The sequence below is a fragment of the Zootoca vivipara genome, chromosome 3 (assembly GCF_965207765.1).
Source record: "Zootoca vivipara chromosome 3, rZooViv2.hap1.1, whole genome shotgun sequence".
In the NCBI taxonomy this organism is placed as follows: Eukaryota; Metazoa; Chordata; class Lepidosauria; order Squamata; family Lacertidae; genus Zootoca; species Zootoca vivipara.
In genome coordinates this window covers 97,315,083-97,387,171 of record NC_142586.1, presented here as the reverse complement: position 1 = coordinate 97,387,171, position 72,089 = coordinate 97,315,083, and the positions used below count along the sequence as shown (strand labels likewise).

Below are 72,089 nucleotides of genomic sequence, written 5' to 3'. Positions count from 1 at the left end.
TATATAATTTTAGGCAAGGTGTGGAGAAAGTGGATAGGGAGTGGTTTTTCTCCCTCTCTCCTCCTGCTCTAGGTCATGCAAAGAAGCTGGATGCTGGAAGTTTCAGGACAGGCAAGAGAAAGCAGTGTTAGGAGTTTGTGGGTGCTGGACACTACTAAATTCCTGAAACTCATAGACCATATGGAGAGATCAGGCCAACCCTACCATTGGGCAGAATGAGGTGGCCCTCTCAGGCAGCTGTCAGGAAAAGGCTGGAGATAGTTAAGTTACTTATTATTGTTTTTTTTACTCCCAGGGATGGGGAGAGGCATGAGGTTTTCGGCCCCAGGTGCCACAATAAATACACTGACCAGCCTTGGGTGCTGCTGTTTGCCTTGAATAGTAGTGCCTGATGTTGGGAAAGATTGAGGGTACTAGGAGAAGGGTACGACAGAGGACGAGATGGTTGGACAGTGTTCTCGAAGCTACGAACATGAGTCTGACCAAACTGCGGGAGGCAGTGCAAGACAGGAGTGCCTGGCGTGCTATGGTCCATGGGGTCACGAAGAGTCGGACACGACTAAACGACTAAACAACAACAACAACAACAACAACAACAGTAGTGCCATTTGGGGACACACTTCGGTGGTAGAGAACATGTTCTGCATGCAATACTCCCACATTCAACCTCCAGGTGTGGCTGGGACAAACCCCTGATCTGAAACCGTAGAGATCTGCTTCCAGTTTGTATAGACAACATTGAGCCTAGATGGACCAATGGTCTGAGCGAGGCACCTTCTGTGTTTTACCCCAGGCCAGGCAGCATAGTATTCTAGGCTGGCAAAAAAGCAGCCAGCCGGTGTTATTCCTGCTGAACCTGGGAAAATTGGGAGCCCACACCAGTCTGTTGAGTGAGAAGGCGGAAGCTACAAAGAAAATGCTGGATCCAGCCCTTCCAAGCACAGCTTCCAATTCCTGCCACACCCTTTCACAACTTGTTCTTTGGCCTGTCACCACCAGACTCCTTTGACGGAGCTCCTGCCTAGCCGAAATTGTGAATTACAGTAGTCTTGTAAAAAAGATTTCTGGTCAAGCCTGTTCTAGATACTGCAGGCTTGTGCTTGCTATCTGAGTAACCGCCTTTCCTACACAATTCCCATGGGCTGAATTTTGGGCACGGATCCCAAGAGTAACTCTGGAGAGTGGGGGGTCATGGTTTGCAAATGCCCAACTGCTGGGTCTACTTACTAGTCCCACGGGTATTAATTAGAGACAAATGGTTGGCGATGAGCTGTGTTAAGGGCAGAAAAAAATGTGTACATGAAAGATTGCTAAGGATGTGTTTGGGAGATGTTTCTGTGGCGGAGAGAGCATGGCTGCAGCCATCTCAGTTAAGCTAATGATGTTTTGTCGATTTGCATTTGAAATGTCTTTCTAATATTTAAGAGAATGCTCAAGAGAATAAGAGTGAGAGTTATTCTCTTAAAGAGATAGAGATACATATATATGTGATTCTTGGGCTTAATACAATAATATATATTCTTTAAATTGAATCATCTTACTAAAAGAGATTTAAAAGAATCCACTTATTTGCTTAGATTGTTCTTTAAAATGCAAACTGGTATAGAACCTAGCAGTTCGAAACCACACCAGTCCAAGTAGATAAATAGGTGCTGCGGCGGCGGGAATGTAAACAGTTTTTTCATGCACCCTGGCCCCTGTCACAGTATCCTGTTGCGCCAGAAGCGGTTTAGTCATGCTGGCCACATGACCCGGAAAGCTGTCTGTGGACAAACACCGGCTCCCTCGGCCTGGAGCGAGATGAGCTCCGCACTCCATAGTCGCCTTTGACTGGACTTAACAGTCCAGGGGTCCTTTACCTTTTTAACTTTACACACACCACCCTTGTGGGAAATTTAAATGGCAGCTCCATGCTCCTGCTGTGTGGTGTGTGTGTGTGTGTGTGTGTGTGTGTGTGTGTAGGCATTGTCACAGCAAAGTGCTTTGCATTTTGTACAGGATGCAGTATACTGATACTAGCCTGTATATGAGCCCTGTCCTCTAGTGTATCTGACTGTACAGAGAATGATAAGTGGAGAAGCTTTGCTTATTTTATTTTATTTTTTAATTTTGGAAGAATTAGTTAAACTTTCCTTTCTTCCTGCCCAACGCCTGCAAAAAAAAAAAAGTGCTTTTGAACACACATCTAAGTACACTGCGCTGATGCAAGAAAAATTGCGAACCTGTTTAGTTTACTTTTTCCGGTTCCACAAGTGCAAAATTAATGTGTATTTTGTTGATCATGCATACAGCTGCTGGCTCATATACCAGGAGACTTGCCACATCTGTCAAACAGTACATCTCCCGGCCTGCCGACGATAAATGCTGATTATGATCTCAGCTGCAGAGATTATCTCCCCTGTCCTCGAAAGAAGAAAGAATAACTCTTTAAAGCATCTTTTATCTGTAGGGAGATTTTTATTTATTTTTACTTTTTAAAAAATCAACCTTGAAGTAAAAAGTTTGCTTAATTATGCTGCTGGTAATTTTCAAACCCCGTTTGGTGTCATGACAACAGCAAATTATCCCTTCATTATAAGAGACCTTTTAGCCAGACAAGGTTGGGTGGCTTTTGAAGCCTCATTTATCACTGTCATAAACAGGTATCACCCTGTCATAATCAATGGTATTATGACTACAGCAAATGTTTGCCTTTTCTATCTACAAACCAGCATCAATGAATGCTGAAAATATGTGAGCGGCACACATATTAATCTCACCTCCCTGCTGTTTGGTTAAATGTTTCCCCTAGATAGATAGGGGGGTCCACATTCCACACTAAACCACACTATGACTTATGACCACAGGAGTACGCAGGCTCTTGAAGAGAAATTTGCAGCCACTTTGCTTCTTGTTTGTTAGTTTTGCTGCGGCGGCAGCTTGCACAGCCTGAGCTAAGCTCTTTCCAGAAAGCTTGTGGTCAGTGAGGGGAGAGCTTAACCCATACCCCACAAGTGTCCTAGAAAAACCGGGACATCCTGTTTTTTATCGTGAGAGAACGACGGCCATTTTGGTTGCCATGATCTCACGCAATTTTGCAGCAACGTTTATCTTCAGGGCCACAATATATTGCGGTGCTGCAAGACTCACATTTTCGGGCACTGTGCCTGGAAAACCAAGCCTGTGTAGGGGGAGAAGGTGGTAAGTTGTGAGTCACCCCTCAAAATGGCACTGCATTCAAGCTTCTCTCTCTCTCTCTCTCTCTCTCTCTCTCTCTCTCTCTCTCTCTGGCTAAGTCATAAATTGACCATGAGGAGTCTTTGATCTTACAGACATTGCAGAACTACAATTATCACCAGCCCCAACAAGCATAGCCAATGGCCAAGGATGTTGGGAGTTGTAGGTCAGCAACATCTGGAGGGCCAAATGTTCTCCATACCTGCACTAAAGGGAAGCACATGATCTAACTATTTCTTACATTTATATCTCCGCTTTCTACTGAGTTCAAGGGAGTGCACATAGCTTCTCCCACACTCCCACATTTTATCATCACAACAAGCCTGTCATGTGGGTTAGGCCAAGAGCCTGCCCCCAAATTGGCCAATGAGTTGGCCTTTGAAATTGGGTCTCTCCAATATGAGGGCACTTTCAAACCACACATTTAAAGCTGTATCATAACACTTTAAACTGTCATGGCTTCCTCCAAAGAATTCTGGGAGCTGTAGTTTTTAGGATACCCCTATTCCCTGCCGTGAGCTGCAGTTCCCAGAATGATTGAACGATGAATCCCTTTTCCTGAGGAACTCTGGGAACTGTAGGTCTGTGAAGGGAATCTTTAAAAGACGACGTTTTCCAAGTCAATCTTCTTTTAAACAAGGTGACACTAATCAATTTACCAAATGGATGATTTCAGCGCTGATAACTCAGATAGTTCCAGCCAGTATGACCAATGGTGGCTGGGGAAACCCAATCAGATGGGCGCGGTACAAAACAAACAAACAAACAATAATTCAGCAGCATCAGTGTCTGGAGGGCCATAGGTTTCCCATCCCTTATTAAACCAATAAAATAAAAAATGGCTCAAATTAATTCTAACTGCAGTTCAATATTAGGGAAGCTCAAGCCTTGAAGGAGAAATACTTTAGGATGATGTAAGATTACTTAAATTTCCCTTTGGTGAGTAGAGCTCCACAATGACATCTGTTTGGTGTTCACCATTGCAAAGAATATATTTATTATCATGTGATAATGTTCTCCCCCACATGGCATTTCAAACCAAACTGTGAAAGGGAAAATTAACAAAATATTTAGCTATCATTCCAGTTACTCTTTTGTAAAAGAAATCAGATTAATGAACAGATTTCTCATTAACCTTTAAATTTGGTGGATTTTTAAAAATACTAAGAAAGAAGATCAGGAAGAAACATTTGCTACAGAATTAATTATCAAAGAGATCCTATTTCTGAAACTCTTGCATAGTTCATCAACACAGTAAAGGTAGTTTACGGATTACTGATTAATTGGACCACTTTGCATCCATATCAAAACTTACCTGGAAAGAGTACATTCACATGGGATGGATGTGCAGGCAAGGATATAAATGAGGAACAATGCATTCGTATGTTCAGGGGTATGCAAATCGAGTAGTTAATGTACATAATGACCAGCCATTGTGCCTATTCACAGGGCTTCATAGAGAATGTGCACATAATCCTTCCATGAAGTGGGAATTATGCATATTTCCCAGCAGGCCTTGCATCTTCTCCAACAGAGTTAAAACTTTCGTCTCCTTATAAACTCCACCATTGTGCTGCTCAGCTGATTGGGGAAAACCAAGAGTGGTGAAAAATATGCTTAGCCTGGAAAAGACTGAAAGGAGAGATAATACCATCTTCAAATATCTGAACGGCTGTCACATGGATGATTGAGCAAGCTTGTTTTCTGCTGCTCCAGAGGCTAGAACCCAAACCAGTGGATTCAAATGACAAGAAAGGAGATTCTGACTAAATACTAAGAATAACTTGTTGACATTAAGAACTGTTGGACAGTGGAACATTCACTCCCTTGGAAGGTGGTGGACTCTCCTTCACTAGAGGATTTTAAACAGAGGTTGGATGGCCATCTGCCAAGGATTCTTTAGCCATGTGCACAGCCAGGATTTATTTTTAGGGGGTTATGCATAAAGTCATGAAAACTCCTACCATGCCTTCCAGTGGCAGAGGTATCACCACTTCCTGGCTTGATGCACCTAGAGCAGAAGGTGCATGCGTGCGCTTTCACTTTTTGCAGACCCTCCAAGTGTCTCTGTTTTCCAGGGACAGTCCCGGATTTACAGAAGCCCTCCCGGTTTCTGATTTGTCCCACTTGTCCTCAATAGGACGTCCCTATTTTCATTGGAGAAATGTTGGAGGGTATGTTTGACCCAAGAGGAGGGAATTCACTTTTTCATCAGGACCATGGGTCTTTTATTTCAGTGGCACTGGGGAGTGTTTGAAACGAGTAATCCCAAGCAACTTTCAAAGCTGTACAGTGGTACCTTGGGTTACAAACGCTTCAGGTTATCAACGCTTTGGGTTACAAACTCTGCTAACCTGGAAGTAGTACCTCGGGTTGAGAACTTTGCCCCAGGATGAGAACGGAAATCGTGCGCCAGCGGAACAGTGGCAGCAGGAAGCCCCATTAGCAAAAAGCGCTTCTCAGGTTAAGAACAGTTTCAGGTTAAGAACAGACCTCTGGAGTGAATTAAGTTCGTAACCCAAGGTACCACTGTATTCAGAAGCTAGCAACCAAAGAGTTGGCTCCCCCTGCCCACAAACTCCACTGGATCAGCTCCTTCCCCACCCCTACCAAGTGTATACCCACACTTCACTTTTCCAACTAATTTGGGTGAAAGTCAGATCCAGCTGTGTGAATCTGAGCCTTGAGAAGCACATTAAGAGGATGTGGGAGAGAGTGTCACTTTTCCAACTTCCTCCTTCAACTCTATGTACTTTTCAAGAGAGAAAGGGGTGACGATCCTTGCCTCCTCATGACAGTACAGAGCGGGCAGGGTCAGGGAAAGATCTGAAGGCCACCACTGCACCTACAGGTTTTTATTGTATGAAACTTTCATCCACAGGTACAGTCCAACTGTGTAAATCAGGGGTCAGCAACCTTTTTCAGCCATGGGCCGGTCCACCGTCCCTCAGACCATGTGGTGGGCCGGACTATATTTTGAGGGGGGGGTGAACGAATTCCTATGCCCCACAAATAACCCAGAGATGCATTTTAAATAAAAGGACACATACTACTTATGTAAAAACACACCGATTCCTGGACCATCTGTGGGCCGGATTGCAAAGGTGATTGGGCCGCATCAGGTTACTACCCCTGGTGTAAATAAATGGGTCTCTTGAGCTATTTGCCTTTGATATTGATGCAGATGAGACATTTGAAGGAGGTGGATGTCAGACATATTGCTTGCAGCAGTTTTCACCTGCTGCATTACTTGAAGTGCTGAAGAGTATGAAGGCTGGTGTCCAGGAGGAGGAAGAAGCTTGAATGCTTTCTACAAGGAGGGTTTTTGCAGAAAGCAGGTTTTAAAGTAATTAATTAATTAATAAACATTCTCCTGTTATTGTAGTTAATCGGAATTTTGTTTCTCCTGGAATGAGAGTAGAGCTGACGAAAAAAATGTTGCATCAAAGGAAGATCAAAGGGATCCAGAAATGCAATATAGTGAATTGATTTTGGCAGGAACACATTGCACTAAAGATGTAACGATGTTGCTTGTCTCTGTTGAAACCTATCCAGCCGCCCAGATGTTTTACAGGCTCAATGTGCATTAAATAAGAAAGGGTGGAGGGAAACTGACAGGCTATATTCATTCAAACAGCTATGTCACATTAATTGATTTTTATATTATTTTTTAAAATTAGCAATTTTAAGCTGATCTCAAGGCAGCCAGGGTGCTGTAATGGTTAGAGTGATGGACTATGACCTGGGAGATCAGGGTTCAAATCCCCACTCCGTCACAGAACTCACTCAAAGACCTTGGCACCCTTGAGTGTTTCCCACATGCATCTGTTTGGCCACTGTGAGTACAAGATGCTGGACTAGCTGGGCCTTTGGTGTGACCCAGTAGGCTCTTATGTTCTTAAATTAAACTCCTTAATGCACTTAAAACTCTGCAGAATCAATAATGACACAGTAGGTCAAGTAACAACAGCAAAACTTCAGCATAGCTCCATTTCTTCATGTGAATGTTAAGGCAGTGGATCATATCTGCCCTTCCAGAAATCTGGATTCGGATGCTCATGCTCACATTTCCACCACTGCACAAAAAGAAGAAAGAAAAAGTGTTAGTATTGGGTTTAATACCCTCAAGTCCTTAGGGTGTGGATTCCTGATCAGGCTTGTAAATATGTTGTTACATTGTGGGATCTGTATCCTTAATGAGATCTTGACTTGAGACAATTCTGAACATGTATATATTTTTTTAGTTTGTGCCATGTTTGTGCCTTCTAAAGGTATCACGTGGTTTTGAGAACTATATATGAGTTAGCAGCGTGTTCTTTTCAAGGAATTTATGGCACTGAGATTTCAAACTATACTGTATTTGGAGATGCGTTAATGTTAAAACCCCAGCAGAACAGCTACTTTCTACCCTCATAGTAGAAGACGTGAGTCTTTATTGATTGCATTGTCCTTTATGTTCTGAAACAAGAAACACATTCATTTTACTCAAGGTAAGGAATATGCCTGATGCCAGCGATCAAGCCAGAACCATGTTTCAAACATCTCATTTGCAACAGCCTAACCAGGTTTGCAGTGACTGTCCAAACACTAAAGGAAAATTTTGCAGAGGTAAACCTGGTGAAGATTAATGATGTTAAGTTTAATTTACAGCTCTTTTTCTTTATAGCTATGCTTTTAAAATTTGAGGGAAAGCAAGTTGATCTTAATTACTGCACCTGCCCTGTGGAACGCCCTCCCAACAGATGTCAAAGAGGAAAACAACTACCAGACTTTTAGAAGACATCTGAAGGCAGCCCTGTTCAGGGAGGCTTTTAATGTTTAATAGGTTATTGTGTTTTATTTTTCTGTTGGAAGCCGCCCAGAGTGGCTGGGGAGGCCCGGCCATATGGGCGGGGTATAAATAATATATTATTATTATTATTATTATTATTATTATTATTATTATTGTACTGTATATATATTTTAGAGATTCTTCCTATCATGCTGCTTATCTCTTGACAATGTGTTTGTTTATGATGCTAGTAATGGCCACAATCCAGGACAGAGATAGCCTGAATGCAGTGATCCATGCTCTGGTAACTGTAGTATGCTCTATGTGGGGCTGCCCTTGAAGATGGTTTGGAGGCTGCAATTGATGCAGAATGTGGCAGTCACAGTGCTGGCAGGCACTAGTGGCTAGGCATATATTACACCAAAGACCTGCGGTGGTGGTCAGTGCGCCTCCTAGCCCAGTTCAAGGTGCTTACATTGACATGCAAAGCACTAAATGACTTGAGCTCCAAATATCTGAAGGACCATCTCGTTCCATACAGACCTGCCAGGGTGTCCATCAAGTTCTCTGGGGAAGGCCCTGCTGGCAGTTCTACTGCCCTGTGAATTCTACGTGCCCTCTGCCTTTGAGCTCTTTGCTTTCCTACTTTCAAAGCTTGCCGGGTTCTGTGACGGGGGAGGTCTGGAATGTTTTCTAAAGACACTGAGTCCATCAGCTGTCGCCCCTTGGTGCTTCCTCCTCCTCCTCCTCCTCCTCCTCCTCCTCCTCCTCCTCCTCCTCCTCCTCCTCTCTTGTTATTTCCCAGCTTCTCCCCACACCTGCCTCTGAGCTGTGACCTCCCTCAAACCTCTGTTGTAATTTTGAACTGTCTTCTTCTTCTCTGGAAGGGTCATGCTGGAGAGGCGGTCTCCACCATTCCTTCTCTGCCCAGTCCCTGATAATATGAGATGACCTTTTCTGTGTTGGTCCCCAGATTGTGGAACGCATCCCTTCTGAGATGAACCTGGTTTCATCAGTGCATACATTTCTACATCAGGTCAACACACCTTTCTGCACATGCCTTTGGGGAGGGGTGGAAGGTGAGATCAGAATACCCCTCCAGTTCAATGTCTATGTATTGCATGGTTTAATAGTATGGAGCTGTCTATAACCTGCCCTGGGATCCCATGGGCTGCATATGCCAATAAATATGGAAATTGTGGGAGGCAGAGGTGGTGTTTTCCATACCCCTCTGCATTTTCTTTTTACTGTGGCCTGACCGGAAGTTGAGTCTGACCGCCTGGAAACGGGGAGGTGGGATGAAGCTGAAGAAGCATGAAGTCACACATAGACAGAGAATAAAGAGGTAGCTGTGTGCACATCTCAGCTGGGTCAGGACCAGTGGGAGGCTGGTGAAAAATAAACAAAGGAAAGGAAGGCAAGAATGCATGAGTGGGGAAGCAAGCTGGAGAAAATGGAAAGGAGGGGAAGAAGCAAGGAGAGACAGCATGAAATAGAACCTTAATTAAGATTATTTGTCTTTTTAAAAAAACCAAAGCACAGATTATCTAGAATTTATCAACCGTTACTGAAATATGGTTGCAAATCTGAACAAGTTAGCAGTTATATGATTAAAAAATTGGGTGTAGGATGTCAGATTGTGAAGCTGAGGCTCCAATACTTTGGCCACCTCATGAGAAGAGAAGACTCCCTGGAAAAGACCCTGATGTTGGGAAAGATTGAGGGCACTAGGAGAAGGGGACAACAGAGGATGAGATGGTTGGACAGTGTTCTCGAGGCTACGAACATGAGTTTGACCAAACTGCGGGAGGCAGTGAAGGACAGGAGTGCCTGGCGTGCTGTGGTCCATGGGGTCACGAAGAGTCGGACACGACTAAACAACAACAACAAAGGATGTCAGTAATAATATTCCTACGGAAATCTCAGAGACTGTGGAAGGCAGCTCATAAATTCTTGTTTCTGGTGACATGCTGGGAACTGCAGGGCAAGGGCCTGAGGAGATCCAGGTTCAAATGCTCACTCAGTTTGATAGATAACTTTAGGCTACTCCCCACCTTCCAGCTGAAACTACCTCAAAGGCTTGTTGTGATTATAAAGTTATTATTATTTGTATTTGATTCCCTCCCCTCTTCCCCATATCACCATAAGGTACAAAAGTCAGATTACAATTTTACAATCCAAATAATGGGGGGAGGGGAGGGGACTACAAACACATATTTCAGGGGTCCTGAGTTTCTTGGAACAAGTACAGGGTAAAAGTAAAATAAATTTCCTCAGGGTAGAAAGCAATCTAATTTTTTCATTGTATTGCTTTATTCTCCCTTCCCCTCTGTTGGTGTGGATTGTGAGCCAGCAGAAAGATTCAACAACCCATTTTATTGCGAGAGCTTCCCCTTTTTTTTATGACAGCATAACGTAAGCTGCAGGGTCTCTGTTTGCTGTAATAAAAGCAATAGGTTCCCCACTACCCTCAGCTGCTGACGTCACCTAGTACCAGCCTTGAGGCATTTGCTGGAATTAGAAAGTCGTGGAAATACCATTTGGAATTTGGCTAAGGCTGATCTCAGAACCAGATATAATTAATACCTTTCCTTCAGGTGGATTTATTCCACTCAACGATGCTGTGATTTCCACATCCATTAAGGGAGTGGCGTGAGAAACAGCCCAATGTGTGGAACAAAATGTTATTGATGCCATGCGGGCCCTAAAACTTCCATTTTTCTTATACTTATTTCTTATACTCCAAAAGAGCAAAAAGATACCTGTTAAAATATTGTTCCTGGGTCACCTCAATCTCTGCAGAGCTGTGTGAGAGATTCCAGGGGTCTTGGCACTTAACAAGGGTTTGCGTTCCCTTTGGAAAATTAAGACACAATGGAGGCTATAGGGTCTTTATGAAAAATGGTTTATTGACACGTTTACAACCCGAACCCTTCAATTTAGAGGGTGCAGAACACTATGCCCCCAAAGTTCCTCTTGGTGTTTTTTTTTAGGGGGTGGTGGATTTGGAGTTATTTATTTATTAATTTACAAAAGAGGGATAAGTAACAACATAAACCAGCCATTCATATCAATGCCAGTTGGCCTAATCATACTAAATCCAAATTCTGATTCCAACAGTTGAAACAGAGTTGCCGAGTTTATGAAAAATTGGAGATTAACCTTTCTAAGCAGATTTTGCGAACCTTTTGCCTGCCAGAAGTTGCCGAATTTCAACTCCCTTCAGCCCCAGTAGACATGACCAATGGCTAGGGATGGTGGGAGTTAAGCAACATCAATGGGTCCAAAGGTTTCTAACAACCGGTCTATAGCCATTTGTCCTTTGAACTGTGCCAGTTAATTTATGCACAAAAATTTACGCCATTATAAATTTGTTAAGTCTTTAAGGAGCCACTAGACTTATTAATTAATTAATTAATTAATCAATCACTTCAATCAGTTTCTATACAACTTAACAGCATTGTTTCTAAGCAGTGTACAATGAGGTTACAAAAGAGATACGGTAGAGATAATATCAGTTAACAATCATGGGCATACCCAGGATCAAAACTAGGGGGGGGGCAGGCAAGCCACGGGGCCCGGCCATGCCCCCCCAGCCACCCGATTGGCTGGCTGGCGATGACATGGCCGGGATTCCCCCAGGAGGCGTGGTCAAGGTCCACGCCCCCGGAGGGGATGGGGTGGTCACCCCGAGAGAGAGTAGGCTGGCTTCTACACACATCTGCACACCCCTCCCTGTCCTCCATGGAGAAAAGTACTAGGCATTATCAGAGTTCAAATATGCATTCCAGACAGGCAAAAACACAAAGCAGGGCTTGTGGTGGGTGTGGCCTACAGGGAGGGTGTGTGGCCTAGATAGGGTTCCGAGGGCCATATAGAGACGGCTGGAGAACTGCATTTGGCCCCTAGCTGAGACTCCTCAGCTCTGTGTTAAGCATTTCCTCTCATTATTGTTCTGTTCCCAGAAGTGGAAGGATCATTGTCAGTCAGCATTTTTCCTTCCTACTCCCCATTACAGTGTTTACCTTCTCATCTCATGGAGAGTCCTGGAGACATCAAAAGCTATTTTGTGATATTTTGTCTGGCCTGATGAAGGTATTGCCAGAATCACATTTTTAAGACCTGCAGCTCCAGACAGCGTGTACCTGAAATATACAATATACAGGGTCGGTGAGTGCAATGACTGTGCAAAAAGTCCTGCCAAGGCTCTCCTCAAGGGCCCCCTGGACAGGCAACCGAATGGGAATATTGCCGTGCTATCTATGAGATTTATGAATCAGTAAAAATGGACTAAATGGAAAAATCAAGATAAATAGCCGAACATCAAGTTAGAGATCAACTGTCATGAGCGACAGCAGGTGCGATTTATAGCTTTTTGAAAATGAGCTTTGACCCACATGGTATTTGTTGCCGGCCTATTTACCATGAACAGGGCCGGCCCTACCCTTTGGCAGAATTGGATAGCAAAAGCTAAGGCGTGTAAGAGGATCAGCAGCCCTGTTTTGGGTGTTCCTCCTGGGTGTCCCCCCCACCAATTCCCCTTTGTTGGATGACGAGGAGTGGATTGGAGGCACCAGCTGGAGAACCCCAAAGGGACACCCAAGGGGAGGAAGGCTCAGAGCCAGGGGTTTGGTGGTGGAACACCAAAGAGAGGTCAGAGGGAGAAGAGTAGTGGGAGTTGGAGGATGCTGAAGAGGCAACGGGATTCAGTGAGCAAGGAGAGCCTGTGACAGGGAGTAGTTCAGACTCAGAGGCTGAAGCGGGGGGAGGGGGAGAGACTGCAGAAGAATCCCAAGAGTCTGTCTCTCCTACTGCAACAAGCTCCCCTTCCCCCTTGTCTCCAAGGCCACCAGGGTGATGCATAGAGCAGAACACAGATTACAGGTGCCCTGGGATCTTCTGTATGGAAAGCATGTTTTTCTACCCCTAAGCTATGGCCTTGCCTCAATATTCTGGGCTCAGGATGAGGAGTATACTGGCAATCACTCTGGAGCCTAATGAACAATATATCATTTCTTTATCTTGAGATTTAAAAAGCAGTTAGCACAACTAATTAATGGGCACTTACAATAATTGCTGAACAATTAAAACAACCCATGGCAAACCAATTCAAATCATTGCTGGTCAGTAGGCCATGCTGGATCTGATTTGAATTGGGTCATTGTGTATCTGACTCCCAGTAAGTTAGCAAAAATGTATAAGATGGGTACAAATACCTGCTGGAAATGCAGAGGAAAAGAAGGCACCTTTTTTCATATATGGTGGTCTTGTAAGGTAATAAAAGCATTCTGGGAAATGATATATAATGAATGGAAAAAATGTTTAAATTAACCTTCATTAAAAAAAAGACCAGAGGAATTGTAGGTGCAGATATTCCAAGGGAGCAGAATGGATTTTTTATGTATGCAACGACAACCGCAAGCCAGTGGCGGAGCTTCATGCTCTGGCACCGGGGGATGGAGAGCAGGCGGGGGCGTGGCTGGTGTGCATCCTGGGGTGTGTGGCATGCGTCCTGGGGCATGGCATGCCACCTGCGAGGGCGGGGAGGCCAGCCCAGGCGGGAGGCCAGCTGCAATGGCACCCTGCCGGGATCCACTGCCGGGGACGGTGCACTCCCCCCACACTCCTCTTCCTCCTCCAGTGCCACAAGGATGCTATTAGCCCAGAGATGGAAAGAAGACAAAGCCCCTACCAGAGAGGAATGGCAAATTAAACAGTTGGATTATGCTGAAATGGCAAAACTGACCGGAAGGCTCAGGAACCAAGAAAACCAAAAATTCAACAAAGAATTTGGAAAATTTATAATGTATCTTGGAGACCATTGTAAGCAGATGAAAACACTAGCAGGATTGCAATAACACTTGTAACGTAGCAAGAACTATGGAGACAAATGAGTTATATAAAACATGGATTATTGAAAAAGATGCAGCAGGAAAAGTTTGATAATGGGACCCATGGGGGGGGTGAGGTGGGAAGTCCAGAGATTCAGAGGAATCTCTTAGCTGTTGATTTGTATGGTTGTGTTGTTATAATTTTGTATAAGTAAAATCAAATAAAAACATTTTTAAAAACTGAATTGGGTCATTAGGGGGTGTTTTATTCGTTCATCAATTTTTGAAATTGTTCATTAACTGGCTGTTTTAACAGTTTTGAATCTTACGAGATGGGGAAAAATGCTCCTTCGACTCCACAGTGACTGTCCATCTGTCATTCCTCAGCCTGATTACAGAACCTTGAGGCATTAATGCAGCAAAATGTCTTGTGCCGGCCTTAACCTTGAACGAAAGAAAGCATCAATATCCCATAATGCACAGAGCTAAACTACCAACAACATTAAAATGTGCTTTCAATCTCCTGAATGCAGCGGGCAAGACTTGCTATCAGCTCAGAATCTGGATCAGGAAATAAAATTAATTGGAAACCTTGAGCACGGGGTTCCCCATCTCATTGGCACACACACACACACACACACACACACAAAAGTACACACACAAACCATACACCACTCTAAAATTAACAGATGAAAATGGCTCTAACTGTGACCTCTAGTGGACATAACGTAATGAGCCATGAAAGAGAGTACTCTGAATTTTGCCAGAAGGATTTCACATCATCTGGCACCCTGCACCCTGTTTGCTGTGGTCTGGATTAGATGGGCTACTCTTGGAGCAGGGAGGGGCATATTGTGCATTGTGAAATAACAGATCATGTGTGGGCTCCAGCTGGAGTCCTTAGGCTAAAAGAATGGCTTTTGATCCAGCAGTGGCAACCAGAAGTGTAGGGGAGGGGAACCTTTTACAGCCTGAGGACCACATTCCCTTCTGGACTATCTTCTGGAGCCATGTCAGTGGTGGTCGGCTAGCAGTAGGCTACTTTCTGCACACCCACACACCCCATTTCTATCCTCCATCCAGACAAGGACGAAGCAATATCATTGTTCAAGGGCACAATCCAGCCCAGGAGAAACACTCAAGGAGAATGCAAAGCAGGGCTGGTGAAGGACATGACTTTGAGAGGGTCCCAAGGTCCGGAAAGAAAACCATGGAGGGCCACATTTCCCCCTCAACCCTGAGTTTCCCCTCCTTGCAGCAGAGTTGGGTGATGTTCCCAAACAGGGTGTGGAAGATATCACAGTGGACTGTAGTAGTAGATTGGCAAAATCCCTTCCTCTTCCATAAGTGGATGCCCTTCTACAAGTGCAAAGGCATCATTTGGACTCCACCTAGTGCCTTACTTCGTCAAAGCAGGAGACAGACCTGTTTTTAAGGGATCAGGTCTATGGTGTGAAGACACAAGCTGGAGCAACCCTGATGAAGCTAACAGGACTGGCTCTATCATTAGTCAGGGTGAGGAGGCTACCTCTGGTAACAGATACTGAGGGTCAGCAGTAGCAGCCATCCCCCTCTGCTGGAAGACAGAAATGTGTGTGCCATGCAGCCTGCTCCGTGTCCTCTAAATTAGCCTGCAACTTAGTGGTGATGGATGGTGCCTCATCACAGTGTCAACATGTGCTTCTGCTACCAGTCAAACAAACTTCTGCACGTGGACTGGAAAGGGGCACCATCGTGCCATTTGCCTCAGGCAAGAAAACCACTGGAAGCTGGGTCAGGGTCTTCTTACTTCCAGGATCGGGCGTTTTCCAGAAACACTATGCATACTGCCCTGAGTTCTATTGAGAAATGTGTAAAATATAAAAAATGAAATCAAGAATAGAGAGGAAAAATTCTAGCGTAAAGCCGACATAAACTAACTTGTGGGAAACGACAACAACAACAACAAAAGAAACTAGAAATGATGGAGAAGGGTTGGAAGCTTTGTTTATTTGTGGAAATGGAATACATCTCGAGACATGATTTTGGTATGTATAATTTCAGTTTGGAGAATTTGGTTTGATGTATTTTGTTATATATTTTATTTGTTTACATTTGTAAAGACCTGATGTAAATAATTTTTAAATTTTTATTTGAAATAAAGGTATTTTTAAATCTTAAAAAAAAGAAATGTGGGGTATAACAGCAGCAGCAACAACAACAACAACAACAGCAACAACTAAATTTATTTATACCCCACCCTCCCCGGCCAAGACCGGGCTCAGGGTGGCTAACATCAAGTATAAAAACAATTGATTAAAATAAACTTGAAAAAAGGATTAAAATACAATTTAAAATGCAGCCTCATTTCAGTGGAAGCCCAGATCAAAAACTGTTTGGGGGGAGAAAACGTCAAATCTTCACCAAGGCCAGCTATCCAGACTGGTCCTACCTGGGCCAGAAAAAAGCCAGGGAAGTCCCCAAATAGGGGTTCCATCACAGAAGGAAAAGGAAAGAGGGGGAGGGGATCAGGCTGATTCCAGGCCAAAGGCCAGATGGAACAACTCTGACTTACAGGCCCTGCGGAAAGAAATCAGATCCTGAATAAAGTTGTTTCAGAGAGTTGTCTATGATAGAAACTTTTTGTTTGTTGTTGTTCTTCCACTATCTCCTTTGGCAAAGCAAGTCTGGATTCTCCTTTGGGGATGAGCTCCGGTCCCAGGATCAACCCCCAGTATCTCCAGGTAAGGCTGAGACAGACTCCTGCTTGAAACTCTGGAAAGCAACCAGTCATTGTAGCCAGTGGTGAACTTCATGGACCAAAGATCTGACCCAGAAGAAGTCCACGACAGGTTTCTGATACAAGATTAAAACTTGAGAAAACTGTTTGACCAGAGACATTAACAGGCTAAGTGTACCCACTTGGAATCATGCCTTCATTGCTCTGATAAATATGAATGCCTTTCTCGAGCCCAAGCTATATTATTGTTCCTGTTGAATTTGTAATTCCGTGTTTTCTCTTTAATTGTTGAGTAGAGGGATGGAGTTGTGGTCTTCTAGGTGTTGTTGGACTCCCATTTCCCACTGGCTCCAACTAGGGGTGATGGGAGTTGGAGTCCAGCAACAAGTGCAGGGCTGCAGTTTTCCCACTTCCCTGATTAGAACTTTGAACCTCACTCTGAGTCAGTCTCAATAGGATGCTTTCTTCTTCAACTGCTTTGATTCTTTTCTCAGGTTCTCTTGACAAGGGAGGCCTGGCCAGACCTATCTCTGGTAACCTTTTGCCAGCAGACAAAGACAGCTTTTATTTGGACAGGTCTTCAACCTGAAAGCTTGACTTCCAAATACCTTCAATTGCTCTTTTAACTGGTTTTGATTGGTTTTGATTGAAGCCTAGGGCTTGCTGATCAGAAGGTTGGCGGTTCGAATCCCCGCGACGGGGTGAGCTCCCATTGTTCAGTCCCAGTTCCTGCCTACCTAGCAGTTCGAAAGCATGTCAAAGTGTAGGTAAATAGGTACTGCTCCAGCAGGAAGGTAAACAGCATTTCTGTGTGCTGCTTTGGTTCACCAGAAGCGGCTTAGTCATGCTGGCCACATGACCTGGAAGCTGTCTGCGGAAAAACGCTGGCTCCCTCGGCCTATAGCGCGAAATGAGCGCCGCAAGCACAGATTTGTCCACAAATGGACCTAATGGTCAGGGGTACCTCTACCTTTACCATTATTGTTGTTTTACCTTTGGTTCTCTCTCCCCCCTTCTTCCTCTCTCTGTGTTACTTTGAATTGCAATGATGCTTTATTGTACTTCAATACATTTTAAATTGTATTTGTATTAATGCTATTAGCTACTGTAAGTGTCATGGAGTGGAAAGTCAGGATACAAATTTATTATCTATTTATGACATGTATACAGCTCTCACAAAAGGCTCTCACATTGAGCAAAAATCATTGCTAAGACAGTCCCTGCTTTCAGGATTGAAATCTAAAGAAAACCAAAGACACACAAGGAAAATGGAATGGAAGGAGGACGGAAAAGCAAGCTGAAGCACAATTTGCTCAAGTTAACCGTTCTTAGAATGCAGTCATCTAGATTCTTGCTGTCTCACCCTTGCTGTAGAGCAGCCCCTGCCCCAGAAGCTCTCTCCCATCACTACCCGCCCCCCATGAGATCCAGAAACAGCGCAGGAGACAATGTTTCTTCAGTGTTGTTTCTTAATAAACAAATAATAAATACCCAAATAAATAAATAAAAGCATTGCACCCCTCATTTGTTCCTCCTACACATGCATGATGTGCTTTTCAAAAGAGAACAGAGGCACAACAATCACATCGCATATACAGTATAAAAACAGCCACTTAGAAATCATATACATAAATCGGTTCATAGGCTTCTCCCCCTCGTTTTCTGTTGGTGCAAAGCTTACAAGGAAATCATCCACAAAAGCCTGGCATCAGATTGTAGGAGGCATCCTTCTTGTTATCACACCAGGGAAGAGTTTGTTCCATCTTTATCCAATCCTTCCTCCGAGCTGCCCAGGGTCCCTTCTTTTTCTCCTGCAACAACTCTGCCAGGCATGTCAGGCTGAAAGTTAAGTGACTGTCAAATCTAAGCGCAGGTCTCCTATCCAATATGCTATCGCTGTCCTATTACCATACTGGTCCTCAAACAGCAGCTCATATTCAGTAGAAGATGACTTTCTTTCTACCCAACAGAGAACCCCGATTTCATCAAAAGAAGTACTGTTATAATTTACAACAAAAGGGTTGTGAAGGCAAGACAGGCAAGAAATAACACTGTAGGTGCCGAGAGAAAGCAAGGACAAAGAAAAAAAGCACAGAGACATGATGCTGCAAGGGCTATAAATATAAAGCAGAGATAGAAAGAAGCTTTTTGAACTCCATTCTTTCTCCACTGCGTGCACTTTTAAAAGATACTGGAGATACTGTCTTCTAAGGCTGCAATCCTACCCCCCCCCCGGGAGTAAGCCCCATTGAATTCAATAGGGCTTACTTCTGAGTATCATCATAATTTATTACAGTCAAAGACCAGCTCGAAAAGTACAACTCGGACAGCTTTCACAAGAATAAAATATACATGTAAAACAGTGTACAACAACAGCTTAAAGATTAAAATCTAAGATAGACATGGGTTGCACTAAAAGGGGAGGGGGGAAACTCTTAGAAAATAATAAAACACCAAAGGAATTACATGCAGCAGAGAGAAAGGGCAGAGAGTCTCTGTTTTCACTTAGTTGTATGCACTGTAGATCTAATACGAATATGGAAAAACTGTGTGTGTACCCAAACCCATTTGATTTCCAGGTGGTGCTTTAAACAAGCAGCAGGAAAGGTAGTGATCAAATGTTTCTGCTTCAGGACTTTTCAAGCATGCCCTTGATAGATGCATGTGTGCTTTTCACCCTTTCCCATTGACATCCTCTCACTCCAGGAGAAAATAAAGGTTTTGTTTAAGAAGCTCTTCCTCTCCCTTTCCAGCCAGGAGCTGTGGGAAGGAACTGACTGCTTCATATTTTTTGCAAGAATCATTTGCTGCCTTCTCTTGACTACTTGCAATGCCACTTCTTCACTCAGTCCCATGATCATGGACAGGAAAAGGAGGAAATGGTATTTAGCCCTGTAACCACCACTTATAGTGGGCATATTGTGCTGGGGGAAAAAAAACCCAAAACAAAAACAAAAACCCTGCTGCTTTGTCAGCTTAAGTGTTTCCTCCATTCTTACACTCAGCCCTGCTTTGCCTTTTATAACAAGCTCGGCCTGGGAAAAAGAGAAACTTTTAAAGTCAATTATAGTGAAGCCACTTGAGGGAGACAATTGGGGAGGTGGCTGCCGAATATGAACTTGAAATAAATGTTTATAGAAAGCACTGTTGGCCCACTCCGAAAGAGTGCCCACAGACAGCAGCTGACAACAGGTCAATAAAGAGTGACTGCCTTCAGAGTCAGACATGACTCAAAAGGGAAAAGGAAGGGGGACAGGTAAAGAAAACTGCGAACTCGAGGACCAGTTGTTTTGTTTTTTAAGTTGCAGTTCCTATAAAAGCCATCTGGGAATAACGGAAGGGGGTGGAATGAGAATGTAAATATTGTATGGAATAAATATCTAGAACACGGTTAAAGCGGGCAGTGAAACCTGCCCCCCTCCTTCCGCTCCAGGTCCTTGATTCCTCGAGGAAAGTAAAGAGCAGGCAGCCTCTTCCTCAGGTGCCTCTCCGTCCTCCTCTCCGCGCGGCGCCGAGCGGGAAAGAGAGGCAGCTCGGCTCGCTCTCCGCCCGGGAGGGGAGGCGGGAGGGAGGAGGCGTGTCCCTTCCCCGCCGCCTCTGCCCTCACTCCGAGGAGACGCGCCGCCGTGTCTCTCAGCCTTGCGAGCCGCGCGCCACAGAAGCAGGGAGCGGCGCGGCGCCTCGAAGGCTGCGCGGTGCAGCCCGGAGCTGTCCAAACTTCGCGGGACTTTGCCTCGCCTCCCTCCCGCGCCAAGCCATGCCCTTCGCGAAGCCCGCTTCGGCTCTCTCGCGGCGCGGCGGCGGCGCCTCGCCACAGCCAGCGCCGGGCGACGCGCGACAGGGGCGCACGGAGTTGCCCGCCGCCCCTCGGTGAAGCCCCCTCACTTGCAGCCGCCGCCGCGCTCCTCCTTCGGGCGCCCAAGGGGTGGCCCGCTCGCTTTCCCTTCCGAGGGAGCCGGACTCCGCGCGCTCACTTTCCCCTCCGAGGGGGCCGGGCGGCGCGCGCTCCGCTTTGGAACGGGACGCCGCCCCTCCGAAAGGACGACGCCGAGGCGCGAAAGAAAGATCCGGAGGGCAGTCATTGAAGCGCGCGCTCTAGACGGCGCCGCTTCGAGTCTGAGCGAGGAGGACCCCGCCCTTCCCCGGCGCGCACCTCGGGGCTGCTGAGGTGCAGCTCGAGCCGCCCGTCCTCCCCCGCTCGCCGTCTCCGCCCTCCCCCGCGCCCGCCCCCCAAGCCATGAACTTTGGCCGGGGGGGCCCGTCGGTGGTGGTGTTGAACGTGGGGGGCACCCGCTACTCGTTCTCCCGGGAGGTGCTGAAGGACTTCCCCCTGCGCCGCCTGAGCCGCCTGCACGGCTGCCTGTCGGAGCAGGACGTGCTGGAGGTCTGCGACGACTACGACCGCGAGCGCAACGAGTACTTCTTCGACCGGCACTCGGAAGCCTTCGGCTTCATCATGCTCTACGTGCGCTACGGCCACCTGCGCTTCGTGCCCCACATGTGCGAGCTGTCCTTCTACAACGAGATGATCTACTGGGGCCTCGAGGCGTCGCACCTCGACTACTGCTGCCAGCGCCGCCTCGACGACCGCATGTCCGACACCTACACCTCCTACTCGGCCGACGACCTGCAGGCCGCCGAGCCCGCTTCGGGAGCGGCCTGGGGCAGCGGCAGCACCACCGCCAGCAGCAGCCGAGGCGGCGCCGAAGTCGGGGAGGGCGCGGAGCAGGGCAGCGGCCGCGCAGCGCCCCCGCCCGGCGCCGAGAAGAAGTGGCTGGAGAGGATGAGGAGGACTTTCGAGGAGCCCACCTCTTCTTTGGCCGCGCAGATCCTGGCCACCGTCTCCATCCTCTTCGTCATCGTCTCCATGGTGGTGCTCTGCGCCAGCACCATGCCCGAGTGGCGGGCGGCGGAGAACCGAAGCATGGAGGAGCAAAGCAGGTACACAGCAGACTCACTCAGGGAGCCTTCAGGGTAGGAGGAAATCTTATTCTTAAACCCCCCTTCTTCGACGGTGTCCCGTCCGAGTGTGTCCCGTCTCTGTCCTCCTCTCTGCAATGCTCCCTGTCTTCTTCCTCCTCGCCATCTTCATCACCACGATGGTTGCCTTGCCACCAGTTTTCCCCAAGTGCTCGTGCCACGCTGGAAACAACCATCGGTCAAAGTCCACCTCACCTTCCCCCTTTGCAAAAAAAGAAGAAGAAAAGGGTGGGGATAGGGCAGGGCAGGAAAAGAGGCGCACCTCCTTTAAACCAAAGGTAGCTATTTCTCAGTAACTCCTGCAGAGCAGAAATGATTGCTCCGCTCATTTACTTTCTGGCAGTACTGTGTTGCCTTTTCGTCTGCCAGGAAGTCCCAAGGCAAGGTGTGTGGGGTTCCCAAGGTGGGAGGATTACCCCATCCAAGCACTAACCAGACCCAGGGAGCATTATCCTGTGCATGAGAAACTGGCATAATGCCAGCTGGTGCAAGTTCAGAGAATGTAAAGTTATGCCAGAACCAAACCGGGCTGCTGCTCTGCCTAAGCCTGGCAGAGGGGAAACAAGCCTTTAAAATAGGTTTCCTGGTCATGTGGCCGAACTGAACAGGCTTAGGATTCAGCCTAATTCCCCTCCATTCTGGTCCAGCGCTCACACACACTTTTTTGGGGGTAGTTACAGTGGATTCAGCTCAGCTAGCTGATCCAGGATGAGCACATTACACGCATACATTTTGGGCTGAGCCATTGCCTTAGGATTGTCCCCTCAGACCTGATTAGCTTCAGCAAGGGTGTGCCCTCATGCGCCTTTAGATTTAGGACCTCACCTTAACATTTTGGATAAGGGGGAGTCAACATTCCAAGACAACAGCAGCAAACTTTCTGAGTGTCAATGAGTGATCAAATCTCTGGGATTTATTATTAAGAACCACAACAATATTAAAATATTTATAAATTGCACTTTCATAGGAAATATACTGGTAGCAGGGCAGCATAATTCCCACCCCAAAGCCCTCATTAAGAGTCTTGCACAGCCCTTCCTGGAGACATCAGGAAAATGGCATATCAGTAGTTTTGAAAAACTAAACTGGCTGGGTTTTATGGACCCGAGAGGCAGCTTCTGAAGTAAGAAGCTGCCTTCGGTGTCACAGAGGGAGAAATATGCTCTGTCTTTCCATGGAAGGTGTTTTTCCTCCTCCCCATAAAATGGCTAGATAAGCATCTCTTGCACGATGTTTCAGTTTACTTGCTTTCGAACTGTATCCTGAGGAGCCTTTGATTCCTTCAGAGCTTATCAGGGATTATTCAGGGTGAAAATTGGGAATGGCAGGCAAGGTTTCCTGAAAGATAAACTTGCCCATCACTGCTAATATTTCTCTGCCACGTGCAACTATAGGGGTTTGTTCCTGGTTCAGTCTATATGAGGCGATGCAATGGACGAATTGCGTGTGTGCTCTAGCCCAGAATATACTACTTTACTCTGTAATCCTCTGTAGATGCAGCTGAGGTTCCATGGCAGAGGAAGTGCAAGGGTCATTGTTGTTGTTTAGTCGTTTAGTCGTGTCCGACTCTTCGTGACCCCATGGACCATAGCACGCCAGGCACTCCTGTCTTGCACTGCCTCCCGCAGTTTGGTCAAACTCATGTTCGTAGCTTCGAGAACACTGTCCAACCATCTTGTCTTCTGACGTCCCCTTCTCCTAGTGCCCTCAATCTTTCCCAACATCAGGGTCTTTTCCAAGGATTCTTCTCTTCTCATGAGGTGGCCAAAGTATTGGAGCCTCAGCTTCACGATCTGTCCTTCCAGGGAGCACTCAGGGCTGATTTCCTTCAGAATGGATACCGTGTTTCCCCTTTTTTAAGACACCGTCTTATAACTTTTTTCCCTCAAAAAAACACACAGTGGCTTATTTTCAGGGGGTGTCTTTTTTTTAAAAAAAGTGCTGGTACAACTGGGACCCACTGGCTCAGGACGCTCAGTGCTCTCTTCTGCGCGCTGCTGGGCGCGTTGTTGGCGCTGCCAGTTCCGAGCGCCTGCAGGGTGGGGTGGGGGTGGCAGTGCTTTAAACCCCCAACCCTTTAGAAAGCAATGGAAGTTATGGACCGTAACAATCCTTAAGAGGCGCAGGTCTTAAAAAACCCCTGGTATCACCCTTGAAGCACAGCCTTCCAAAGTCAGGGGGGAAGAGGTCTGTTTAGACAAAGGAAAGGATTGGGGGTGATTCTGCGCCCTGGGACCCACAGAACTACTTTAAAAATCCCAACCTGGGGGGGGGGGTCAAATAGTGAAGCCCCATAGCCCTGTAGCAACAGAAGGCACATTCTGAAGCACCCGAGCTGTTCGGTTCCATAAAAAATCCAGGAATTGTAAAATTAACAACAATAATGGGGGGGCACTCTATCCAAAGAGTTAAGAAGGAATGGGAAAGTGTTGAGTTATATATGGAAAAATATGGAAAGGAAAGTTAGTTAAAGATAAAAAATAAATAATTATCGCAAGGGAAAAAATAACATCATAAAGGGTAATAATATTAAATATAAAATAGACAACACAATAGAAAAAGCAAGTATATGACTAAATGAGATCGCACAGGAGTGAGGGAAGTGGGGAGAGAGGGAGGGGGGTAAGGAATGGAAGGAGGCAATGGTTGGAGGAGGGTATAGGGGGATGAATTAAAGGAAAATTAAGACTGAGAGGCGCATGGTTTTTGTTTTTTAAAGATGCAAAGGCTTGCAATCAGCCAAAGTATAGAGCCCAACTTCCAGGAGACTGCGATCTACTTGCGGATTTATAAACTGGAGGTGATCTATCCCTGTTTTATTGGTGTTCAGGTCAGAGTTGTTTTTAGAGAGAGGAAATATCCCATTTTTGAGGTTAAAGTAAAAGTTCCTGACCTTTTTCTTATAATGAGGAAATGCTGCTAAAACTCCGTTCTTCATTCCACGAAGGGGAGAGGGGGCGGGGCCGGGTGCTCAAAGACAAAAGAAATGGAAAAGGAGATAGCGATCAAATGCAGCCTCCTGCAGCCGCCGGGAGAGGCAGGGGCTGCAGCCGAGTGCTGCTTCGCAAACAAACGGGGGAAAGTGCTTAGAACCCAGAGAATCCAGCTGAAAAACACGAAGCAGCAACAGCAATTGCACACACACCATCCCAAGCCAGCACAGTAACCAAGTCCCAAAAGCAAGAAAGGACTCAGCAAACACTGCTGCGGCCGGCGTTGCTGCTGCTGACTCGGGGAGCTCAGTGCTCTCTTCCGCACAGCGCCTATCACTATGGCTTATTTTCGGGGTACGGTTTATATTTCTCAAATGCTTAGGAATGCTGCTATGGCTTATTTTATGACTACGCCTTAAAAAGGGGGAAACACGGTAGGTTTGATCTTCTTGCAGTCCATGGGACTCTCAAGAGTCTCCTCCAGCACCACAATTCAAAAGCATCAATTCTTCGGCGATCAGCCTTCTTTATGGTCCAGCTCTCACTTCCATACATCACTACTGGGAAAACCATAGCTTTAACTATACGGACCTTTGTCGGCAAGGTGATGTCTCTGCTTTTTAAGATGCTGTCTAGGTTTGTCATTGCTTTTCTCCCAAGAAGCAGGCGTCTTTTAATTTCGTGACTGCTGTCACCATCTGCAGTGATCAAGGAGCCCAAAAAGGTGAAATCTCTCACTGCCTCCATTTCTTCCCCTTCTATTTGCCAGGAGGTGATGGGACCAGTGGCCATGATCTTGGTTTTTTTGATGTTGAGCTTCAGACCATAATTTGTGCTCTCCTCTTTCACCCTCATTAAAAGGTTCTTTAATTCCTCCTCGCTTTCTCGCGAGCAGCAGATAAATAGCTTTTTTTGGGGGGGGAAGACTCACTGAGGGGGAAAGTTTGAAAAACAGTGCTTGAAGTGTATAAGGAACTCTCAGTCCAGGCACTTGGTGTCTTAAAACAGGCAGCTGAAAAGGGAGTTAAGGTAAAACATGTAACAGAAATTTATTGCAAATAAGTAAATGCATCAGAAAAATTTACACATAGACACATTACAAAAAGGTCAGACCTGTCTTTCAGACTCATCTTCCACAGTGGACTTGAAAGCTCATTGCAAATGATAAAGGCAAGCAATTAAATATTGACACTAATGAAGGAAACAGAAACAATTTGGGCGGGGGCAGGGAAGAATAAAATTCCAGCTCACCCACAGGCTTTGACTTTTAATTTACCACTGCCCACACGAGGATAAACCTCTTCATTGAAATATATGCACTGAACAAATTCAAAAACTAACACATACACACACACAATGCTTGAATTCTGTTAAGGATTATTTTAACCTTGGTTGTTTGCACATTCTCATGCCCCCCTGTCCCCTTGCAAAGCCCACCAGCACTGACTCCCAGCTTGCTGCCACACCTCCTACTAGCAAACAGAACCTGTGAGCTACCATCTTAATTTCCCGCAATACCCTGGAGTGACAGCTTGTGGGAAATTAAAATGGTGGCTCCACCCACCAGAGGGCACTTGAGCTAGTGTCTCCTCAAGCCTAGAGCCTAACCCTTTCTCCCTCACAGTGGGGGGTGGGGGGGTCTTTATTTGGAACATATGTAGGAAGCTGCCTTGCCCTGAGTCAGACCATTGCTTCAATCGAGCTCAGTATTCTCTACACTGATTGGCAGCAGCTCTCCAGGGTTTAGAATGAGTTCGTCAACTCTTACAAGGTTTCCCTGATGGCAATCCAGAGATCTGTATGGTACTTTCCTGGTGCCTCACATAGCCACAGCCACCTGTCTTTTCATCCATCCTGTCTACCTGGAGTCCTGCTTGTGGCAGCTATTAGAAGAAGATCAGGGAAGGAATGGGCAGGAAATGCCATGGATACCTGATTTCTCATTGCACTGTGGGAATTTAAAGTTGCAGCACTGATTGCAGCCTGAAAACCATACTTCAAACTTTGGACATGAAACAGGATAATAATAATAATAATAATAATAATAATAATAATAATAATAATAATAATATTATTATTTATACCCTGCCCATCTGGCTGGGTTTCCCCAGCCACTCTGGGCGGCTTCCAACAGAAACATTAAAATACACTAATTTCTTAAACATTAAAAGCCTCCCTAAACAGGGCTGCCTTCAGATGTCTTCTAAAAATCTGGTAGCTATATTTAAAGGTTCTCTAAGAAGGACAAAACAAAAACTTCAGGAATGGGGAATGATTCTCGCCAATGCTCCTGAACAACACAGTGCATTGTATTCCTTTCCTTTATTTATTTCATAAAATTTATATGTTGCTTAAGTGTAAGAAAAAAACAAACCTCAAAGCAGTTTACAATGAGGGGGGGAAAACCCCCAGTAAAATTATCAACAAAAATGGCTTAAAACAGCTATTAAAACATTGAAAGAATAATTAAAATCAAAGATAAACTAAAGAACCAGATCAAAACACATGTCAACATTCTACGTATCTGAGTAGGTTTGCCTAAACAAAGGGAATTTTTAGCAGGCACTGAAAAGAGATCAAAGCAGAGCGGGTTCCAAAGTGGGGGTGCTGCCAAAGTATATGTGGCCCCTGTAACAGTGCCAGCTCTATTAGGCAACAACCTCTTCCTCTCATTTAGCATATAGAAACTTTCTTTTATGGGCTTGTTCCAAGTAACGTTATACCAAGGAAGTAAAGTTGTAACTTTATTAGCTCAGCTTCCGCCAGTAGAAGAATATGCATTCTTTTGAGTGATGCAGAATTCTTCGTTTGGCTGATAAAACTGAGAATTCTGTGAAATGTCATTCCTCCTACGTTAATCCAATAACAGTCTTATTGAAATCATTATTATTTTTTGGTTCCAAATAAGAGAGAAAAGTGTGTGAGGTTTGCTTGTTCCAAATTAGAGTCTATTGCTGCAGGAAGTTGCTGTTGTATAGAAAATAATGACCCAGTCCTGAAGCATCTCTTAACTTTTGAGCTTTTGATCTCGCAGCACTCCAACCTTGGCCGCACTCATCATTGAGGTCCTGTTTTAAAAGCTGGGCGCTAGCAAGACTGAACAGGGATTGCGGCACTTTGGTCTCATTGCCATATGGATGATATCTGCTCCCTTTGAAGTTTATGGGGACTGTATTGCTAATTTCACTTGTCTCCTGCTGCTTTCCTGCTTCACAGTCGGGGAGCCATAGAAGCACCTTTATAAAAGAACTGTCTTTCATTTTAAATAATCCTCCCACATCTAAATATACACTCTAATTAGTAAGCTGGGAAGTTAGGCATTTTAGATAAAACTTCACAGAGGCATGACTTTCTCACAACAAAACTTTGGCAAGCCAGTTTGGGTGGGTGGGGAGAACACTTGTTTTTGATGTGGGTTTGGAAGAAAACTGTCCATGAAGTCATATTTCTGAGAAAGCTGCCACTATCTGACTTTGTTCCAGTGCTTTATGTACACATCACTCTTTCTTTAGAACTTGTTGCTTCCCCTCCTAGAAATAGTCCTGGTTTGATAAGTAATCATTTTTAAAGCTGTAATGAATTACTGGAACGAGTCTACAGTCAAATGAAACTGCTGCAACCCCCCCCCCCCAAATACAGTACAGTACTTCAAATTGAGCACAACTTCATATCCTTAGACCTGGGCAGCCTCTTTAGTATTTAATATCAATCAGATCCTAGGGGATTTTTTTTAAAGAGCTTCTGGTGGTACTCATATATTGATAAAAATGCCATGGGTGCCAGCACAAAATGGCTGCTGACAGCAGCAAAATAAGTGCCAGTAGATTTGAACCAGGTATTTTGTAGGGGGGAAAATAAGATGGCCTGGGGTGGGGGCAGGAAGAATCTTAGTAGAAACTGAAATAGATATCTAAACCAATGCTATTGACAGATTATGGGGAGAATGGTTTTCAGGTGACTTTTATATCAAAGATGCAACAAACAAAGTATCAGAATGACATGTGATTATAATATGCAGTAGTAGGGATGAAATAATTGGGCTGAGAGAGATTAAATGATACCCTTTATCCTTGGCCTTTATTCAAAGGCAGGATTTTCCACTTCAGGTCCTGAGCTGGTATCTTCTTAATATCAGTTTTCATTACCGGACTCTGTGTCCTCAGCTATATCTCTTAATTTCAGCTGAACTTGTGATGCAGCCTATTTTTGCTGTACCTTCAAAGATCCCTTGGGTTTACTCTGGCTATGAATTAATGAAAGCAGCTTTAAAACGGAACACTGGGAACTTTTGACTTCAGTTGAAAATTATTAACTAGGGCCAAGTCCCATAGGAGTGGGGTGCACATTAAATTGTCGATAGCTTCTTCTACGAGCATGAAATATGGGGCAACTAACTGTCTCTTTATTAATGGAGTGTGCGCACCACGTGCTGTAGAGAGCCACATATGGTACATGTCTACTATATCCATGCAATTGAAAATAACCCACAAAGATGACAGGGTAGAAATGGATGGTGACACAGCCGATTTTGGACATATGCCTGGTGTGAAGTGACTGTTAGCTGAGTGAGACTACAGGTGTATGGGTATCTCTAAGAGTGAACTTAAAAACAAAAGGTAGCATTCAACTAAATTTTACTCGGAGTAGACCCATCGAAATTAATGCACATAGAACTAATGAGTTGGATGGGACCTGCAGAGTCCTCTAGTCCAAACCCCTGCAATACAGGAGACTAAGGTGCATTAGTTTCAGTGGGTCTATTCTGGGTAACACCTATGTGACTACCACCCAGAAAGCAAAGGTTTTTTTAAACAACAACAACAAACACTAATATTCTTCTGTCCTTTGCCTTCACCTTGAGCAAATCTTTGCTGATTGAAGGTTGTCACACTTAAAAGGAACTGGTGGAAAAACTTGGCCACCTTTTAATTACCTTTTTCCTGTTCAGACCTAAGTTTCTCTTGCTAATAATTTGTTTTTAATTTGCTTAGTGCCAAGGTCAGTCTTTCAAAATCGCACCTATCCCTGCTCATATGACTAGGTTCATTCTGTTCATACAGATCTGCAAATTTCATTTGCAAGGTGTTAACAGCCTTTCCACAAGCCAGTTAACAATGATTACTAATGTGACTCGCTTCTAACACAGGGCATTTCTGAATTACCAGTTTATTTCAACCAATTCCTAGGAGTCAAATGAATGCAGAAAGATAATTAACAAGAGCTCATTTCTGTGCAGTCATTTCCCCCCATAAAACATGGTGCTGATTCAACTTCAGCCATGCTGGATTTGTGGGTGACTGGTGGCCCCAGGTGAGGACCTGCATCCCCATTGGGGTCAGACATTTTCACCAAGCTCAGAGGTCACAGGGTGAGCATCTTGGGGCACCTCTACAACATCTGCCTATCCAGATACCCACAGGCCCTTATTGGCTAGTCTCCATGACATCACTACTGGTTTTGACCTCTGCACCATTTTCTGGCCTTTATAGAGTCGATGTTAGAGTAATTAAATCAGTGTTTTACTCCATCAGATGCCAGGTGACACCCTCCCCAAGTACTATTTTTTAAAAAATGTGAACCCGCGGAGCATTGGTCTTCCTTCTTTTGTTGCTTGAGGTTTAATTTTATCAAGTTCTTTGCACAACCCTGTCCTCATACCCCCTGAAGTACAAATATCCACCCTGAGTTTTTTTTTTGTTCAATCCCCGGCATCTCCATGTAGGGCTGGGAAACAACCTTTTCTGAAATTCTGGAGACACTGCTTGTCAGTGTAGATCAGGGGTGCCCAAACTAAGGCCCGGGGGCCGGATGCGGCCCACGCAAGCCAATTGTGTGGCCCCTGACAACCCCCGCCGCCCGCTCTTATCAGTGCACTGCAGTGCGGTTGCCCATCTCCGAGTCGGCGCAGCACCAGAAATAGCTTGTGCGCATGCGCAGGCCGGAGGGCGGGGGGACGCGCTCTCATACACAAGCTATTTCTGGTGCCGCACTATCCCGGAAGTGCACCGGAAATGACGTCTGCACATGTGCAGAAGCCATTTCCGGCTCCGTGCCACGCCAAAAAAAGCAAGTGTGCGTGCGTATGGGAGTGTGCTCCCCCACCCTCCGGCCCGCCACACGATCAGTGCTGGAGGAACCGGCCCAAAGCCAGGTAAGTTTGGGGACCCCTGGTGTAGATAATACTGAAGTACATGGACCAGTGGGATCTGACTCTTTATGTGGCAGGTTCCCGGGCTCATAGCTTCTCTGTCTGTGATGCATACAAATATATCTTCCAGGTTGGATTTGGGCGATTTTGAAATGTTTCCCTTTGCTGGGTGAAGTTAGAAAATTTGGGGAGTGTGTGTGTGTGGGGGGGGGGTATCTCCATGTATGTGTATGAAGTTTTGTTTTGTTTTTTAAGCGGAAATTCTGTATGAAATTATTACCAAATTTCGCTTATTACTCTTGGTACTGGACGGTTAACGGAATGGCTAAGCCATATATTTGGCAAGAAATGGAGCGGAACACAAAACCGCATAGCGTCGAATACAAGAGTAGATAACTTTACAAAATAGATAAACCATTGAGTTCAGAACAAACACAAAAAACATACAGTATAAAAACTATGCTGTATTCGGAACTCAAAAGACACCAGCTCCTTTCCCTGCAGCATCAAAGGACTGTCCCCCTACTCCTACTCCAGAGAGCTCAATGTCTTGAGCACAGCCAAAGCATATCCATAAGTACTTGGTTACAGCAGGAAGAGATAAGAATAGATGATCATTTCACACTTTACAGAGGTTGCTGGTAAAGCAGGCCTGGCAGTATCCTGTCCAAAGCCACCTGATGTTCTTTCCAGCTGGAAAGCTGACAGGCTTCTCAAAAGAAGTAGCTGCAGTTTCTCTCTCCCTGCAAGAGAGAGAGAGAGACAGACAGACAGACACACACACACAGAGAGAGAGAGGGAGGGAGGGAGGGAGGGAGGGAGGGAGGGAGAGGGAGAGCATGGAAACAGCTATAATGGATAACCATCTTGAGCTCAGTGCTAGAAGCAGTACAACCCCCGCTCCCCAAGGCAGTAATCATACTCTGCTCTTTTGGGTGCCTGTGTAAGAGAATGGAAGGGTTAAGTGGAGAGTTCAAGGTGCCCAGAAAACTTAAGGTGGAGAAGGTGTAGTGCCAGGTTAGGAAGGAAGCACAGCATAGGGTAAATGGGCAGGGAGTGGGGGACTGTGGACAATTGCCAATAATAGTCCTACTCAGAGTAGACTCAATGAAATGAATGGACATAACTAACAAGTCCATTAAATTCAGTGGGTTTACTCTGGAGCAAAACGTAGTTGATTTCAACTCTTATCTTCTGATACATTACCTGAGGGTGAAATGATCTATTATCTATTTATCTAATCTATCATCTTTACTGCTCCACAATCCCTGTGTGATTTCCTGGAGCCTCTGCTGTAAAATAATTTATTAGGGCAAACTGCCCTCTACAACAAGCAGATGAACACCAAACATTTGCCAAACCTTGCAATAAAAGAGAATGCAACCAAACACAAGGAATAACTTTTCTGAAGAGTAGTACTCAACTGGTTTCGCTTGAGCCCTCTCACTTCTTTTAGCTTTTGCAAATTTGACATTCACTGTTCATATTCCTCTTGCTCCCACATAGCAGATGGCTGACGAGGGTGTCTTAGCCTTTCTGATCTATGCTCTCTCCCATAAATTAACCCAGGGCATGACTTACTGAAATGCATGTTGTGGAAAATCTATCTTAGGGTAGCTTTTTTCCGTGCTTTTCCATAACAGGTCATTTGACACTATGAAGCCATCTTTAAACACACACACACACTGGTCCTGTGATGCCAATAAAACTGTCTTGTACATTTTAATTTTTTTTTGGAAACTTTCCCCAAGGATGTGCATGCGCAGCAAGAACAGACTGTCTCACCCAACACCTCAGTCTGTATGCTGCGATTGTGAATTTTTAAGGGTGTGTGTTTTACCGAAGGCACTGTTTACTGACCGTAAAACTCCTGGGTTCTTAATCTCAACTAAAGCCCGAAGAGCTGCTTCTGGAAACACAACACATTATCATTTGTGGAGAATATTCATCTCCCATTATAAAATTGATCTCTGTAAAGGTATCAAATTCCTATGAGCGGCAGTAAAATATGTCAGAAGGCGGTAGGACTGCAGAACATTTAAACATGAATTTAGAAAGAGATAAAACTGTTCTAGGCGTATATCCAGTTTGGCAAGTCCTATTCTATAGCTCCCTTTTATTTTTGGCTTCCATTCTAAACTTCTTTAAATAGAGGATTGTGGGTGGATAATGAAAACTATAGGCATAACTTTAAACATATGGATATACTGTAGCTTATCTTCTGCAACGCTATGTGTATTTCAGGAGATGCTCATCAAAGTAACTTACCCCTTTATTTACACTGCATACTGACCAGACAAAGGTAGACTGGGCTTGCAACACATTCAAATTGGTGTGTTTTAAGTGGCAAGTTATGGATTGTCCCAGACAATCCAGCGAAAGTGGAGAACTGCCAAGTCCTGTTCATTTAGAACGAGAGACCTAAGCTCCAACTTACTGAACTTACCAACTTACCAACACACTGAAACTGCTGAGAAGAAACAGAACTTAAGACTGCAACCCTATGCACACTTAGGTAAAGGTAAAGGATCGTGACCGACTCTGGGATTGCGGTGCTCATCTCTCTGGGATTGCGGTGCTCATACAGCTTGCAGGTCATGTGGCTAGCATGACAAAGCCGCTTCTGGTGAACCAGAACAGTACACGGAAACTCTGTTTACCTTCCTGCTGTAGCGGTACCTATTTATCTACTTGCACTTTGACGTGCTTTCGAACTGCTAGGTAGGCAGGAGCTGGGACTGAGCAACAGGAGCTCACCCCATTGCGGGGATTCGAACAGCTGACCTTCTGATCAGCAAGCCCTAGGCTCTGTGGTTTAAACCACGTCCCTATGCACACTTACCTGGGAGAAAAAATCCCACTGAATTGTTTCCAAGGAGTCATGCATAGGATTGGAGCTTCAATTTTGGTTGGCTTGTGTCCATAATTTAATCCATATTGCTCATTGTTTTATCTGACTCCGGTAGAACATCCTTGCACTTATACTAGAAATCAGCAATTAGGGATTCATGGGGCTTTGGGTCTTCTGTCCCTCTAAGGCAGCCTTGGCCAACATAGTGCCTTCTAGATGTTTTGGACTGTAAGTAAGTACAATCACAGTATTGTGCTGGGAAGAGAGGAACCTCTTCTCCCAGCCCAGTGCGATCATTTTTAATTTACTTTTTTAAAATAATATTTATGTTTCCTATTTAAGAAATCTTTGGGTGTAAGATGACACAAAAAGCTATAATAATAATAATAATAATAATAATAATAATAATAATAATAATAATAATATAAAGTTCTCTGAAGAGCTGAGACAGAGATTTTTGCGGTGTTTGCTGTGTGTGTCTGCATGAGTGCTGTGTATGTGGCAAGTATGGGTGTGCTGTGTGAGAGAGTAAATATGGGGCAACATTGCTCCCATTGGCAACACCCTCTTTCACTTTGGCCATGCGCACTGCTGGCCAATAGAAATATTAGCTGCCCCAGTACAGACTTGTCAGCTTTAGAGATAGACGTAGTGAATGAGCGATGTAGCGTTTTGATTACAGGTAGGTAGCCGTGTTGGTCTGGGTCGAAGTAAAATAAAAAAAATCCTTCAGTAGCACCTTAAAGACTAAGTTTTTATTTTGGTATGAGCTTTCGTGTGCATGAGTTTGGTTCATTCCAGTTTTGATTCTACAGCTGGATTCAGGCAAAATGCAAAACCATGGTTTGTGCTAATCATAGTTAGGAACCCATACAATGGTTTGAGCTTTGAAAACTTCTTTTTGTATGCTTTTGTTTCCCATCTGCTTAATTTGTAAGCTCACTTACACTTGTGGTTTGCTAATGGTCTGTGAATTCAGCCATAACTGCAAACCACAGTTAGCACAAACTGCAGTTTGCAAACCAGCTTCAAGCTATGGCTTTATATTCTGGTGTGTGAGCCCCAAATAATCCACTGCTTGTGGGCAGGATTGGATCCAGATATTAAAGCAATTCATGGATTTTCAGTTAGCCACTCGCCTGGTTACCTGTGATCAGAGTCCAGATGGCCTTCAGGCTAGTGTCCCCTGCAGGAGAGGGGAATAGCCATGTGGTTCTGTTATTCTCCCTCCTCTCTGTAGTGTTACCATGCAACCTAAATACTATGTTTCTTGTAGGGTTGAAGGGCCGTAGCTCAGCATGAAAGCACATGCAGAAGGTTCCAGGTTGTGTCTCCAGCTAAACAATTTGAGATAGTAGGAGTATGGGAAAAATGAACATCTCCTGATAATGCCTTGGGAGGCAGAGTGGACAATACTAAGCCAAATGAATGAACCAGTGGCCTAATATTGCATAAGAATCATTATCCAAGCTTCATTGCAGGAAGAACAGCCATGGATTTTGGGAGATAGTGGCCCCTCTTTATAAAATGGATGCATGACTGTGCTAGATAGTATGAGCATCTTAGGTATACTTCTTTGGAAGTTAAGGACTAAATGGATCTTCCTTCCAAACAAATGGACTGAAGCTCAAATTCACATTAACTTGTAAACAGCTGGGAAATTGCCATTTACTGACTTCCATGAGATTTTGCCTAGGTAACAACTGGAGGCTGGAGGGAAATTTACTGGTGTTTTCTAGGGTTTCCTTGATTCTGGAATACAAACATATTCTTGCACAAACTGATGTAGACTAGTTCAATCATGTGCTGTCTTGTCTTCTGTTTTTCCCCCTTCGTGTTTCTTGTCTTGCATATGCTGTGTTTTATTCAGACGTTTAGTGGATTATGAGGCCAAACCTTTGTTTCCCCCCGTTTTTAATGCTCAGCAAATTTACTGGAGAATTTTTAGACAACTTCTGAGGGGGGAAATGTGCAATTTGCAACTGAAAGATGCTTTGACAGCTCGGAATGTAATTACTTTTGAGTACAACAAATTAGCCTTATTGGTGATTTTTAAAAGAATTCTCAGGCTGTCTGAACCAGTCTATATGTAAAATAGGCTATTCTGTTCGGGTCTTATCAGTCAGAGCAGAAAATTAAACAAAATGATTGGTTTATAGTAAAGAAGAAGAAAATCCTAGATTTCGAATCAACAGACAGAATTGCATTAAAATAACTTTCATTAAAAGGCTGATAAATAGTCCAAATTAGTGAGTTTTAGACAAGGACTAAATTTACATTCAACTCAAGTGCAGTCAATACAAAAGAAAATTGAATGGTCATATGTGTTGGAATATGTAGCTGTTGGGAATATGTAGTTTCTCAGGTTTTCTTAATTTAACTATGACAGCATTCACAAATGCTGAATTACAGTTTTTTGGTGTGTTTTTTAAAGACAGCCTCACTGGAATCCTACACGCATCTACTCAGAAATAAGTACCATAGCACCCAATGGAGCATAGTTCTAGGTAAGTGTGCAGGAGTAGCCTTATAGCACATTCATGTCTATTCAGAAGGAAACCTCACTGGAGTCAGGGGGGTCTACTCCCAGATAATTGGTATGGGATTTACAGAATTCAGTGTGGCCTTGTTCCTGTACCCACTTATCTGGGAGTAAGCCCTACTGAGTTCAGTAGCATTTGTTTCTGACTATAGGACAGCACCATCCAATACCGGTATTTCCAATATCAGAACAAAATCGCACGCACACGCACACACACACACACACACACACACACACACACACACAATATTCATCATTACACATAGCAGACCCTATCAAAACAACAGGGACGCCTTTTTTATGCATTTTTCTCTGGCACCATTCATCTATTTCAGGAGTTCCCAGAACTGTGGCCCACGAGCTTCACCTAGGAGGTTCTGCAGCATGTCCATAAAAACACAAATGAAAACCACACAGCATCTAGCGCTGTTACAACAACAGGCACAAAAAGCATTAAGTGATCTGCTGAGGCCCTCTGCAATTTGCAAGTGGTCCACGAGGAAGAAAGTTTAGGAACTACTGATTAATTTTATGATGTAGCTGCATTTTGAAACTACCATCCTGCCACTTGCTTAGGAGAATTTGGGAATTCTTGTAAGGAGCGTATATTTGGGCAGGGCAAGCTGTCATAATTCTTTTTATGATATTCACTTTAAATTAGGTGCTGTTAATGCCAGCTGTCACAACGGTGCACTGAGAACTGGGTGAGGCTTGCTTCTCCTATTGCCCTGCTTCATTAGCCAGGCACAGTTAGGCATCAACTGGTAGTTTTGGACCAGAACCTGGATGGTACTTGAAAATAGCAGCTTATTTATTTATTTATTTATTTATTATCCACTAATTGTTCTCATGCCCCACCCTTCTTCCTAATCGGAGCCTGGGGCAGCTGAAAGCAAAACCACACCAATATACAGAAGCACAAAGCAGCAATTAAGGCTACAACAAATTCGCACCAACTTTTAAAGCAGGAGCAGCAAATGGTACATTCTCTCGCCAGCAGTGTGCAATTAACCACCGAATGCCTGGGGAAATAAAAAAATGCTTTAAGTGCAGCGGAATTGTGTGTGGCAGAGAAAGGTAGAACCGTCGAGAGCTCCTTTTCACATGGCTTCCTTCTGATTTTTTTGCAAGCCGCTTGCAGATTAGCATAATCGACATTGACCACAGGGCCTAGGGCTTGCCGATCAGAAGGTTGGCAGTTCGAATCCCCGCGATGGGGTGAACTCCCGTTGCTCGGTCCCTGCTCCTGCCCACCTAGCAGTTCGAAAGCACGCCAAAGTGCAAGTAGATAAACAGGTACTGCTCCGGCAGGGAGGTAAACAGCGTTTCTGTGCGCTGCTCTGGTTCGCCAGAAGTGGCTTAGTCATGCTGTACGCTGGCTCCCTAGGCCAGTAAAGTGAGATGAGCACCGCAACCCCAGAGCCATTCGCGACTGGACCTAACGGTCAGGGGTCCCTTTACATTGGCCTCGGGGAAACTGCAGAGTTGGACAGGAGGTTTCTTGAGGGGGAGGGGGAAGGATAAGGTACATGTAGTGCTTGCGGCATTCAGCCATCCTTCACCAACTTGGTACCTTCCTGAAGTTTTGGGTTGCACTTTCCATCACCTTTGACCTTTGGTCGTGCTAACTTGGCCTGATGGATTTGTAGCCTAAAACAGGTGGAGGGCACCAGGTTCACAAAGTCCAGGTTACACTGATGCACCAGCCATGGACTGGAATCATGAGCTGCCATCTGAAGGCATTTATTACCACAGCAGTATCGATCACACTGTTTAGCACAGTTGCATCTCTGCCTCTGGATTCAGAGCTATAGATTCTCTTTGCAGTCCTGCAGTAAGTCCTGGTGGAACCACAGATGCCAGTTGCCTCTCTTCCCCACAACTCTCACAGTGCTCTCTGCTTCATATATTCATGAGCACTTGCTATATCCTCCAAGTGATTCATACAAGTCAACAATGGGAAACATGAGCTTTTGAACAGCATTGGAATCCTTAAGGCAAAAGAGAAATGAGAGTGGGTGGAGTGAGGTTGCAAAATAGCACACAAGGCACTCTTGTCTGTGGAGGCTACAAAGGCAACATATTTTACTGAACCCAGAAAAAGTGGTTAATTATTATTATTATTATTATTATTATTATTATTATTATTATTTAAATTGAAATACAAAATAGGTGGTTCCTTTCTGCAAGCATTCCAGTTGTGCAAAACACTTGGGAAATGCTATAACATGATATAAACATTTCCCTTTTAGTCCCCTGAGGTGAGGGTAGATGTCACATGGATGACAAAAAGTGAACAAGTGGCATTGGGAAGAGATTTGACCTCTCATCCCACTTGTGCTATGTCTCCGAATGGCTTGCAGGCCAGTCTGGTTGCTGAACACTGCTATAATCAAAGTGAAACTACGGGGCTACATTTGCCTCTAAATTGTGCGGAAATAGGAGCATGCTGTGTTTTGCTAGCCTGGAACACGCCAGAAACAAAGGCTGCAGGCTTATCCCCAGGCAACTGTATGTTATATCTATGATGGTGGAGTAACCACCTTGGCCACAGGCCAGAGCTCCTCAGGATTTCACCCCACCCCACCCATGGCCCTCCTCTTCAGGAGCTGCTTCATTCGTTTCAACTTCAGGGTTGCCCCACATCCACATCCTGCCTATGAACATTTTGCAAACTTGCAGTGATGTCTCTTACCATGCACTGGTACAACCAAGCTGCTCTATAGACAGTGTGTTCTGCTTTTATTTCTGAATCTTGTTACCTGGTGAAAACGGGGCGATGATAGCCTAGTGGATGTGGTGGTGGTGCAGAGGAGTTGCTGTTAAGGTAAGTGGTCATCCTTTGAACAAAGCCTGGTCACAGTTTATTTACTGAGCAAGATTTAAACACCGCTTGTTCATAATGAAATCTCTCTGCAAGGAAATATTGAAGTGAAGGAGACATGACAGGAGTTGATGATGCAGGTGAGCTGTGCCTAAGCAAGCTGATTGCTAGCTCGGCAGAGGCTCTTTTTATTAGCAAGAATATGCACACGTTTAGGAACAGTCTGACCATTAGCACTTTTACACCATGAGCCGACACATACGTTTCCTCTGATATTTGCGAGACCTGCTCCACCACGTCATGTTCCTACCAAGTGGAAAGTGAGCCATGCTTCTGCAAAGGAGGCAAAGGTCAGAGACAAGAGTGTGACGTACTGGACAGGCTGTGGCCTCTCCATGTCAGGCAAGGTGTGCATCAGCTCTGTGAACGCCATTCCTACAACACACACACACACACAAAGTTTTTTAAAACCAAGTAATTAAAAACATTTAAAAGATAATTAAAAAGAACAGCAAAAGATTAAATCATATCAACATCTGTGTGTTTGGATAAGCTTGCCTGAACAGAAACATTTTACGGTGAAATGATAGTGGTACCTCGGTTTATGAACACAATTGGTTCCGGATGTCTGTTCATAAACTGAAGCGTTCATAAACTGAAGCGAACTTTCCCATTGAAAGTAATGGAAAGTGGATTAATCTGTTCCAGACGGTCCGTGGAGTACTTAAACTGAAGCGTTCATAAACTGAAGCGAACTTTCCCATTGAAAGTAATGGAAAGTGAATTAATCTGTTCCAGATGGGTCTGCGGCATTCATAAACCGAAAATTCGTAAACCGAGGTGTTCATAAACCGAGGTTCCACTGTACAGCGAAAGTGCCCGTCTGATGTCAATAGTCAGGGAGCGCCGAAATTCAGGTGCTGCCGCACTCAAAGTTTGATTTCTTAAAACTCTGGGACAGATATTATGCAGCATGTGCCCTTTGCTGAACATCGAAGCACTTGATTGGGCACATAGGTTCAGTAAAGAGATATCTCACAGATAAACTGGTCTCAACTATTAGAGACCTATTAGAGTTGAGGGCTCTAATAGCAATACCTTGAACTTAGTCCAGTAACAAATTGGCAACCGGTACAGATCTCTGAGCTGAGGAGTTACATGCTGGCAGGGTCTCATTCTTGCCAGCAACTGTGCTGCAGCATTCTGCACTAACTGTAGTTTCCGGATCAGGTGCAAGGGAAGCCTCACACAGAGTGCATTGCAGCATTGCAGCAATCCAGTCAATCACTAGTGCCTGAACTACTGTTGTCAAGCTTTCTAGTTCATGCTGTGTTCTGCCAGGCTGTGTAGCTGCTCCTTCAGGGGGAGTACAACCCCATCCTGGACAGACAGTTGACTATGTTTTGGACCACTCATACACACTGCCTCTGTCTTGCCAGGATTCAAGCTCAGCTTATTTCCCTCCTGCATCCCACCACCACATCCCGGTCCCCATCCAATTCCCGCACAGCCGTTCCCAATTCAGATGTTATGGAGAAACAGAGCTGAGTATCATCAGCGTACTGATGACATCTTGCTCTCAAACTCCTAGCAGCTTCACATAGATGGGGATAAAGTAGCGTCCCGGGACATAGCACAATTGCCATGGGGGCAAAAAGCACTCTTCCAGTGCTGCTCTCAGGACTTGGTCCTGCAGGTAGGATCAGATCCACTGTAGCAGAATGCACCAAATTTCCATTCCTTGAAGCCTGTCCTGGAATGCCATGAGCAATGGTATTGAAACCCATAGAGAGATCAGGAAGAAGGAGCAAGGTTGCAACCCCCCTAGCCTGAAAAGGTCATCCATCTGGGTAGCCAAGGACAGGCCTGAACCCAGATTAGAATGAAACTAAATAACCTTCACCATCCAAAAATGCTTGCAGATGCCCCAGCACAATGCTCTCCGCCACTGATTCCCCTAGCAATTATTTCTATCCAAGGAGTCCGGGGCTGGTTTCTTTAGGAGTGGTACTATGGTCTCTTCCAAGGCAGCAGGGACCGCATCCTCACACGCTCTGGACCCCAGCCAGGCTGAGTTCTCTCTGCTTGATTTCATAAGCTGAGAGAGTACAGAGAGTCAAGATCAGGCATCCCCAAACTGCGGCCCTCCAGATGTTTTGGCCTACAACTCCCATGATCCCTAGCTAACAGGACCAGTGGTTGGGGGAGATGGGAATTGTAGTCCAAAATATCTGGAGGGCCGAAGTTTGGGGATGCCTGGTCAAGATGCATAGCCACCAGAAACTTTGTCCACATCAGCTGACTGCAGAAGCTGAAACGTGTCCCACAGCACACCAGCGACTATTGCATTGGGTACTTCTGTAACTGCAATAACTGCAGAGTCAAGGTCAGTCTGAAGCACAGCGACTTTATCCTCGGAGTGTACAGCCAGGCGGTCACAACTGCTCCTTGGATGTTCCAGGGCCCCCCCCTCCAAAGTGGGAGTGAGCAATCACCGGAACATCCATCGGTTCAGCTACCAGTGATTGCAATGCAAGCAGCAGAATGAGCAATCTTCACAGCCCGCACTGCCACAAGTTAGGCAGGATTGTGTGCCCAACCCAGTGTTTGGCAGGCTTTGAATCTCTCGTGGTGTGATACGTTTATTTCGTAAGTTATCTGTTCTGTATTGTTTTTGTAATCTATATTACAAAAAGCAATATAAAGCACATGAAGGATAACATTAAAATGATTTTCAGAAACTACACAAAAAAACCCCACATCATTAGCAGCATCATTAAAAACGACTTAAGCCATCAGCTTCTGAAATGGCATTATTGCTTGTGCAATGCTGACTACGTACTATTAGAAAGTTTCCACTGTGTTTGAACAGGGCATTCAGTTTGAATCAGAACAGTCAATGCTGTTGTAAAGGCCCCGTTCCAGCTTTCCCGTCACCTGGTAATAACTGTATCTGGTGCCCTGATTTAAGGATGTTGGTAACACAGCGTTCAGTTCAGTTCAGTGACTTCAACCACCTTGGAGAAATGCTTAGGCTGTTTTACAGTTGACTGGTAATTATTCATCTGGGAAATCATTTTAAAAGGGCCTAGAATAGAGTCCTGGAGGGGAATAAAACTGCAGACTAATTTGATCTAAATGCAGGAGTGCTGATCCCGTGCCACACATGCACACATTTCGTCAGCTTTTTCTCCACTGCACCATGGCCCGCTACTGGTACCTAATAGTTTTTGGTAGTATTATTGGTTTGCTTTCCATTCGTCCCAAAGGAGCCCAGGGCAGCAAACAACAAAGCTGCTAAATTATACAATGAAAAAAAAATGAAAACAAATGAAAACAAACATTAAGGGCATCTAAAATCATTTAGAAACAACCACGTATGTAACAGCCCCATGACTAATAATTTCAAGGTTGATGTAAACTGTATCTTTCAGCTTTCAAATGTCTATGTGAACAGGAATGTGTTCCAATGCCTCCTGAATATTAATGAATGAGAGAGGGAGACACACCTCACCAGAGAGGGCATTCCACAAATGGGGGAGCCACCACCTCAAAGGCCCTGTGGTGGGTCAGTGCCAACCAGGCAGCACCAACAGAGCCTCCCTTGTTGAAAGTAGGGTCTAGGTTTGCTCTTTAAGGTGCTCTGTAAGGTACTTGGGTGCCCAAGCTGTTTGCCAATACTTGACCCAACGTTGTCAGTTCCTCAATTTCTTAGATATTAGAGGTACATTTTTGACATGTCTTAAGATTTTAAATAAATGCATACAATCAGAAAACATAAAATCAGGCATAGTGGAATTACTAAGAAAAATATATTTCTATTTTTCTCCCCCCCAAAAAGCCATCAGTATGTAAAAAATCAGGCTTTAAGAGGTGTTTCTGGCAGGCTGTAATCCATTAGTATCTTACTAATAGCCGCTAGAAACCTGTTACCTGTGAACTGAATCAAAATCCAGTAAAAAAACCCTCTTATTTGGCATGCTTGTCTACTAAAAGTCTGAGTCTGTGTCAATGTAATAGTGTCCCAAGTTCAACCATCCGACCAATCAGAGTTCCCCACAGGAATTGAATTGTTTTGCTTGTGTTTCTTTCAACAGGATAATTGAAGCAATCTGCATAGGCTGGTTCACTGCCGAGTGCATTGTGAGGTTCATCGTCTCCAAAAACAAGTGCGAGTTTGTCAAGAGACCCCTGAACATCATCGACTTGCTGGCAATAACTCCCTACTACATCTCTGTGCTGATGACAGTTTTTACAGGGGAGAATTCTCAGCTCCAGAGGGCTGGAGTCACCTTGAGGGTCCTGAGAATGATGAGGATTTTTTGGGTGATTAAGCTTGCCCGCCACTTCATTGGCCTTCAGACACTTGGCCTGACCCTGAAGCGATGCTATAGGGAGATGGTGATGCTGCTCGTCTTCGTCTGTGTTGCTATGGCGATTTTCAGCGCACTTGCCCAGCTCCTTGAACACGGGCTGAAATTAGGGAAGCCCAACGAAGGCTACGCCAGCATCCCGGCTGCTTGCTGGTGGGTGATCATCTCTATGACCACGGTTGGTTATGGCGACGTATGCCCCGTCACTGTACCTGGAAGGATTCTTGGAGGGATTTGTGTGGTCAGCGGGATTGTCTTGCTGGCCCTGCCTATCACTTTCATCTACCACAGCTTTGTGCAGTGTTACCATGAGCTCAAGTTCCGGTCTGCTAGGTACAGCAGGAGCCTCTCTGCCGAATTCCTAAATTAATGGATAGCACAACTGCATTTCGTAGCAGCACTTATTATGTTGAAGGAATTGACCGGGCCCCTCCTTGTTCCTTCCCTGTTCCTGGTGACTGACAAAAGGAGGGGCAATGCCCTATGCCCTTAAAGGAATGCTTTCCCCCTCTCCACCTGCAGGGTGACCACTTTCTCATCACAGGGATGAAAGCCAAGCACTCATTTCCTTAGTCTCATCGCACACGAGTGTCTCCAGCTTGTTGGACATTGCAGGCGGTATGCACTATTTAGAGTGAAGCACATGCATTTAAAAAAATGTCTTTGATTTTGATGTTCTCGTTCATTTCAAGGTCTGTTTTCAGGAGCACGCACCGTCCAGAGACTCAAGCGATCAAGCTCGGTGCACCCAAAGTGGGTGGGTGCCTTTTGCATCAAATGGCTAGCCGCCGTTGAACTTGGCTGTGGGTGTTGCAAAAGCCATTTGTGATTCAGTTTCGGGTGAGAAGGTTCTTCTTTGCAAGGAGAGAAGGTTAGCAGTCCAGTTTCTCCTGAACAAGCCATTGGGTATCTCAGTGAAGCTTTCCACGTTGTAGTGTAAGTTGTGATTACTGGGATCCCTTAGAATGTGGTATGGGGGAGGGGCTTCTTTGTCTCTTTCCCAAAAATTGGTTATTGAGCTGTAATTCTGACATACTTAATGGCAACAGGCTGGAGTCAGAGGACTGAAAGTGATGTGAGACAGCATTGCTTGTGGAAGTTGTGGTGGACACACTCATCCTGCCGCCATCTCTCTTTATTGGGGGTTTCTCCAGCAGCCTCTTTGACCAGAGACAATAGTGGATAAAGAAACGGGGAATGCCAACCTGGTGCCTTCCAAATGTTGTCAGTCTCTAATTCCCAATTCTTGCTATCTTGGGCAATAGTCAAGGATGGTAAGAACTGTAATGCAACAACACCTGTAAGGCAATTGGTTGAGGAAGGTTGATACGAACTATGAGAAATTATTCCTCCGCCCTACTTCCTCCTGCTCTCCCCTGTAAAGGTGCCTGTTTTTCCTCTGTTAACCAATTGTAAAACTTAAGTGATAATCTCCTCTTAACATTGGCTCTGCTTAGAACAGTGGTTGTCTGGCAGTGTTAAGAAGAACTTTAGGGTTCCCTTAAGAGCTTATCAAGGGTTTCCCCAGTGATGAGCTCAGTAATGGTAGACAAGCCAGGACATTACTAACAGTCTCCCCCTGCAATGCAAACAGATGCTATTTTGGTGCGTTTTGAGGTTTCAGTTGAGTTGATGGCAAAGCTCAGCAGGCCTAGTCAGTTCCAGATGTGAGAAAGCTCACCTTAGAACATGTCTGTCAGTGAACATGTTTGTCTCTCACACAGGGCTTCCTCTGCAGATGAGTCAACGTAGAAAGGGTTTGCTTAATATGGAAAGTTTGGAAACCATTGTGTTCCAAATGCTTGAATCATTACCTAAAATATTCATCAATTTGCATGGTAAGAAAAGGGAATCCTATACAGAAAGATCGTTTATTTGGAGCCCTTTTATTCCCTCCTCATTTTATTAACAATTGCAGTACAATAGCCAGAGTGGTGGAGGAGATAAAGAGAAAGGGCAAAGTAGTAAAACTCCCTGCCTAGCCCTGAAAGTAGCCCTGAAGCATGTTTCTGCCTCTCAGCCTAGATTTGCTTACAAGGTAAGTCATTCATAGGTCAAGGTGAGAATAAAATAATGCCATATGTAGAGAAGGGAAGACCTGGAAAAACCCCAGAAATTTTGGGGGGAAACCAGGTTTTTTCTGGAAAAATGGGGGGGGGGAAGTGTGTGGAATATTCAAACTACAGTGGTACCTCGGCTTACGAAGGCAATCCATTCCGTGGCACTCTTCGGAAGTCGAAAAAGCGTTCATTTTGCGCATGCGCAGACCGCGCACGGGGCGAAAATACTTCCGGGTTAGCGGACTTCGGAAGTCAAAACCTTCAGAAGTCGAGGCATTCATAAATTGAGGTACCATTGTATATCAAACTGGGTTTTGTTTTGTTTTTCAAATTTTCAAAAAGAAAAGAAAAACGGCTTTGGGAAAAGAACGGGGGGAAACCCTGGTTTCCCTCCATTTCCCTCTGGGGTTTCCCCCCCCAGGCCTTCCCATCTCTAGCCATATGTGAGTTCCTTGGAAGAAGTATAGAAAACAAATGTGGCAATAAAGTAAGACACACAGATCTCCCAGGAAAATAATTGAAGTTTCATACCTGACTTACGGACTAGTTCTCCACACTATAGTGGCAGGGAAATAGGGCAATGGGGAATCAGATACGTAACATACTGAGTTCTGGCCCAGGAACTTCTGACCTACGAGCTTCCAGATGTGGTTGGACTTCAGTTCCCATCATCCCCAACCATGGTCCATGCTGGCGGGGGCTGATGGGAGCTGGAGTCCAAGAGCACCTGTGAGGTTTACAGGTTCCCCTTCCCTAGTCCATGGTCTAGTCCAGTCTCTGGAAAAACCTCCTCAGACCACCCCACCAGTTTTTTTAATCCTTTGACCAAAACTGTCCATGCCTCCTTTGTTTTCTTTGCCAACCATGGCTAATAAGACGATTTTATTTTAAAGGAGAGATTCTTTGGATCATGTTGAACCATGGCCATCAGCTGTGCCTCATTGGCAGATTTGCAGTCTTCATTTATATACAAATATATTGCAATCAAATGGGGATTTGTTATCCCCATCTTTGATAATGATCCTTACAGAAGGAAGCCATTCAGACCTGATATACTTCAATATGGTTTATTGATTGAAAGGACAAAAAATAAAACACAGCTCCGCTGATACGGAAAAGGAGCTTTTGAGCTAAATATAAGTTGTGCTATGTAAAAAGCAGTATGTACTCTCTTGTAAATGTAGAACCAAAATAAAGGAATTCTTGTTCTTTTGTAGTGCTGCTTAATGGCGCTATTAATACGGCTTAGGAAAGCTGCCATAATAGACTTACGCTGTTTGAACATTAAATATAGGCACAGTCAAGCCAGGACTGTTTGCTGAGAAACGTCAACATGGAACTTCTTTGTTTCGTTCAGAGTCTCAGAATCTGCCTTTTATCTGAATTGGTGTGTTCACCTAAAAGCAACACCATTGTGAAATGCTTATTGTGAATGTGTTTTTGGAACATCTCTTGCTGTTGCCATGCGTTCCCATTTAACAGCGTTAGGAATTTGGCAGAAACCAGTTTCAAATTATTGTTTATTTTAGATCTTGAACCGGCTTCCCATCACTTCATGCACAGTTTTTATGTGGTCAGCCAATAGTGCCAGCCTCAGCATAGCAGCATACTCCATCATGCTGGTAACTCCAAGAGAAGGGTGTGTGTGTGTGTGTGTGTGTAAGCTGGTAGTTGCTTTCCTCCCCATGGAGAATCAAAGTGGCATGTGATGTGAGGTTCCGACCAGTCACAGAGAATCCAGGAAGGTTTCAGATGTATGTCAGGTACTGGATGAGCCCAGAAAGGCATATAAGATCATACTAATTTGCGAGTGTGAGCAGCTTGCAAGCACCAAAGAAACTGATCTAAGGGAAGGACCATAACTCAGTGAGAGGGCACCAGTTTTGCATGCAGAAGGTACCAGATATAATTCACGGCATCTCCAGGTAGGGTGGAAACACCCTTGCCTGAAACACTGGATAGCCTTTGCCAGTCACTGTAGAGAAGGGTTTCCCAAACCCAGCCCTCCAGCTGTTTTTGGACTACAACTCCCATCATCCCTAGCTGGCAGGACCAGTGGTCAGGGATGATGGGAGTTGTAGTCCAAAAACAGCTGGAGACCCACGTTTGCTGTAGAGAATGCTGAGATGAAGGGATGAATGACTCTGTATAAAGCAGCTTCCTCTGTTCCTATGATCTCAGGGCAGGGGTCCTCTTGCCTCCCTAGTGACTGCTAGAGTAGTCATGTGATTGTATCCGCCTGCCAACAAATTGTCTAAACTGCCGCCATTTTTAAAAAGGAAGAGCACATGCCAGCTCATGACACTGACAGGAATATCTCCAGCCATTCAGAAAGACAAGCTATAGTCACTATTTTGGGGCCCTGTGATCTTCAGGAGTCACAAGGTCAGTGCCCAGTGGATGGAAAGAGTCCTAATGACCACGGGTGGTGCTTTGCCTAGCAAGTCCAACCCAAAATTGTTGGCCACCTGATAATGACAGCTTCCTTGACCTGACCTAGCCCCATGGATGTAGGCACAGGGGACATTTATAATACAGAAACATGTCGTGTTAATGGATAAATGGGCCAAAAATGTGACCAGTGGTTTGATTCTAACTACTGCCCTCCCTTAGTATCACACATTTTTTACACTATGTACATGTTTGGAGTCTTAGTTCCATATGAGGTTTAGGGAATATTGTGCCTTGGGTCTACTAATTCATGCCATGTGTTTATAATGCAAGTGGAATGCATAAAATAATAGAATAAATAAAAAGTGCATTGTCAACCATTATAAATGCATACAAAAAATTGGATTGCATCTGATATAAGTTGTAATTGGAGCAGACCCACTAAAATTAATAGACATGGCAAACTTAAGGCCAGTGATTTCAGTGTATCTACTCCCACTTTTTTTAATACAACTCATTCAGCATAGTATTGATTCTTGGCTTTTGGGAGGGGATATCTGATGATAATTGTAGAATTACTGATGTATTTCACATCTAATGCATCAAAGGAAAAGTTGGGTGTTGCCTGATACACAATATGGCCTATATGTACTGATTTGCACTGGGACATCATTTGATGAGGGAAACTCCACAATGAATGAGCTTGATGCTTCAAAAGATGGAACACATTGCTCACAATCCATTGGAAATTCTTCTTGTATGAACCCCCTCCCCCTTGCCCCCAAAGTAAATTGTCCAAGAACACTTTTAACTGGCTGATCCAATTCAGAAGTAATAATGTAATTCTAACCATGCATGCTCAGAAGTAAGTCCTAGTAATAAATATTAGTAAAAAATTTATTATTTATACCCTGCCCATCTGGGTGGCTCCCATCAGAATAGTAAAAACACGATAAAACATCAAACATTCAGTGAATTCACTGGGGCCTACATCCACTTAATTGATGTTAGAATTCCAGCCTAGGTCAATCTGGGTAGAATTCAGCATTTGACAATCATTCCGCCAGCTTGGCAGATGGAGCAATCCCTCTCTTCTCCACCCATGTCCTGTTCTGGGGGTTCTCCCACCTTACTCCCCAGCCAATTTTGGGTGGTGAGGCAGGAGAAGGGGAAGCTGTATTGCACTAGCAAGAAGTCCTTGTGCAGGCTTACAGTTTGATCATGCAGAATCCTGCATTGCAGGGGAATCAACTGGATTACCAACTGTACAAGTCTATGATTCTATTATTCTGAAACAGGAATACTATACCTTAAGAGCAGGTTGACAAAGTCTGGTAATAATGATATGGTTTTCTTGTCCTCTGAAAAGGGTCGAAGGAGCAGATTTCCTTCCCCATCATGGCCAGGGGGCTTGAGCCACAGAAAGCCTGTCTTTCTTCAGAAGGACACTTAAAACAGAGAACAACACGGAATCTCCACTGAAATTAATGGCATCCACACAAGGGGTACCTTCAGCCCAAACTCCGCCATTTCTATTAGAGCAGCGCAGCAGTCATTACGCACCACCATTTCTACAAATACAAAAGAGCATCGTTACCTATTTACTCAAGGGAATGTTTATGAAACACCGGTATATATTAAGTTACATTTTTTAAAAAATATGTTTTGCGGCTTTAGTTGCATTGCAGAATGTAAAATTGCTTATTTATGTATATTTCATTTTTGTATTACAATAAATTATTATTTTGAATAGGATACAGAGGATGTTTTTCAATAGCTATTCAGAGGTTTTCAGCCGGTGTGCTCATCCACACACAAGCCAGTTACAGATGCCAGTGTAACATTGCTATATCTCTGTACGGGAACCATGGTTCTTTTACCTGGAAACAAAAACTAACTGAGCTTTATATTAGAGGTAGCACGATGCCTTATGACAGAGACCAGGAATCTAACCATGCAGACGACATGACCCCAATTATTACCCGTGTGGGTGAGGCTGATGGGAGTTGGGAGACTATGAACTCGCTCCCACTGAAGACAGTGATGGCCACCAACTTGGGTGGCTTGAAGAGGATTAGACAAATTCATGGAAGACAAGGCTAATAATGACAAGGACCATGCTATACTCCCAGCAGCAGCAGTATGTCTCAATACCGGTTACTCAAAATCAGGTGGGCAGAGAGTACTGTTGCGCTCATGTCCTGCTTTCAGGCTTCCCATAGGCATCTGGTTGGCCAGGGTGCTGAACTAGGAGGGTCATCCACCCAGGTGCATACTTGGGGATTGGGCAGGTTGGCCCCTGCAAAGGGTGCAGGCCTAGGAGGGTGCAAAAATCATGCCTGCGCGCACCAGGGAGCCTAGGTATGCCTCTGCATTCACCTGATCCAGCAGGACTCTTGTTATGAGGATGGCGTTACAAGTTCAGCTGTCTTGTTGATGAGAACAACGATTACAAATAGTTATATGCCACCTTTCTTTCAAAAAGCCCAAGGAGACTGACAATAAAATCATGATTTAACTTAAAGTATTAATTAGGTAAAGGGAAAGGGACCCCTGACCATTAGGTTCAGTCGTGACTGACTCTGGGGTTGCGGCGCTCATCTCACGTTACTGACCGAGGCAGCCGGCGTACAGCTTCCAGGTCATGTGGCCAGCATGACAAAGCCGCTTCTGGCTAACCAGAGCAGCACATGGAAACACCGTTTATCTTCGCGCTGTAGTGGTACCTATTTATCTACTTGCACTTTGATGTGCTTTCGAACTGCTAGGTTGGCAGGAAAATATCAATTACTAAAGTATTAAAACAGTTATACCAACAGCAGCTGTTGCACAATTAAAACCCAATGCAACGAAACAGTGGCCCGTTTAGCAAGTTAACACTAAGCAAAGCAGCCGGTCTTCTCGCCTGACGCCAGCATGTTTGCTCATTTGCACTAAACCATAGTTTGCCTTAATTTTACTGATGAAGCTGGTCAATAGAACAGTTGTATACAACCCAAAAACCTTCAGGAGAATTTCAGCAGAGACAACCTGTGAGCAAGTAAAGAGTTCCTTTCACTACTTTAGATACTGGGGTATATGGAGTGTTAGTGGAGAAATAATACCTATAATGAGAGACATGTGCTCCTTCTGGGGTAGTTTGTCCACCTTTGGTGCTCAACTTGCACTTGGCTCTCACATGTGGCTCCTAGAAGCTGTCAACATGCGACAGTGGCCAAACCCCAGGAAAGGGTTTGCCTGGCCTGTGCTAAACCTGGTGAGGATAGCTGATGGGTCTCAAACCCTCCATGGATTAGGGACTTCCCCTGCATGCGAAGATGGGCTGATTGAGCAGATGAGACCAATAGTGGGTCCAAGGGTCAAGAAGGCAGTTTCTGGGTGTGCTGTAGAGGAAAGTGAGGGGCAGATAGGGACGTAGCCCATTGGGAAGGTAGCCCATAGAGAAGGAAAAAACTGATCCTCAGCTCCCGCTGCCTTATGGGATATCTTCAGAAGAAGAAAAGGCTAAGGAGTAAACCCTACACAAATCTGGAGTGGAGTCCCTAAGATGGCTGGATGGCGTCTTGTACGCCTCCTCCTGGCAACTCCTGCAGCCATACTGGTGCCCAGCATATTGCTCTGCTCTCCTTTGGACCACATCAGTGAGGCCGGGTGTGTGTGTGTCTTGTCATCTGGGCAGCCATACACACTGCCCAGGGTTATGCTCCAGGAAGGTCACTTTGGCACTGTTAATGCAGCAGTTTGATTTCTGAAATATACTCGGGAGTCGAGAGTGAATTTCATGCTCTTTATTCAGCTCGTAGTCATCAAGGAGAAGAAGAGAAGAATGCCCTTTCCCCAAAACTATCTGCTTATATACATTATTTACACAATGGGCTTTGCGTGATTAGCTACTTCAGGGCTACACCTGTGGGCCATTCAGTTTGTGGATTGACTTCTGCCAGCAGCCTGATTGGCTGCTCCTGCAGGCCAATCAGGTTGCGGATTTACTTCCTCCTGGAGTTGGATTGGGTGGCTCCTGCAGACCAATCAGACTGCTGATTCTGGATCCTATTGTTCTATGATTCAGCTCAGTACATAACAATTTCACCTGCGGAGACGCACTGTATTGTCTCAAGACACAGACGCACTGTATTGTCTCAAGACACAGATGCCAACAAAATATAACCTCACTAGTCGTCCAGCCCACAGAGTTAGATTTAAGGAGCAGAGCTTTAAAGAGAAGTAGGATTTCCAGGCACTCGGGTAAAATTTGATGATGTGGTGTCTTTACCAAACCAAGCACTGCCATTGCTTGTGAAGGGGCAATAGTTTAGAGTAGAGCTCAGGTTCAGTCCCCAGCATCTCAAAGGGCCTCATGTACATGGAAATAAGTCTACTCAAGAGCCCAGAGAGGCTGTGTCAGTCAGAACGGACAGCACTTTCCTAAATGTGTCTCCATACTACATTTCATAGGCCACTCCTGTTCTGAATGTAAACTGTTGCACTGATCCTAATCCTCCTTATGCAACAGATGTATTCTCTGCTGATATTTGCTAGGCATCCCCTTTACTGGGAAACAAATGTTTAATTCTTTTAACCTCCAAAAGCCCCAACCAGGCTAGGAATGAGCTGGATTTTATTTTGGCCTAGCAGCATGCCTGCAAAGGTCAAAGGCTGTGTCCTCAAATGATCCTTGCCAGTCAGGCTTTAAACAGCAGACCTGGTTCTTCCTGAGGGGATGTTTCTCTCAGCGCTGGATTTAGGGCCGTGCGGGCGGTTCTCCTGCACAGGGTGCTGAGCTGAGGGGGCACAAAACTGAGAAGGGCCACAATGGAGAAGATCCATTTTGGGGCGCCAAATTTTGGCCTCTCACAGGGCACCATATTATGAAAGACCACCCAATTTCACCCCTGTTTGGATTTCAGGTGGGGGCTTGCAGGATAGATAGTACTCCTAGGAAGGTCACTTGCCACAACACCAAAAACAGTCTGCCTGCGAGCAGAGACCTCTCCCTTCCTGTGCTTTCCAGCAACTGGTATTCAGAAGCATTGCAGCCTCCAACTGTGGAAGCAGAGCATAGTCATCATGGCTTGAAGCCACCAATAGCCCTCTCTTCCATGAACTTGCCTAATCTTCATTTAGAGCCATCCAAGTTAATGGCTATCGCTGCCTCCAGTGGGTGTGAGTTCCTCAGTTTAACCATGCATTGCATGAAGAAGTACTTTCTGTTATTTGTCCTGAATCTGTCATGTATTCTACTCATACAGTATATTGATCCAGAGTAGAACCCCAACACATAGTTAGCAGAGTAAAAACTTAAACATGTTGCAGGATTCTCCAAAAATAGACCAGAGGCAATTATATTTCATCCAGAAGAGCTTTACTGCTACTGAAGGCAATTGAGCGTAATGGTCACAAAACCAATACATTCAGGATTGGCACTGTCCATAAGAAGTCCAGTTGCGGCAGACTTAACTTAAACTTGCAATAAGTCTAAACCTTAACACTATATACAGAACGCCAAACCAGAAGGAAGAGAGATGGAAATATAAAGTGATACTCAGGCTCCTTCTGGCCTTACTAGAAATAAATTATTGTTGTTGTTGTTGTTGTTGTTGTTGTTGTTGTTGTTGTTGTTGTTGTTGTTAGCATGACCTTGACAGAAGAGATAAGAGAACTAGTTTAAGCCAGTTGTACTCAGCTTCTCTGAAGGAATAACCCGAACATCATGAACCTTCTGCTTGTTTCTTTCACACAGAGAAGCTTCCATAACCCTCTTGAATTAAGTAGAATGGGAAAGATCTCTATACATCTGATCAATACTCTCTGCACTAAGAATGCAAACTGACAGAATCTTCCAACATTCACCTTTGTTGGATGACTACAAGTTCTAGCGCCTTGAGAGAGGCAGAAAAAACTCTCTATCCCTTTCCTCCATGCCATGTCATGCCTAGTTTTGCATGTGGAGACCCTTTAACCTAAGCCTAGAAATAAATTCAGACATGACTCATATTTTTGGTTTGGTTTTTGGCCACAACTTTATTGATTACAAATCAAGTTAGTGGTTGCATAGGCTCTGGTTCCAAAAACTACCTAGGGTAGCACTGACTCTGGGCGCACCATAAGTCAGCAGCCAGGTCCACACCTGGGACAGGGTCCTGACACGCGCCAGGCCATGATTCCCCCATGTGTGCCCAGAACTCTGGAGAGGGCACACCCCGCTTGGGGGAATACCAACCAGAAGTCCAATGGGATCATTCCACCCCTATCAGCATGAACCAGAGCCTATCCGCCAACCTTAAAAGTTGTGACGAATTGCCATGCAGCAGGCGAAACCCAGATGGCACCAGCCAATCAGCCAAGAGGGGGAAATTCTTGCTGTGCCCCTGCAACAACGGCAGATGACACACGAAGGCATAGCAAAGTCAAGCGAAAGCCCTAAATTAGGGAGCGGTGGACACAGTGCCTGAGAAGAAGGATCTCTACGGACACGTGCAGCGTTTAAATAGTGGTCCATCTGACTCCTTTGATTGGCATGCCCTCAGCCCAATTGCACCCCATCAGATGGACCACCAATAGGGTGTTGTGTCTGCTCCAATTGTCCCCGCCCCAACACCTAGACCTAGTTGCCGGGACCCACCGCAACGCATGCCCTCTCTTGCAGGGAGGACCTGATTTATAAACTTCTGTCAAGTTACTTCTTACCTTTAATGTCCCAAATGCTGCATCCTTTCCTCAGTCTAGCATTCTAGTGCTGTGAGGGAGAAAATATTTTCTCTACCCACTTTCCCCATGACATGCTTAGTTTTATACATGTCTATCGTGGTTCCTCTTACTTGCCTTTTCTCCAAATTAAAATGCAAGAGAAAAACAGAGCCCAAAAATCCTGCAGGTGGAAAAGTAGCATAATAGATAGACATTTAAGTTAGAATCCTTCTCCCTGACCGCTGGCTCTATACAGAGGGGACTTTGCATATGGAGAAACTCTCATTACATGACCTACAGCTAGCCTGGGTTCTTCAAGATGTGGATCCTTATATTACTCTACAAGTTGCTAAATTCCTAACAGCCGTCCTCTCGTACAAGAGACGGAATGGAATGTTAGCAGATTATTTATAGTTATAAGAATTTTCTATAATGACATCAGATATTGATTTTAGCGTAGTGCCTAAATTTTTAATCATAATCTTAAGCTTTTCTTTTTAATTTTTAATATTTGTCCTTGTGAGCTGTGAATTGTGTTATATTATTTGTGGCTTGAACGAGTCCGCTGTTTTATTTGATTTATTTTGTTGTGTTGTGTTTTATGATGGGCGTAAAGCCGAATAAACATCCTGATATGGGTGGATCTAAACACAGGGGGGGAAAACGCTATAAATAAATAAGTCAGAAATTAGATTGTTTTAACAAAAGAAAAAAAATCTTTATGGAAAACCATGTTTCAAAGTTTCCTGCTCTCTGGTGCCATCTGGTGCTGCGTGTTCACAGCACATTCAAACCATTGTTTCTTTACTAATGTAACTGAGTCCTATACCTTGTCTGAAACGGTCCAGTGTAGACAGAGGTTTACAGCCTCAGTGAAAGCAAAGCCAAGGGGAAGGGGGGGGGAGTCATTATCTTTAGATGCTGCTTGCGGCTTTGTGTCCCACCACGGTGAGCTTGCCAACCCGAATTGCCAAAATGAAATGTTGCAAGAGAATTTGACCTGGAAACCACTGAAGTAATAACTCATGAACTCCGCACACCTATTTTTACACAGACGTTTTCACGGCTAGAACAAGACATATTTTACAACTGGGGAAGAATGGAGTTGTTGGAGAGCGATACATACAAACTTGAAATGAAATATGAACGTGGCTGTGTGCAGGGTGCTCGGTTGTGGGGTTTCTGTTTGTATCTGGGTCTCTTGCTTATATGGGTAGCCCTGAAACCGCCTCGTGCAGCCTGTTGCCCTCCAGCTATTGTTGAAGTCCAGCTGCCATCATCCCTGAACATTGGACAAACTGGCTGCGGCTGAAAGGAGTTGGAGACTTAACCTCCAGAAGGTACCAGGCTGACAAAGGCTGGCCTAGACCACAGAAACACATCTCGACTCTGCCAACTATTGCTAGTGATGGAGAGTTTGCATTCCCTATGATCACGCACCAGCACTTCAGCAACAATTTCCAAAACAGGCATAATGCATGCATCGCAATGTTATCTCTTTAAACTTTCATGCTATGTTTGATAGGCTATCAAATAATAATAATAAAAGAATTGCAAGTGAACGATGTCAGCTGGATAATGGTGCACAGTCCAACTCTGGAGCTCAGAAAAGAAGTGGGTGGAAATCCCAAACCCCTTAATATTTTATTCAGCAGTTAAATAATAATAATAAAAATCCTTTGAATGATTAACTAGAAATACTAAATGAGACATGATTAGGACAGTGTAACCTGCCTGCATCAGGCTTGTACAGCTTGTGAGCAATCAAGCAGCCATTCACAGCCCACCAGCCCACCTGGTTTTGCCGTTAGAGACAGGTAGAACCAGCTGGAGGTTTTTGGGTGCATTTTGTTAAACTTTGATGGGCCAGCATGACTGTACTTGGCTCGCTGGGCCACCAAATACTGGCAACTCTACCAGTTGTGGAAGCCACAGGAGAGGAGAGGGTGAAAGGTTGTTTTCTGCTGCTCCAGAGAAGCGGACACGGAGCAATGGATTCAAGCTACAAGAAAGAAGATTCCCCCTAAACATTAGGAAGAACTTCCTGACAGTAAGAGCTGTTCGACAGTGGAACTTGCTGCCAAGGAGTGTGGTGGAGTCTCCTTCTTTGGAGGTCTTTAAGTGGAGGCTTGACAGCCATCTGTCAGGAATGCTTTGATGGTGTTTCCTACTTGGCAGGGGGTTGGACTGGATGGCCCTTGTGGTCTCTTCCAACTCTATTATTTTATGATTCTATGATTCTAGGAGAGGGCTTTTGTGCTCAGGGTCCTGCGTGCGGGTTTCCCACAGGGATCTGGTTGGCCAATGTGAGAACAACAGCTGGGCTATTGATCTGATCCAGCAGGTTCTTCTTAAGTTCTTATGTCAGTTTTTAGGGGACCTTCACACTTCTTCAGAGAACTTATACAGTGGAACCTCGACTTACGTACCGCTCTACTTACGTATGGTTCCAGTTACGACCTTCAGTACGTGCTTCGACTTATGAACTTTCCTCTAGATATGAACAGAGGCCTTGCCTGCAGCCTGGAGCTCGCACTGAGCAGCGCTGAGGCCTCTGCTGCCGGGGAGAGGGCCCCCATCCCACCCCTGAAGCTGTGGAAGAGGTGCCGCCTGCAAGAGGCACAGCAGGGCACACTGCAGCCACAAACCCCGCCGAGGAACTAACCTGAGGAAGTCCAGAGAAGAACCTGGCCTGGCAAGAAAAGAAGTGACCCTGGCCGAAGTGAATCAGCTCTTTACTGACCCTTGCCCCACCCCCAGCTTGTAGGCAGGTAAGCCCACCCACCCTCAGTACACATAAGAAAAAAAATTAATGTTATTTTTTTTCATCTACAATGCTGTCTTATTTATTTTATAGTACAGTACATTGGGCGCGGGTGGCGCTGTGGGTTAAACCACAGAGCCTAGGGCTTGCTGATCAGAAGGTTGGCGGTTCGAATCCCCACAAGGGGGTGAGTTCCCGTTGATCGGTCCCAGCTCCTGCCAACCTAGCAGTTCGAAAGCATGTCAAAGTGCAAGTAGATAAATAGGTACCACTACAGCGGGAAGGTAAACGGCGTTTCCGTGTGCTGCTCTGGTTTGCCAGAAGCGGCTTTGTCATGTTGGCCACATGACCCGGAAGCTGTCTGTGGACAAACGCCGGCTCCCTCGGCCAATAACGCGAGATGAACGCCGCAACCCCAGAGTCGGTCACAACTGGACCTAATGGTCAGTGCAACCAGAGGTACCACTGTATTTTTTTCTTTAAAAATGAATAGCTATGATCATCTGGATGTTATCGGTACATCACTTTGAACCAGGGAAATGGCACATGGCATTTATAAGCACACCTACAGGGAGACATTACATTGTAATACAATACAAACATACCTCAGATAACTGAAGATGGACATTACTTGGACTTTGGGTTTACTCCCAGAGTACCCAGCCATCTACTTGAATCCCATCTGAACTCATTCATGGATTTGATCCTGCGGCAGTTCTTATGTTGAAAAAGGGCGGTATTCAACCAAATAATTATGATGGAGTAAGGATTGTTGTTGTTTAGTCGTTTAGTCGTGTCCGACTCTTTGTGACCCCATGGACCATAGCATGCCAGGCACTCCTGTCTTCCACTGCCTCCCGCAGTTTGGTCAAACTCATGTTTGTAGCTTCAAGAACACTGTCCAGCCATCTCGTCGTCTGTCATCCCCTTCTCCTTGTGCCCTCCATCTTTCCCAACATCAGGGTCTTTTCCAGGGAGTCTTCTCTTCTCATGAGGTGGCCATGAGTATTGGAGCCTCAGCTTCAGGATCTGTCCTTCCAGTGAGCACTTAGGGCTGATTTCTCTCAGAATGGATAAGTTTGATCTTCTTGCAATCCATGGGACTCTCAAGAGTCTCCTCCAGCACCATAATTCAAAAGCATCAATTCTTTGGCGATCAGCCTTCTTTATGGTCCAGCTCTCACTTCCATACATCACTACTGGGAAAACCATAGCTTTAACTATATGGACCTTTGTTGGCAAGGTGATGTCTCTGCTTTTTAAGATGTTGTTTAGGTTTGTCATTGCTTTTCTCCCAAGAAGCAGGCGTCTTTTAATTTCATGACTGCTGTCGCCATCTGCAGTGATCAAGGAGCCCAGGAAAGTAAAATATCTCACTACCTCCATTTCTTCCCCTTCTATTTGCCAGGAGGTGATGGGACCAGTGGCCATGATCTTGGTTTTTTTGATGTTGAGCTTCAGACCATATTTTGCACTCTCGTCTTTCACCCTCATTAAAAGGTTCTTTAATTCCTCCTCACTTTCTGCCATCAAGGTTGTGTCATCAGCATATCTGAGGTTGTTGCAAGGATTAGCACTAGCATAATGCGACCCCCACCCCATCCTCCTGCACGTGCCCCACGCCATTCCCAAGTCTGCTCCTGAGGGTTGACAGAACCCATGTAATTGAATAACCTCCTTTAAGTATAGCCACATTTCATAGGATGCCAGGATTGGACATAATAAAATAAGAGGAGTCAGCCTGCTACACTCAGGTTAGTGCTGCCTTTACATAATCGACTGTACCTCTCTCTCTCTCTCTCTCTCTCTCTCTCTCTGTGTGTGTGTGTGTGTGTGTGTGTGTCTGTCTGTCTGTCTGTCTGTCTGTCTGTGTCTCTCTGTCTTGCTCTCTCTCACACAAACACAGCCTCACAAGATGGAGGCTTTTTGTCATCTTTATACCTGCCCCCTCAATCCTTTCTAGTTCATCTCTGCTTTAATGGACGTATGAATGATGCTACAGAACAGGACGGAACAGTCTTGCAGAGCCTTGGACAGAGCAAAACAATTTCATCTTGCGCCTTAATACAAGTTCTGTCGATACATACTACTGTGGCATTTGCCCAGCGGCACAAAAGTTACACTACGCGATGGAAGTTCAAGTCTTTTAATGTATTTCTTTCCTCTGTGCCTTTCTGAGAGATGCTAAATTATAGAATAAAGCTGCTAGAGCTTCAGGCAGAAGTAAATTAGGGAAAAGGCCAGCAAGCTTCGCTTGCAGGAAAGCCCTGGTCTCATTCGCAGGGAGGGTCTGTATGTGTGGGGAGCTGTTCCTAACATTAGCCGAGACATTCTTTCAAGTTTCCTAATAGTCTTGCATCACCCATAAACAATGGAGAACATTCTGGTGTTATTACTTCTTGAGTTCTGCTCTAATTAGAGACCTTCAGGCTATTATATTATGGCTGGTTGCTTTGGATCAATATGACACATTCAGCCTTCCTTCCATCCAACTAACAGGATATAGCCAGTTTTATTGCTGCTCTAAGTCCCGTGTAAGGGTTTTCCACATCCCACTTCTGCCTCCTTGGGTCCTGGTCCATGCTGCTTGCCAACCTACCTCTCTCCTCCTGTGCAACAGACAGGCATGCCTGTTCCTAACCCAAGCATGGGATTTCTACATGCAAAGCTGCAACCCTTCCTCTAATGCACAGTGCTGATCCTCAGAACATTCCTGCCATGTCCATAAGTCTTTATCCATCTCAATAATTTATCACAACCAGAATCAACCTCATTTTTCCTCGTCTCAGGCCTGAGCAGGTATGACTTTCCTAGGAAGTCCTGCTTTTGCCTCATCCGCATTCCACCAAGGTATCAGAATCAATCAGGTCTCAAAAGTTCCCTGACACAAGTAATGGCTCACTCAATCCACCTGAATGGACTCAATCAATCAGTGGTTCAAAAGGCTTCCCTAGACGAATCGGGGATTTCTCAGGACGAAAGTGTGTGCGCCTGTGTGCACGTATCAATGTGAGAAGGGCACTGCAGCCTTCGAGCTCTAATGAGGGCCGAGAGTTGATGTGGAAATCTATATTCAAGAAATGTAATTTCCATCTGGAGAAGGAGGAAATACAAACTCGAGGTTGTGGGTAATTTATGAGTTCTTGAGGTATAAATGCATGTGGCAGCAATGGATTAATTTTGTTCTTCCTTCTGAACTATTGAGGCGCTCAGGCAGAACGCTTCCATCTCTGTAACGTTTGAGACTTCCTTCTCCCTCACTTGACGACGATTCCTGCTTGAACAGGTTGGATTTATCCAGCTTTCTGACGGGTAGCATTTTCAAATCTTCCTTATGTGGGTTTTAAGTGTTGCCTTCTCTAAACACTCTTTTATTTCTATATCCTGTTCTAAGGTACTTTGAACATGGCTGTGAAAGGATGTTATACTGAACGCACACTTGTGCATGACTTCTAAACAAAAAGGTCATCTGCAATGTTTTGGAGCTTTAATTTGCTTGCAGCCAATTTCCTCTGGCTTGCTTCCCTTGCCTGCAAAGCATTTTCTAGTTCCTGAAAAATATAAACCTTTCCTTTTCACACAGTTGTATTATTCTATGTGGCATGAGGATACTTACAGTGGACTTCTTGACCTTACAGCAGGGGTCACCAACTCGGCGACCACCAGTCCTTCCTAAGATGCCGGCAAAATCCCCTCAAGAAACCAGAATGCATGAGAGAGACTGTTTGCTTTCCTGCTCTATTCCTCATTGCACTGGTTCAGCTGCTTCTTCATTGAATATCTCCCCTTCAACATGGCCACATTTCATTGGATACCAGGACTGCACATCCACCCCCAGCTCCTTTCCACAAATGCAAATGTGCAAAGATCTCTCTGCGAGTTAGCCTGGCAGGGCCTTTCCCAGCATTGATTGAGGGTGGGTGAGTGAATGCTTGGACTGTTTTGTGGTCCAGTCTCTTTTTCTCTTCCTTCAGATGTGGCAACCATTTTATGTTAATGTAATGCCCTCTATAGAGGGACGCGGGTGGCGCTGTGGGTTAAACCACAGAGCCTAGGGCTTGCCGATCAGAAGGTTGGTGGTTCGACACCCGTTTCGAGGGTGAGCTCCTGTTGCTCAGTCCCTGCTCCTGCCAACCTAGCAGTTCGAAAGCACATCAAAGTGCAAGTAGATAAATAGGTACTGCTCCGGCGGGAAGGTAAACAGCATTTTCGTGTGCTGCTCTGGTTCGCCAGAAGCAGCTTTGTCATGCTGGCCGCATGACAAGTGGAACTTAGTACTTTCTGTTGCAAACTTGCTATAATTTATAACTCATCCAATGCAATTACAGACTATTTATTCCTTGCCAATGTAATTATGGGAAAATGAAATTTCTGAAAGCGTATTCTTTATTATTCAACAGACTTTTATTGGATTGTTAGAACACAGGCTAATGAAATGAAAAAATCACCTTCTTTCATTAATTTTCCTCCCCAGATTCATCTTAGCTAATTTGAAAAAGTTCTGGATTCCCCCAAAGCAAAACGCCGAGACAATATTTCCTCCCTTAAAACATGTTGGATCCCTGGCTCTCTCTTGCTTCTCAGCACTTTGCTGTTCTTGAGAAGAATGATAATGCTTCACCATTATGTCTAACGGGGGTGTTGCTATGGGCATAAGCAAATGCAAGGGGATGGAAAAGAGCACCTACAATTTGGAAAAGTACCTTGAATAAAAGACAAACAGAAGAAAAGATTCTAAATGTACAAATAGATATGAAGGGGATTTGCATTCCCATCCCTCCCGCCCCCAGCCGCCCTTTTCAGGCTTTCATAACAGACACAAATGTTTGGCGAGTGCCTAGAAAAGAAATAATAACTCTTCAGGCAGCTTAGAGCAAAAAATAAAAATAAAATCACAAGACTGCAGCAGAAAAAGACTTGGGTTTCCCCCCAAACTGTCACTTAGCAGCAGTCATATCCTCAGGTTGCAGAGCAGGGGAGAGAAGCAGGCTTATGTATTCTCATCAGCTCTACCGAGACACCAGCTGCCCGGACCGTTTCCATCCCAGTTGGTCACCAAAGTTGACAACTGCTACTTTAAGACAGGAGTGCCAGCAAGTTTTCTGGCTCCAGTGACCAGATCTTGACAGGCAAGCAGGGCCACCCATATCTCAGCCAAATATCATTATGATGTTGAAGGTGGGAAGGAGCCACATGAATTCCATTGAATGAAAACCTTCCCCCCCCCCACCTTGAGCATGGTGCGCTCCTGTGGCCCTTGAGCTGATGGGTGGTTGGGAGCATGCCTCACACCAGTGAAGGAACATTATGGAGCTTGCTTGAAGCCCTTCCCTGCCCCACACCTGATGCCCTGTATGAATGCCAGTTGTAGAGCAGCTGGGCATGTCTTCCCCCAAAATGTTTGACCCCCCCAGGCCAGAAATTCCTCCCAGTGCCATTTTCCTCCTCCCTCCCTAGACCCATTTCCTTGTGTGTCCTACCTTGTGGATTGTAAAGCCTAAGGGTAGGGATTGTCAGACCACAGACTTTTTAAAGCAGCCTTGAGAGCTATTTCAGGTATAAGGGTATTCAGGGTAAAGGGACCCCTGACCATTAGGTCCAATCGTGACCGACTCTGGGGTTGCGGCGCTCATCTCGCTTTACTGGCCGAGGGAGCCGGCGTACAGCTTCCGGGTCATGAGGCCAGCATGACTAAGCCACTTCTGGCGAACCAGAGCAGCACACGGAAACGCCGTTTACCTTCCCACCGGAGAGGTACCTATTTATCTACTTGCACTTTGATGTGCTTTTGAACTGCTAGGTTGGCATGTTGAACTGCTAGGTTGGCATAGAACAGGGTAAAAATGCTTTAAGTAGATAAGCAAATATTGTTTGTATATTCAGGAGGCAGTCACAGTCATTCTTCCTTGGAGACTATTTTAATAGGCAAGCACTAGATAGGTGACAACTAACTTGATGGGTTGCGACAAGACAATCTACAACAAGAATAGGCCACCACCGCACATTCAGGGCCACTCTGCTCTACTGACCCTGCCTGAGAGCTAGAATGATCTAGCTCCCTCACAGGTGGCCAGGTGAGATAGCAGCATGGAGCATTTTCCACTATTTGAAACTCCGATTGTTCTAGGCGCATTTTGCTACAGGGAATTTCATTAGTGCGAGCAGTTTCTGAGCTCTGGGTGCACTACTGCACCTAAGATTTCTGATTAAAACTGCAGAGTGGAATACAGAAGCTTTCCTGTTAGGAATAACAGACACAGGTATAGCAAAAGAGGATCAGAAAATATTCCTTTCTGCCACAGGCGTGGCGAGGACCTTAATTTCCAGAAATTGGAAAAAAAGAATTAGTGCAAACAAAAAAGGAATGGCAGGATAAATTATTAGATTATACTGAATTGGCCAGATTAACAGAGACAATTAGGGGACAACCTAGACAAGAATTTCAAAAAGAATGGGGAAAATGCAGAGAATACTTTAGCAAACACTGCCCCAAAATATACATCTGGACTTGCTTTGATTAATTTCTACAGGAGATTTTGCGGTTTTATAAGTCACAATTAGGACAAAATTGTAATAATCACATATAAAAGAAACAGTATACAAGAGGAGGCCATTTACAGGATAAAGGAAGTATTTTATTTTTATATTATGTTTTCTTTGTGTAAGTGGATAGGAGTTTAATTCTTATATGTTTTAATTGTCAATGGTGGTGGGTTTGTTTGTATGTATGAGTTGAGTTGTTGTGGATTTATGTTGTAAATAAATTTTAAAAAATCAAATAATTAAACAACAACAACTGCAGAGTGGAAGGAAAGCAGGACCTTTTTCTGCCTCCCCACTTCCAGCTACTCTCCGAAGCCTGGAGAAGAGACCCTCTTAAGAATATTAAGGGGGTGGGCAGGGGAAGGACTAGACCAGGCATCCCCAAACTTCGGCCCTCCAGATGTTTTGGACTACAATTCCCATCATCCCTGACCACTGGTCCTGTTAGCTAGGGATCATGGGAGTTGTAGCCCAAAACATCTGGAGGGCCGCAGTTTGGGTATGCCTGGACTAGACCATGTGAAAAAATGAACATAATATACAGTATTAGCTGCAGTTCATCCATTTTCAGCTTTGTATTCTTACTATAAAAAGCATGCCTAGCGATGTTGATGCGCCCATGACCTAGGTGTTTGATAGTGTGTTTTATCATTGAATTGTAGAGTTGGAAGGGACCCTGAGGATCATCTAGTCCAGCCCCCTGTAATGCAGGAATATGCAGCTGCCCCATTTGGGGAATCAAACCTGCAGCACCATGCTCTAACCAACTGAGCTATTCAGAAGGCTGTGACTTTAAAAGATTACAATGTTCATATAATCAAACTGAATTGTCATGTTATTATTTTGAAGTGATTTAGTATTTGATTGTTACTGGAATTACATATCGGTTTGCATTTTGGTTGTGCTGTTGTGAGCTGCTTTGAGCATATCTACCGTATATGGGAAGGTGACATACAAATTTAAATAATAAATAAACAAATGGTCTTTTGCATGTGCGCTACTGCTGAGCTATGGCTCTCCTGCCCCTTTTAATTCCCCATAACCAACAAAAAGGGTTTCACCCATATTCTAGGGTTTCTTTTCATGTTTATGTGTTGGAGTGCAAAGCCTGCCAAAACACATCCCCTGCTAGTTTCTCTCTAAAGTAAACTTCAGGTGGGCAATTGATTACAAAGGTGTGTGCATTTAATCTTCTGTAACTTTATTGTGAATATAAATTTGTATTTCCTCTTTGCATAATTCTTTACTATTTGTTATGTACTGAGCTGAATCCTAGAACAATAGGATCCAGAATGCAGCAGTCTGATTGGTCCGCAGGAGCCACCCAATCCAGCTCCAGGTGGAAGTGAATCAGCAACCTGATTGGCCTGCAGGAGCAGCCAATCAGGCTGCTGCCAGAAGTCAATCCGCAACCGGATTGGCCCACAGGTGCAGCCCTGAAGTAGCCAATCACGCAAGGCCCATTGTGTAAATAATGTATATAAGCAGACGTTTTTGGGGAAAGAGCCATTCTTCTCTTCTTCCTCTATTGCTACTACAAGCTGAATAAAGATCATGAAATTCACTCTCGTCTCTGAGTATATTTCACTATTGAAATCTGAATTGAGAAGAAAATGATCAACAACAATCCCTGGGTAAGAAAACATTTGTGGGAGCGAAGTGTGTTATTTCCTCTGAATGTGTGCATTTCATTTCCTCAGTTGAGGATGAATTTCCCAGGCTGGCCCTGAGCTAGTCACTAATTCCCAGTTTAACCTACCTCTTGGGATTGTTACGATGCTAAAAGTGAGAGAGCTCCCTGTATGCTGGTTTGCACTGCTTAGAGGAGTGCAAATCTGATTAAAAATAAACACAAATGGATTTATTTCAACCAATTATTTATTTGAAAATGAGAGGTGCTGGGTTCAAGCCTGTCCAAAAACAATTAACACAAAAACTAAGTATGTGGTTAGTCTGTCGTGAAGGAAAACACTGCACATGCTTCTGCCAGTCAGTCAAGGTGATTCCTACACGAAATCCTATTGATGAAGCCAGAGATGGAAAGAACTGATTATTGGGAAATGGAGTATGTAAGACGGTGAATCGTAGAATCATAAATTGTATAGCGGGAAGGGACCACAAGGGCCATCTTTTCCACCTCCTGCAGTGCAGGAATCTTTTGCCCAACATGGGACTCAAACCCACGACCCCGAGGAAGATAGAATCACAGAATCATAGAGTTGGAAGAGACCACAAGGGCCATCCAGTCCAACCCCCTGCCAAGCAGGAAACACCATCAAAGCATTCTTGACAGATGGTTGTCAAGCCTCCGCTTAAAGACCTCCAAAGAAGGAGACACCACCACACTTCTTGGCAGCAAATTCCACTGCCGAACAGCTCTTACTGTCAGGAAGTTCTTCCTAATGTTTAGGTGGAATCTTCTTTCTTGTAGTTTGAATCCATTGCTCCGTGTCCGCTTCTCTGGAGCAGCAGAAAACAACCTTTCACCCTCCTCTATATGACATCCTTTTATATATTTGAACATGGCTATCATACCACCCCTTAACCTTCTCTTCTCCAGGCTAAACATACCCAGCTCCTTAAGCCGTTCCTCATAAGGCATTGTTTCCAAGCCTTTGACCATTTTGGTTGCCCTCCTCTGGACACGTTCCAGCTTGTCAGTACCCTTCTTGAACTGTGGTGCTCAGAACTGGACACAGTACTCCAGGTGAGGTCTGACCAGAGAAGAATACAGTGGTAGAGCAGAATACAGTGGTAGAGATAATCTCTGCTCAGTTTGCTTTTCCATCACAACAGGCGCCAAGCAACCTACAAACCAAATTTGCCCTAAAATGCCAGAAAAACATTCATTTGGGAGGAGGAGGTATGGGATGTTAAGGGTGGAGCAATACCTCCGGTGAGAGACACGCCATGCTCCTTCTGGGCTAGTTTGTCCATGTTTGGTCCCTGTCCTGCACTCAGCTCTCACCTGTGGCTCCTAGAAGCTGTCACCATGCAACAGTGGCCACACCCTGAGGAAGACTTCGTCTGGCCAGATAAACCAGATGAGGGTAGCTGATGGGTCTCAAATCCTCAGTGAGTTAGGTTTGCATGTGAAGACAGGTTCTGGACAAGACCAGTAGTGGGTCCAACAGTCAAGGAGGTGGTTTCTGCATGTGCTGTAGAGGGAAGCAAGGGGCAGATGAAGCTTAGCAACCTGGGAAGGTACGGTAGTCCATCTAGGACAGGTATCCCCAAACCTGGCCCTCCAGATGTTTTGGGACTACAACTCCCTTCACCCCTAGCTAACAGGACCATTGGTCAGGGGTGATGGGAATTGTAGTCTAGGAGAAGGAAAACTCTGGTACTAAACCTTGGCTGCCTTGCAGGGTATCTTTAGGAGAAGAAAAGTCTAATAATAATAATAATAATAATAATAATAATAATAATAATATTTGTACCCTGCCCATCTGGCTGGGTTTCCCCAACCACTCTGGGCGGCTTCCAACAAAAAATTAAAATACATTAAAATGTCACACATTAAAAACGTCCCTGAACAAGGCTGCCTTCAGATGTCTTCTAAATGTCAGGTAGTTATTTATCTCTTTGACATCTGATGGGAGGGCATTCCACAGGGTGGGCGCTAAGGAGTAAACCCTACACAAATCCAGACTGGAGTCCCTAAGACAGTTGTACGCTTCCTTCTGGCAACTCCTGCAGCCAAGCTGGTGCCAGACACATTGCTCTGCTTTCCTTTGGACCACATCAGTGAGGCGGTGTGTGTGTGTGTGTGTCTTGCCGTCTGAGTAGCCTGGTACCTCCATACAGACTGCCCAGGCTTGTGCCCTGGGGAGATCACTTCAGTGCTGCTAATGCAGCGGTTTGACTACACTCCCGGAGGCGCGCTCCATTGTCACTTGAGACAGATGGATGCCAACAACAAAACTCACTTTTTAAGGAAGTTCCGCAAGGTTTCAAACTACTTACAGTATTCTGTCACCTTGCAGTGCTGAAGTCTTCCTTTAGACTTCAGAAGTGAGGTTCGCAGTGTCTCCCCATTGGTTTGCTGTGCATATTAATAGCAAACACAGGTTCCTTCCCGCCCTCCTACTCCATCATTCAGTTTCAAGCTCTTTACCAGTGATTGCTGCATAAACAAGCCACGAACACACACGGCAATTTTCATATTCAAAATCCACCCACTCAGTTGTTCTCTGTGACTGAGGGAATGGAACTGCATCTTGGGTACATTCACAGGGGCTCGAGGAGCAGACGTCTGTCCTGCACAAAATATCCTGCGAGGCAAGTTTTGGTGCACTGAGAAATTATTCCCCACAAGAAAATACAAAGGCCTTTGAGCTGTCGGCTGTGCAGACGGGGGAGGGGGTGGAAAAGGAGAGGAATTCTGTACTTTTTCTTTCATTAAAAAACAATTTGAACATGAAGCTCTTCTGAAAGAACAGGCCACACACAGAGCCCCGGAAGGCTGCTACTGCTGCTGTTTCAATGTCATTTTTGCCTAATGAGAGCAAACACAGAACCATCTCTCACCTATTCCTCTCTAACATGCCTCAATGGTACACCCAAAAGAACAAAGAGTAGTTTGCATTTAGATCGGCCCCGGGGAAATGTCTCTTGTGTGTTTACTTATTCATATATTTATGAGGCAAGATTACTGGTGGATGCAAATCCAGGGCTCCAGTTTGCATTTCTCTGTACCCTCGGGGGTGGGGGTGGGGTGGGGGAGCACCATCAGTCTGCTCCTCACATTATGCTGCTTGCTCCTTGAACTTTTCATCACTCTCTCAAGCCCATTTGCTACTTTCCTTGGCTCTAATGAGGCTTTGCAGATCCCAGGAAGCCAGAGTAAAGGGTTGAATGGCATGTTTTCTTGTGACTTACCTGTAATTAACATTAACCAACCTAGCGAGAGTGACGGCTTTGGAATTGCTGGGTTAGAAACGGGATGTGGAATGACTTTCTTAATGCTGAAATCCTGCAACTTTTAATAAACCACAGATGATCTGGTTTATTTTTGTCTCGCTTTTGTTCCATTATAGCAATAATGTCGTGGCACTGGGGAAGCATCACAAAATAAACAAAGGCGGCATTCACGTGGAAGTTTATTCTGTTTCACTGATGTTTCCCTAACTCTTGATTTCAACATTGTTATGAGTTTGGGGGTGTCAGATACCAGGATCCAGTAAGGGTTTGAATTTAATCAAGGCTTGAGTATTAAACTGGGTGCCAGCCACTTTAATCCCTGCATCCAGCAAGTGTTTAAAATCAAGCGAGACTGGCTTCCTGTATTCAGGTGGTCACCCGAGTGATGGGCCATTACATGGGCATAGGCAGGGGGGCAGTTGCCCCCCTAGAAGCAGTGCCGCTGGCCAGCCTGCCCCGCTGGCCGCCGCCGCTCCTTTTCTTTTACGCGCCCCACAGCCAGCCGGGGAGAAGGGAGAGGTTCCTTCTAGCAGGCTGGCTGTGAAGCGGGCGGAGGGAAAGCCCCAGAGCCGTGCACAGCGTTTGGCCAACTTTCCCTCTGCCCGCCCCACCACAGCCAGCCAGGGAGAAGGGAGACATCCCTTCTAGCCGGCTGGCTGTGGGGCGGGTGGAGGAAAAGCCCCAGAGTTGCGCAAAGACCCTGACGTTGGGAAAGATGGAGGGCACTAGGAAAAGGGGAAGACAGAGGATGAGATTGCTGGATAGTGTTCTCGAAGCCACCAACATGTGTCTGACCAAACTGCAGGAGGCAGTGGAAGACAGGCGTGCCTGGCGTGCTATGATCCATGGGGTCACGAAGAGTCGGACACGACTAAACGACTAAACAACAACAACAGTGGAACCATCTGGACACTTTGTAAGGAGTAAAGCGCCTTGAAAGTAGTTGGAGTATCTATACATAGGACTATGCTTCTAACTATGTCTAGAATTCTGTTATCTAGACTGAATACCATTTTGTCACATTCTTACATTTATCCCCATCCCCAACAGCCCATTGAACAACAAATAAAAAGTTAGAATTCACTGCGTATACAATTGTGTCAATGCAATGTTAACAACCTCTGGTATTCTGCCATATTGTAGTATAACATGGCAAGAATACTTCAGACTGATGTGGTAGATGCAAAATGTTTAGGAATGAGGTGTTAATTCTGTCATCACCCACTCAAGCTGATGATTTATCAAGATGCCACTTTGCAAGCAGAGTCCTTCCGGTTCCTGTTTTAAATAACTGTTGCTAATTTCCTCTCCACCATATGAACTGCTGTTTTATTTCTTTTAAACTTGTAGAGTTTTGACAATCATGGTTATGTTAATGACATAGCATCATCGTTTGCGATGTTTGAGGGCTAATCAGTACAAAGTGTGCCCTAACTTTACCACACATTTTTGTCTTTGCAGGCTGATTAAAACTTTGCAGGCTGATTAAAAGTACAGTGGTGTGACTTATGCCATAAGGTGTTACCTAAAATGTCAGGCTTGGGGAGGCAAGAGAGTCTTATGGCACTTTACAAACAGCCAGAATAATCCAGAGGAACAAAGCAATGACTACATCCCAAGCATTGCTCCTTATGCCAGCCAAGGTGGAAGGTGCATGTGGCAGTTGTTTTTTCTTTCCTTTTTGGCTGCAGCACCTCCAGACCCAAAGCTACCAGTGTCCCAACACAAATTGCTCCATTTCAGAGTTTTCCCGGAGCCCAGTGTATAGATGCTAGGAGAGGATATACATTTTGTATGTTTTAAAGAATGGCTGTGAATTTTGTTGGATTTTTATTGTTTTGTCTTTTTGTTTTGTAAACTGCTTTGAGGCTTCTTTTTTTACAATCAGGAGGTATATAATTTTTTATTAAACAAAGCAAAACTATTAAGTGTGAGTTTTTAAATTATGAACTGGAACTAACCCTTTTTTTAAAAGCTAAGTTTCCAAGCACTGGCTATTTTTGTTGTTGCTGCTCCGCCTCTCTCCTCTTCAGCATGCCGTCCTCTCGCCCATCACCTTCCTCCAGCTCTGGACCGTCGTTCTCTTTCATGCAGGAGCACCAAAGGCTTCTCCCCTAACAACGGTTGCTCGGCGACTGTCGTACACGTGACGCTCCTCCCTACCGCGGATTGGTCGATTTCGGGCTCTTTGCTTTCTTTCTTTTTAAAAAAACCCCAACAACCTATAAACATACAGACTTCCTTTTTTCTTCTTCAAGTGTAGACTCACACATCGACTCCAGCTTCCGGGTTGTTTTTAGATGCAATTTTTGGTACAGTACTCTCCAAAAGGCAGAATACACTCTCCAAAAGGCAGGCACGGCTAGAAGCTGGGCTAGACTGATCCCGCAGGGCTCTTGTGTTATGTATACAGTGACCTGCTGCCTTGATTCAGCAGTTTCGTTTTATGTTCTTAGGAGGGGTGTAGATCCCCTCATGATATACAGAAATATGAAGAAGACTGCATGATTGTTACTTTTTTTTTGTATAGTCTTAAGTATATTCTTATGTTCCTAGGAAGCAATGGAAGAGACCAGCATTTTAGCATAGATGCGCAATTGGGAAGCAGCTTCTTCTACTTCTTCCTTGGCGATCACTGGTAGCCGAGTAAGATTGTCTTCCATAAAGACGGTTCAAAAGTAAAAAGGATGGGGAGCCTGCTACCCTCCAGGTGTTATTGGACTGCAGCTCCCATCTGCTGCAGTCAGCAAGGCCAATGGTCTGGGATGATGGGATTTGGAGTCCAGTAACATCTGGAAGGCCACAGGTTCCCCTTTACTCCAGTAAATACAGGGATTTTGCTATTTTTACACCAGGGCTTAAGGTGAAAACTTAAAAAGAAAAACACCAACCAGCATTTACTGCTTTGAGATGACATCTGGATTTATTACGGATTTATTTTATTGACTCAGAAGTGCCTGCCACTAGGTTCAATGGGGCTCGCTTCCAGGAAATTGTGCAGAATATTTCCTCCTAAAATACTTAAACTCTGCCTTTCGAGTTCTGCTGCTCAGATGGCGGATTTCTTCCACTCTCACTCTTGTCCCAGGGGAGGAAAGGGTGCGTGGATGGGGAAACTACAAAAAGGAACCAGGAAGTTTCGCCTCCGGATAACTGCAGTGCGGCTCTACCGCTTTCCCCATCTCTTTGGCAGTGAAGACCAAGAAGTACACCGATGTAGACTTTGATGTTGTCTATCTCACTGCCCGATTAGAAAGCGACTTCCTTCCGAAGCTGGTTAAACGAAACCACAGCGCGAAAATAGTAAAATACCTATTCCAGGGCGGGGTCGCCTTAGGGTCTTCATTTACTGCCCCGTAAACTTTGCTCCCGCTTTCGTCGTCCGGTGGCACTGACTTCCTCAGGCACTCGCGCGGGACACCTCTCTCGGGGAAGAGGTCCAAGAACGACCTAGTCGCACAAGAGGTCCTTTCTCACTCACCCCTTTCTCTTGGCGGCCAGCTGCCGGCTCGTAAGGCTGGGGAAGCGGAGCT

General features: G+C 44.9%; 2 protein-coding genes across 3 annotated transcripts in view; both read left to right on the top strand.

The window, feature by feature from the left end:
* Positions 1-20,135: 20,135 nt before the first annotated feature.
* On the top strand, positions 20,136-49,394 carry KCNG3 (potassium voltage-gated channel modifier subfamily G member 3). Of its 2 annotated transcripts, none has more exons than XM_035111220.3 (2): positions 20,136-21,511; positions 42,913-49,394. In XM_035111220.3, the coding sequence occupies exons 1-2, from the start codon at positions 20,775-20,777 to the stop codon at positions 43,556-43,558; spliced, it is 1,383 nt and encodes a 460-aa protein (XP_034967111.1). In that variant the 5' UTR covers positions 20,136-20,774; the 3' UTR covers positions 43,559-49,394. The 2 variants fall into 2 exon arrangements, with proteins under 2 accessions (XP_034967111.1, XP_060129023.1); XM_060273040.2 differs by having other exon boundaries at positions 20,137-21,478.
* A 22,665-nt stretch (positions 49,395-72,059) lies between these two features.
* COX7A2L (cytochrome c oxidase subunit 7A2 like) overlaps positions 72,060-72,089 on the top strand; it is a 10,503-nt gene continuing 10,473 nt past the window's right edge. The window contains exon 1 of the mRNA XM_035111222.3: positions 72,060-72,089. This exon is cut by the window's right edge and continues 113 nt beyond it. The gene's annotated coding sequence lies outside the window, so the exon portion shown is untranslated.

Excerpts from the sequence above, each read along its gene's own strand:
- KCNG3 (XM_035111220.3), top strand. The coding sequence starts at position 20,775 with ATGAACTTTGGCCGGGGGGGCCCGTCGGTGGTGGTGTTGAACGTGGGG. Across the intron at positions 21,512-42,912 it reads TCACTCAGGGAGCCTTCAGG|GATAATTGAAGCAATCTGCA; the intron begins GTAGGAGGAAAT and ends TTCTTTCAACAG.